This window comes from Entelurus aequoreus, linkage group LG17 (assembly GCF_033978785.1).
Source record: "Entelurus aequoreus isolate RoL-2023_Sb linkage group LG17, RoL_Eaeq_v1.1, whole genome shotgun sequence".
NCBI classification, from domain to species: Eukaryota; Metazoa; Chordata; class Actinopteri; order Syngnathiformes; family Syngnathidae; genus Entelurus; species Entelurus aequoreus.
In genome coordinates, this window is record NC_084747.1 from 5,948,770 (window position 1) to 6,010,522 (window position 61,753).

Below are 61,753 nucleotides of genomic sequence, written 5' to 3' on the forward strand. Positions count from 1 at the left end.
GAGTGCCATTTTACACTTAAGTCCTGAGAATTTGCGAAATTTAGTCCTACTCTCAAACTTAAGAATAAAAGCTTTTTATCAACGTTCTTAAGTCTAAGAATCACTCCTACTCTCCACGATATTTAAGAGACCTTCAGAGGTGTCTTAAGTGGTTAGGAGTTGCCAGCGGGGGATTGCACTGAGGCGAGAGAGACGTGCGCGAACGTTCAGGGAACGGAACAATGTTTTGTTTTTTTTGATGACGAGCAGCTGATCAAACGGTATCGTTTAGACAGAGCGGATATTATTTTTGTCACAGATTTAATACTTTTCGATTCCTTGTTGATTTCTGCATGTGTCTGCAGTGGGCTAGTATATATAGAGCCACCCACACCAGTTTCAAATTAGTTGCCTAATTAATGAATTGGAAAGAAAATGTTATGACAGTAGCGTATGTGTGTGGCCGTGAGGTGAGTGACGTCAGTGAGTGTGTGGGCGATAGAAGAGAGGGAGCGGTAGCGTGAGTGCCGGCGGGGACTAGTTTGTTTTGTATTATTTTGTAGTTTATTGTCAAAATATACACTCCCATTGTCCACTTAAATATTTCCAAGATATTTCTTTATTCTTAGACAACGGATTCCCTTCCGTGATTGGTCTTTTCTATGGACACAGAAATGACGTCACCTAAAATTCCGTTTACGGCACATAGTAATGTCGTAATTCAGCTCTGAGTGTGACACTTAAGATTCAGTCCTACACTTCGCTGAAAGTGTGAGTAAGACGCTTGATAACTAACTTTTAAGTGCAGCTTTCAGCGAAGAATTTATTTACTCTTAAGTCAACTCTTAGCAGACTTCTTAGGAGTAATTCTAAGAAGCTTGATAAGTACGGCCCCATGTCTGTATTATTTAAGCCGATAGTTGCCAGGAAGTCAGCCTGGCGACATTGTCATTATTCATGCCTGTTCGTAGTTTTCATGCTGATGTTAATTTCATGCTCCACTCATGCCACAGTAAGTGTTGTTTGTTTTGTGTTCATAGTTTTTGCCTTTGTGCTAATTTATTATTTTCATAGCCAACTTTGTACTTCCGCCTGGTGCGCGCTTTTTGTTCCTTTTTATAGTAATATTAAATCATGTCTTTACCTTCACGCCATGTCCACTCCAACTTTACTTGCATCTCGGGAAAACAAACATCCCATAGTCCTTGTCTTGACAATATTAAGTAAAACATGCTTGAAACTAGAATATCAAGTGTTGCACAGCTGTGTCATCAACACTCACAAGTATAAAACTACTTTTTTAATGTAATCATTTCTTATTTCAAGCATGAAAAAAAAAATCATGACTTTGACACAATTTTGTCTCATAATTAAAACAGATGACAGCCAAATTGACTTTGCTGTTTTATTTTCAATGAAACTGTCAGAGTTTGTTGGCGACGAACCCCAAGATGCAGAGATGATGGCAGGCATAGTGCGAGAAAACATGATTTAATTAAATACTTTGGCAAAAAATAAAAAAAAGGGAACAAACAAAAGGCGTGCACAAGGCGGAGAACAAACTAGGCTATGAACTAAAATAGCACAAAGGCTAACTATGGACAAGAAACAAAAACACTTACTGTGACACGAATAAACAAAACTCACGTGGCAAGAAACGAGCAGGATGAACTATGATAGGAACAGAGTGGACAGAAGTAGACAGAGCTACAACAACAAGTATAAATGACATTGACCAGTAGACACTACAATAATCCAGTAGTGACTGGAGGGCAGGACAGGTTTAAATAGGCAGCTGGCTGACTGGCACCAGGTGTGGCCACGTGCCAATCAGCCACAGCTGAGGGGACAAAACACTCAGGGAAATAATCAGGAAATGAAGACAAAATAAAAGCACTGACAGGAAACTAAGAACAGGAAACCAAGACAAACGCAGAGGAAAACTAAAACTTGTCCAAACTGTCAGGGACAACCCTGACAGAAACAATAGAAAATACGTACTCATAAAGTAGTACAGTTGGCACAGTACCGTAAACTGACAGTTAATATTTAAACATGTGACATTTCTAACAATTTTGAACAGAAATAGTTCATGCACATTCAGGGGAATTCTTCAAAATTGTATATATGCGCACTAATTGACTGAAAGAGCACGCACTTGGCGCGATGATGTCATGTTATCCATGGAAAAATGCATTTTTAGACCATATGATTTGCCTGAGCGGAAAGTACACCCCGAGAGTAACAAGCAGTTGCCTTGTTGCCTTTCCATTAAGAACAATAAACTAGTTTTTAGTATAAGTTTGCTGGTTTCAAAAAAATGTAATGCCGAGCGCATATCATTATGTCAAGATAATGGCACTAGCATTTACTTCATTTAAGAATATTTTTCAACATATTGAGCAAAAAGGTCTCTTTTTTTCTACCAAGAAAAGTGCACTTGTTATTAGTGAGAATATACTTATTTTAAGGTATATTTGGGTTCATTGAAGTTAGCTAATTTTACTTGTTTTGGAAAGTCTTGACAAGCCAAATTTTCTTGTTCTATTGGCAGATAATTTTGTTTAGTTCAAATAAAATACCCCTACTTTTTGTGGGGGTTTTTCTTGTTTTTGAACACTGACTTTTTGCAGTGTAAGGCGCTTTTTTTTCTCCATATATAAGGCGCACCGGATTATAGGGCGCAATAAAGGGATCATATATATATATTTTTTCTAAATGTAAAACACTTCCTTGTGGTCTACAACAGTGTTTTTCAACCACTGTGCCGCGGCACACTAGTGTGCCGTGAGACACAGTCTGGTGTGCCGTGGGAGATTATCTAGTTTCACCTATTTGGGTTAAAAATATTTTTTGCAAACCAGTAATTATAGTCTGCGATTGATGTGTTGTTGTTGTTGAGTTTCTGTACTGTCTGGAGATCGGCAGACTTACCACGTTATACTCTTCCATATCAGTAGGTGGCAGCGTGTCCTGGGCATGACGTTAATAATAATAATAATAATAATAGATGTTATTTGTAAAAAGCACTTTACATTGAGTAAACAACCTCAAAGTGCTACAGTGTATTAAAAATGAAAAATAATACAAAATAATACAAAATAAATAAAAATAAAAACTAGAACAGCCAAATAGCTAAAACTAGTATGCATACATCTAAAAAAAATGCATTTTTAAAAATAAGGGTTTTTAAGCCTTTTTTAAAAACATCCACAGTCTGTGGTGCCCTCAGGTGGTCAGGGAGAGCGTTCCACAGACTGGGAGCGGCGCAGCAGAAAGCCCAGTCCCCCATTGTTCGTAGCTTTGTCCTCTGAGGTTGGAGGAGGTAAGCCTGTCCGGAGCGGAGGTGTCGTGTGGAGGATTTGGGGGTGAGTAGTTCTTTGAGGTAGAGGGGGGCATTTCCATGGAGGCACTGGTGGGTTAGTAGGGAGACTTTGAATTCAACCCTGAGTGGAACAGGAAGCCAGTGAAGGGATTTGAGAGTTGGTGTGATATGATCATATTTTCGTTAACTTGCATCCGGCAGTGGAGGCTCCTCTATGGGGTCTTGGGGCACTAGGAGGTTTACCCCTTTACTACTGTTACCCCAGGTGGCCCTTGGCAAAGGCCTAGTACCTGACTCCCCCCTAGCCAGGGATACGGCGAAGACCTCAACGGCGGAGCAGGCGGAAGACGGTAGATTTAAGAACTACCACAACGGCTGCGATGGCGGAAGAAGGCTGCAGCAGAAAAGGGTCCCCAGTCGTCTTGGACTCCATGCCACTGGACCCTGACCCGATTCTGTCAAGGATCGTGTGGTGACTGTCTGTGCACCAGTCTCCCTACGTAAAACTAAGTCACGCACAGGCATCCTCCATAAAGGGATACACTCCTACCAGGAGGATCGTCATACTCGTTCGAGTGACCGCCAATGATGAGGTGGCAGCTGGTAGCTAATTGATAGGTAGATGTCGGAAACAGCGGGAGGCAGAGTGCAGGTAAAAAGGTGTCCAATGCTTAAACCAAAAACAAACAAAAGGTGAGTGCCCCTAAGAAAAGGCATTGAAGCTTAGGGAAGGCTATGCAGAACGAAACTAAAACTGAACTGGCTTACAAAGTAAACAAAAACCGAATGCTGGACGACAGCAAAGACTTACTGTGGAGCAAAGACAATGTGCATCCGAACATGACATGACAATCAACAATGTCCCCACAAAGAAGGATAAAAACAACTGAAATATTCTTCATTGCTGAAACAAAGTAGATGCGGGGAAATATCGCTCAAAGGAAGACATGAAACTGCTACAGGAAAATACCAAAAAAAAGAGAAAAAGTCACCAAAATAGGCACAAGACAAGAAGTAAAACTCTACACACAGGAGAACACCCAAAAACTCCAAATAAGTCAGGGCGTGATGTGACAGGTGGTGACAGTACACCTACTTTGAGACAAGAGCTATAGTGATGCATGCTTATGCTTTAAAGTCATACCCAACAATTACGACAACGACTTTCTAATGTCAACTGAGTTCCGTTTTTTAATTATTTCTGCTGGTGGTGTGCCTTTCGCATTTTTTCAACGCAAAAAATGTGCTTTGGCTCAAAAAAGGTTGAAAAACACTGGACTACATAACATGTAATGGTGGTTCTTTGGTCAAAATGTTGCATAGATGATGTTTTACAGATCATCTTCAAGTCGCTTTCTGACAGTCGCTTCAGGATGCCTCGTTTTGTGGGCGGTCTTATTTACGTGGCCTCACCTTCGGCAGCGTCTTCTCCCCGTCATCTTTGTTGTAGCGTGCAAGGACGGGCATGGAAGAAGTGTCAAAAGATGGAGCTAACTGTTTTAATGACATTCAGACTTTACTTCAATCAATAACGGAGCAGCATCTTCTCATCCGGAAACAACAAAAAAGCCAGAAATGTGTCCCGTGAAAAACCGTCCGACCGGAACTCTAATAACTAAAGTTCTAATAGGACTCTTTGGTTTATATCTATAAAAAAAAAGCCTAAAAATCTAGCATGCCAGCAAGTGACTAATAATATTTAGGAGCATTTTGACTTTGGTTTGAATTGGTGGAAAAATATGGATGTTTGAAAAATTGCTCATTCACTTTTGAATGGGAAAAAAATGTCCCGGAAAATGTGGAATTCCTCATGGAGATGTGGGAATGTTCGGAAATTTAAAAAAAAATTAATAAATAGTAGCACGCGTGTCATGAGTGAGTGAAATGGTTTGAATCAGTTGGAAATGTGGGATGGGGAGGTGGACGGAAAATAGGATGGAATAACATTTAGTACAGTGGTTCTTAACCTGGGTTCGATCGAACCCTAGGGGTTCGGTGAGTCTGGCTCAGGGGTTCATATTCACCATTAATTAGTTGCTTATTAACATGCAAATTAGTAACATATTGTCTCTTAAAGGCCTACTGAAATGATTTTTTTTTATTTAAACGGGGATAGCAGATCTATTCTATGTGTCATACTTGATCATTTCGCGATATTGCCATATTTTTGCTGAAAGGATTTAGTATAGAACAACGACGATAAAGATTGCAACTTTTGGTATCTGATAAAAAAAAAGGCTTGCCCCTACCGGAAGTAGCGTGACGTAGTCAGTTGAACATATACGCAAAGTTCCCTATTGTTTACAATGATGGCCGCATGAAGTGAGAGAGATTCGGACCGAGAAAGCGACAATTTCCCCATTAATTTGAGCGAGGATGAAAGATTTGTGGATGAGTAAAGTGCAAGTGAAGGACTAGTGGGGAGTTGAAGCTATTCAGATAGGGAAGATGCTGTGAGAGCCGGGGGTGACCTGATATTCAGCTGGGAATGACTACAACAGTAAATAAACACAAGACATATATTTACTCTATTAGCCACAACACAACCAGGCTTATATTTAATATGCCACAAATTAATCCTGCATAAAAACACCTGCGTGTTTGTTATGCTAGCTCCTAGCTCCTATGCTAGCTCCTAGCTCCATAGAACACGCCAATACAATTCAAACACCTGATCAACACACACAATCACTCAGCCCAAAAGACCGTTCACCTAACCCAAGGTTCATAAAGCTTATATATTTTAAAAAAGTTACGTACATACGCAAAAAAAAGTTGTGCACATACGGTCAAGCGATCAAATGTTTAGAAGCCAAAGCTGCATACTCACAGTAGCACGTCTGCGTCTTTGTCATCCAAATCAAAGTAATCCTGGTAAGAGTCTGTGTTGTCCCAGTTCTCTACAGGCGTCTGTGTATCGAAGTCAAAAGTCCTCCTGGTTAGAGTCTCTGTTATCCGAGTTCTTCCATCTTGACTGCATCTTTCGGGAATGTAAACAAAGAAGCGCCGGCTGTGTACTGTTGTTGCTGACTACGTTCGAAAAATACGTCCATTTCGCACCGACAACTTTCTTCTTTGCTTGCTCAGCTTCCTTCTCCATAATGCAATGAACATGATTGCAACAGATTCACGAACACAGATGTCCAGAATACTGTGGAATTATGAAATGAAAACAGAGCTTTTTCGTATTGGCTTCAATGTGGAAGGCATACCCGTGTTCGCCGGGCCACGTCACGCGCATACGTCATCCTCAGAGGCGTTTCGAACCGGAAGTTTAGCGGCAAATTTAAAATGTCACTTTATAAGTTAACCCGGCCGTATTGGCATGTGTTATAATGTTAAGATTTCATCATTGATATATAAACTATCAGACTGCGTGGTCGGTAGTAGTGGCTTTCAGTAGGCCTTTAACTAGTCATTATTAAGTACTTATTAATGCCTTATTCGGCATGGCCTTAATATAACCCTAACCCTCTAACCCTGGCCCTAACCCTCTAACCCTCTAACCCTAACCCTAACCAAATAACTCTAAATTAAGTCTTTGTTACTTAGAATATGTTCCCCATACTAAAGTGTTACCAAAAACATATAACTTTGTCTTGAATTTGAAAATAAAAACAACATTTTATTTTCCACTAAAGAAGGGTTCGGTGAATGCGCATATGAAACTGGTGGGGTTCGGTACCTCCAACAAGGTTAAGAACCACTGACTTAGAATAAATACTATGTGTAAATGCTTTCCAGCATTCCTGTCTATATTTTTCATCTTCTTCTCGTTGTCTTGGAGAAGCACGCGGAAAGAGTGATTCAAATTGCTGGGAGCCTTATTGATTTGGGGCGGCAATCCGGTCCAAGGCGGTCAAGTCAGAGGTCACAATGTAGGCGTACGTGATGGAGGTAGTCTTGAAATGTTTGTCTCCCCCTTGTGGAGGATCACTGTCAGCACACATTGCAAAAAAAAAAAACAGTGCAGCTCTCACATTTCAGCCTGCATTTTACTATATCTTGTCAGGAGACAATATAACACAAAGTCAACTGGGATGCACTTTAGAGTAGTCCGTGTACAGCTTGTATAGATTGATCATCCACAGCCATTATCGTCCAAACATCTGGCTACGCAAGTGAGTACACACCCCATGTCCACATGGTGTGGTGGTGTAAATGTCCATACTCATATATGAAATATATATAAATATGTAAGACATCTCGCACTCCTCCTTCCTTCCTTCTTCTTGACGATTTCCCCCAACAAGGAACTTGATCATGTTGGAGGGGTTTTGTGGGCTTCTTATCAGGTTGGAAATGAACCGCAGCTCCCTCAATGGCAGCAGCACTCGTGCACGCGACCACCACCGCTTAATTATCTTGCTGCTCGCTTGTGTTGCCAGATGTTTAGACAACAATGGCTGTGCGTTGACTCGTTTCCAGTAGATAGCGCCTGTATACTGCCGTACAAGCTGTACACTGACTACTCTCAAGTGTGCTTCCGATGGCAAGTTTTTCCACAGAGGGCCACACAGGAAAATCAAAGCATGCAGGGGCCATTTTTTTTGTACATTTGGGCTCCCCTCAAGTTAAATCCCAGGGACTTAGAAGAGTATACACTACCGTTCAAAAGTTTGGGGTCACATTGAAATTTCCTTATTTTTTAAGGAAAAGCACTTTAAACTAGTCTTAACTTTAAAGAAATACACTCTATACATTGCTAATGTGGTAAATGTTTGTTTAGTCTTTATTTGAAGGGACAATGTACAGAAACATTAAGCTCAAAGACAGATATGTTCTGTACCAGATTATAGCTAAATAGCTAATTTCCATCTGCAGTCCCTGGCTACCTAAATTAAATGGATACAAAAATCATGCAATAAAATTATGACAATAAAATCATACACAAGTATTAAGAAAAAAGTAATAAAATGCCCTTTCATGGACACATACTTAATATACAATACAACCACACCTCATTTACATCATCACACAAAGACAATACATGCTCTTGTTCACATCTGTCATCATTTGTAAAAACAACCATGATTTTAACACACACACCTCACAATTTACAACAAAAATGCCCTCATGAATAAATATAATACACATTAGGTTGATGTGTCAAACATAATGCCCATCTTAGTGACCGTGTGAGCAGCTTTGATTGCTCCAAAGCCACTTTTTAACTTAAATTGTGAATGAAGAGTCATCTGTTAGACTTTTCAAGTTTGTTGTGAGGTCGTTCCATTCCTTTATGGCTTTATATGAAAAGGCTGATTGTGCAAAAGAGGTTTTACATCTGGGTACGCTACACTGCCCCCTGGTGGAGGCTCGTGTGTTTCTAGTTGTCACAGCAGATGTAAACTGGACAAAGTGCTTAAGTGGCGCTGGTGCAGTGTTATTTAAGATTCGATGGGCCATTCGTATTGATGTTAATCTTTGAATGTTAGCTAAATTTAACAATCTATATTTTTGGAGAACTAAACAATGATGGTGGTGTTGTGGTTTTCGGTCAAGGATTTTGAGGGATTGTTCGTGCAAAGTTTCCAATGGCCTCAGTGTCTTTTTGCTTGCCTGCGACCAACATGTTATACAATAATAAAAACGAGACATAATCATTGCATTAAAATAAGTTTGAGCTGCCTCCAGTGTTAATGAATTCCTGATACATTTGAACGTTTTTATGTTGTATTTAAGACTCTGGCACATCTGTTTGATATGTTTTTTAAAGCCAAGTGTTGGCTCCAAAATGACACCCAGGTAACGATATTCACTAACATTTTGTATTATTTCCTTATTAATCGTTATATTTGGAAAGGATGACATTTTATATTTGTTTACAAAATACATTGTTGCAGTTTTCTTAATGTTTAATGTAAGACAAGAGTCATGTAGCCATCTTGCCACCTTCTCCATGGCTGCTGTAAGTTTTCTGGCAACCGTTTCAGCGTCCTTTCCCCAAGTATAAATAACCGTGTCATCTGCATACATCTGGATATTTACATCCTCACATACAGATGGCAGGTCATTTATATACATGGAGAAAAGAAGAGGGCCGATATTAGAGCCTTGTGGCAGGCCAATATCAGTAGCAGTGAGACTGGATGTTGTGTTATCAATACGGACACATTGGGTCCGACCAGATAGATATGACATAATCCAGGCCAGAGTATCTGTCGACAGTTTAAAAGATGTTAATTTTGTAAGTAACGTGGGGTGACTGACTGTATCGAATGCCTTGCGGAGGTCTAAGAATATTGCTCCAACTACACAAATGATTATTCTAGCTGCAAATGTCTGGTTTTTGGTGCAATATCTACATAGGTGTATAGAGGCCCATTTCCAGCCACTATCACTCCAGTGTTCTAATGGTACAATGTGTTTGCTCATTGGCTCAGAAGGCTAATTGATGATTAGAAAACCCTTGTGCAATCATGTTCACACATCTGAAAACAGTTTAGCTTGTTACAGAAGCTACAAAACTGACCTTCCCTTGAGCAGATTGAGTTTCTGGAGCATCACATTTGTGGGGTCAATTAAACGCTCAAAATGTCCAGAAAAAGAGAACTTTCATCTGAAACTCGACAGTCTATTCTTGTTCTTAGATATGAAGGCTATTCCACTAAATTGTTTGGGTGACCCCAAACTTTTGAACGGTAGTGTATATCAGTCATTAAGAAAAAATGTTTTTAATTTTTCAACTTAAGGTTTTTTTAATTGTTCAACTTCAGGTTTATCTGTCGATATAAAGCAATTGTGTTTTTTATGTCTTATGCCCTTTTTTGTCAAATATAAGTTGGTATTATTTTATAACTTAACACAAATATGCGATATTTTGCACACAAAAAAATATTTCTATGGAATTTTGGATGTGAAGTAATTGTAGCATTTAATAGGGCCATAATTCATAACAAACTTTGAGTTTGAGCAATGAAAGTTTTAAAGAAAAAAACGGTCTGCATGCCAGCTTTGGGTTGTTAGAGTAAACATTGTAACTTTTTCTTGTTACGTTTCAACTTTATGCTCCTTTTTTTCCTCTTTTTATGTTTTTTTTTTTTTTTTTAATAGTGTTTATAGAATGTGTCACAGGCCATTAAAAATTTAGCTGTGGGCTGCAAATGACCTGCACTTTGCTCTCCCTTGTTCTATAGTATTGTCCCTTGACAAATTACACTGTAATAAAAATGCTTGAGCAGCTAAATGTATATATATATATATATATATATATATATATATATATATATATATATATATATATATATATATATATATATATATATATATATATATATATATATATATATATATATATATATATATATATATATATATATATATATATATATATATATATATATATATATATATATATATATATATATATATATATATATATATATATATATAGTGTATTGTGTACATGCATAGTGTGGAAAATGAAAAGCAAAGATGAAAAGGTAGACATCATGGTGTTGTCGCCTCCAGGGCCTTCACTCGCCTTCAAATCCAATTTCGCGCAAAGTCTAAAGCTTTATGGCCCGACGGAAGGTGTTCCTCCAGCGCGGCGAAGACAAGGAGACGGTGAAATGAAACATCATCACAAGGTTACCGGGCTGGTAGCCATTCATCTCCAAACCGCTGTGTAGTTTTTATGAACGGATGATTTGTGGCACAGGGTGCAGCCCGGGTGACCAAATATCTTGCAATTTTTTGGGGGGGCTTCTGCAGGAAAGACGAGAGGGAAGTTGTTCTTTCAAAGGGAGTTTGTTTTGAAGCAGCGTTTGAGCCACACAGAGAATTAAAAAAGGAAATATCACAAAACCAAAATGGCCAACGACAGCGCATTTTTTTAATTGAAGTAGTTGAGGAGACAATTTGTGATTGGTGATGTGATGATAACAAACATTTTCTTTACCGGGTAAAACACAACTTAAATACATGACAACTGACTTCATTTTTTCCATTTACACACACAATTTTACTAACTGTGTCTTTTTTTCAAAAGACATACACACTTTTCCAAACACCACATTCAATTTTCTTAATTCCTAGATTATTTGCAAAAATGACACACTTCAGTCCAAACATATGCCCATTCATCAAAATAAAGCAAGCGTTTTATTTTTAAAATGCAGTTTTATTGTCATCTCACTCACACAGACTTCAAATGATAAGACACTATTGGAGTGAGTTACCCAGAACAGTGATAAATACAAAACACATTTGTAAAAACCCCTATTTTCCTATAAGAAGTCACATGTTTGGGGCATTTTGCCTGACTTTTTTAGCATATGTGATGAATGATTACTGTAACTTGACAACAGGGCCGGCCCGTGGCATAGGCCGTATAGGCAAATGCTAAGGGCGCCGTCCATCAGGGGGCGCCACGCCAGTGCCGCAAATGTTGGAGGAAAAAACAAAACAAAAAAATATTATTTCTAAATACATAAAATAATCCCACGTTAATTAAAATGCAAAGTAAAGCCTATTTAATAGAAATATTTATTGTTACAACATTACGCCCCCCTCCCCCGGCACGATGCGCCCCCTCCCTTCCCGTATCATGACTCTTTTTGGACGTCACCACATAAAAAAATCAACACAAGATGTCAAAACGGCCAAAACTGTCAGGTGCCCAGGGAAGAAAAAAGAGAAAAGAAGAGGAGAAACGAGAAAAAGACAGAGGTAGCAGGTAGGTAACGTTAGCCTACATGAAATTATTTGTCTGTTACAGAATGTGATAGTAACCTGGCTTTTTAGCATTAAGCTAATGTTACATGATTCGGCAATTGCTAATCAATAAATAGCTAGTTCTGTTTTAACGTCGGGCTAATATTGTGGAGGGGGCTAAATTGTTATGGAAAATAATAATGTAACGTTAGGTAATTACAGTACTCCCTGGTGTACAGTAATTTGTAAGTCATTCTAGTTAATGCAATATTAAAAAGCACAAATAGAGAACTCTGTAGGATCCCCTTTTTTTGTAATATAGTTGTTAAAGTCATACTGGTTTGATATCTTGTTTTGTGCAGTGCCTTATTTATATTGTATTTTTAATTTATTTTATGCAACTTGTTGACACGTTTTATTTTGTGTTTATGTATGTAAAAAATATTGTATTTCATATATTCATTTTTTTTTTTGTATTCATTTATTTATCCATATTTTTTTTAATCTTGTTAACTATTCCGATTGTTAATTTGCTTTCTTTAAGTAAAAAAAAAAGGTCAAAGACAAAGCTATTCGGTTTCTTGTGAGTATATACACTTCACTGCCGATGTGGGGGGGCGCCACCTAAAATCTTGCCTAGGGCGCCAGATTGGTTAGTTGCCGGGCCTGCTTAACAAAATATATTGGCAAATCCATAGCAATCGTCATTGTTTACTTTGAAGTGGGCCTATATATGTAAGGACCTAAAGAGAAAGTAAAAATATCCTGTACTCTTTTCAAGAAGTGCTCAACAATGATGCTGCAAACTGCAAATATTTATTTTTACCACAGTCAGGTAAAGTAACTGTCAGGTTTAAACATTGACGACATCTATTAAACAAGACAAGAGGCAAAGAATTAAACAGAGACAGAATTCAATTTGGACTCATTTGAGGAGACACGCCTGGACACACTGCTGCATTCGGGTGGAAGGCGGGGTACACCCTGGACAAGTCGCCACCTCATCGCAGGGCCAACACAGATAGACAGACAACATTCACACTCACATTCACACACTAGGGACCAATTTAGTGTTGCCAATCAACCTATCCCCAGGTGCATGTCTTTGGAGGTGGGAGGGGCCTATCCCCAGGTGCATGTCTTTGGAGGTGGGAGGAAGCCGGAGTACCCGGAGGGAACCCACGCAGTCACGGGGAGAACATGCAAACTCCACACAGAAAGATCCCGAGCCGGGGATTGAACCCAGGACTACTCAGGACCTTCGTATTGTGAGGCACATGCACTAACCCCTGTACCACCGTGCTGCCCGGATTAGTAATAGCAATAGTTTCGTACATCTTCACCTTAAACCTTTTGCATATTTTGTCTTCTATCTAGCTTATCTTGTTTTCTTTTATTTTTATTTTATTTGTAATTTTATTTTTTAAATTTTATTTGTTTTTTTGTTTTTTTAATCATTTTTTTAAAAATACATAGTTTTATTTTGTATTTTATTTATTGGATTAGTAATAGCAAAAAATAAAATACAAAATAAAACTATAAAAAATTTAAATAAATTATTTAAAAAGAAAACAAGATAAGCTCGATAAAAGATGAAATATGCAAAAGGTTTAAGGTGAAGATGTACGAAACTACCTAAAATGTGAAGGACTGCATCACTCTATCAACGCTATTAAGCAAATAAATCAAACAAAGCACCATATATGATTCAGTTTAAGAGACTGTTCAAACTACAAGTGTTCACAAAGTGCACAGAACAATAATTATGATGTACATCTTGATCCTTTTTTTTTTTTTTTAGATAATGATTATTTATGTATTTAATATTTGTTTACTTACAATGTTATATTGTTTATTTATTCACTGTTCTGTTACTAACAAAGAACAAGGAAATGGGATAAAATAACTATGAAAAGGGGTAGGATTAAATAAGCTCTGCTTCTACCTACTCCTTTTCGGACATGCTGTAATGAAACAACTGGAAATGTGTGATGCATTACATTGTATCGTATGCATGTTCCAAATAAACTGAACTAAATTGTAAATGGGCCACAGAAAATAAGAAACGAATACAATGGGATTTGATAGAGTTGCAATATGTAAAATGGACAGAGGGGGCAGCAAAACGCCACAATCGACTCAACCTAACCTGGAAGCACAACCACAACAAGCCGAAGAAGAACAAAAAAAAGGGGGCAACCGAGTCGCTTCCGCAAAAGGGCAGGCGGCAAAATGCAGGATAATAGCGGAAGGACCAAATCATGTAAATATTTTGTTCAAAGTGCTCCTGAGGGAACAAATGGCAGCAGCCGCGGACACGTTTGACGGGAAAATGGCCTCGTACGACGAACAACTTTGTCGAGCAGGAGAAGAGAACGCCATACGACGTCGACGACTGGAAGCCGACAATAAGCGACGAGGTATATTTTCATATTTACAAGGCAATTATAGTTAAGTTATTTTTACATATATTACATAAACACGTAAATTATACCTGTATACATAAGTAATAAATAATTCACTAACATTCGTGCGGAAAGGAAGCGAAGAGGAGCGCGTTGCATCATGGGAGAATAGCAGGTCGACTATAAACATCAACAATGTTACATAGTGTAGACTCAATAATACTTATAGCAATCATTGTGTTTAAGTTACTTGTTTACATTTGCCACCAGGCCAGTGTTGGGAAAAGTACTTTTAAAAAGTGAATTAGAGTTATTAGTTATTTCCCTAAAAGTTAATTGAATTAGAATAGAATAGAAAGTACTTTATTGATCCCTGGGGTAAATTCAGAATTACGAACAAATGTAATTATTTACAATGCTGTAAATGCATATATATATATATATATATATATATATATATATATATATATATATATATATATATATATATATATATATATATATATATATATATACCTCATTTCAGGAACCAATTAGACGCGATAAACAAGGGACCACTGTATTTTAATTAACAAAGAGAATGCCTGAAATGAGGGATATATATATATATATATATATATATATATATATATATATATATATATATATATATATATATATATATATATATATATATATATATATATATATATATATATATATATATATATATACACACAAAGACAAACATCAAGAATGTTACATAGTGTAGACTCAATAATACTTATAACAATCATTGTGTTTAAGTTAGTTGTTTATATTTGCCACCAGACCAGTGTTGGGAAAAGTACTTTTAAAAAGTGAATTGGAGTTGTTAGTTATTTCCCTAAAAGGTAATTGAATTAGAATAGAAAGTACTTTATTGATCCCTGGGGGAAATTCAGAATTACGAACAAATGTAATTATTTACAATTCTGTAAATGCATATATATATATATATATATATATATATATTTCAGGAACCAATTAGACGCTTGTTGTCCCTTGTTTATCGCGTCTAATTGGTTCCAGGCCTGACCGTGATTAACAAATGCTTGCAAAGTGGGATTATTATTAATAAATTGACTCTTTTTAGTTAGAGCATTAAAAAAAACTATTAATAACCTTCTAGGGTTGGAATTGGGAGTTAAATCACCAAAATGATTCCTGAGCCCTCAAGTTAAATCCCATGGACTTGGAATGGTATCTTAAACATTTTTTTTTTCAACATCATTTTTTTTTTTATTGTTCAACTTCAGGTCTATCTGTCAATATAAAGTAATTGTGTTTTTTTTATGTTTTATGCCCTTTTTTTTGTCAAAAACTCTGTTGTTTGTTGGCGAAAACACAAAATATTATGCAATATTTTCACCAAAAAAAGATTTTCAAAGTGGAATATGTGATGTGAAGTAATTGGAGCCTTAGATAGGTCGATAATTAAACCTATTTGTATTTTTACCATTGTAATTGAAAAAGGTCAATAACTTTTAATCATCTCAGATAAGTAAACAAACAAAAAATAAATTGCACTTTAATAAATATTGAACATCTTGGAATGCAGTTTTTCCCTGCTTGGAGAAACTGGTTCAGATGTTGATGGGCCAACGTGCCAATTTTTTGCGTGGATTACCAATTTGCGTAATCACAACACGAGTTTGCCTGTTTAGCCAGAAAATTAATCAATAAATAAATGTATACATAATCCACCTTTGCTTTTGTTAATACAAATTCCACAATAATTCTGAGTGTGTCCTAGCAGACGTCCAGCAGCGGATTGGACGCCAAGGAAAATGTCCCTCTCAGCCGCAGGAGGATCCACAGCCACCCCACACTAAAGAGGAAGAGGGGGGACTTTGGCTCACTCAGGAGGGAAAGCATCTTCTTGGGCTGGATGAGGCCGATCTGACTATTGTGTCTGTGAAGAGCGAAGACGACAAAGACGAATCGCAAGCAGACCGCCTCTTCGCTCCGCAATCAGATAGTGGCAACACAACACCTGAGGATGAAGACAGGGGCGACGCCCAAGAACCGTTAGGCAGCGATACGGACCATGAAGGGGATATGAGGAGCGACGCCAACAACAAACTCTCCAAAAAGGAGACGGGTAAAGAAAGTTTTAGCTGCTCAGTTTGTGCTAAAGTCTTTTCTTACAATAGCGCTTTGACTCGACACATGAGAACACACACAGGGGAAAAACCCTTCAGTTGTTCAGTTTGCGGAGACAAATTCTCTCTAAAGGGCAATATGATCAAGCACAGGAGAACACACACTGAAGAAAAGCCTTTCAGTTGTTCGTTTTGCGGTAAAGGATTCTTCCACAAGGCCAACATGCTGTCACACACCAGAACGCACACAGGAGAAAAACCTTTCATCTGCTCGGTTTGCGGAGACACGTTTGCTCACAAGGCCTCTCTGACGGCGCACACCGTGACGCACACGGGGGAAAAGCCCTTCACGTGCTCCATCTGCGGCGAGAGCTTTTCCTACCTCAGCAACTTGAAGTCCCACATGCGGAAGCACACGGGGGAGCGACCCTACAGCTGCTCAGTTTGCGGCAAGCGGTTCTCGCACAAGGTGAACATGGTGTCGCACGTGAGGACGCACACCGGGGAACAGCCTTTCGCTTGCACGATTTGCGACGAGAGCTATTCTTACAAGCGCAGTCTGAATAATCACATGCGGACACACGCTGGAGGAAACCCTTTGGTTGCGCAATTTGTGCTACGTGTAAAGGATTAAATCCATATTAATGTTTCGCTCTTTTTCTGATGCTACCATAAAGATAAGTGTCCCACTTTTGACCGGAACTTTCCAAATACCACTGGATATAATTTTATGGATGTCCTCAAAATGTGAAAGACATGTAAAATGTCACGGCCAGGGAATGCGCCCTCATCCTTGCGCTCTGCTTGTCGCACCTCAGGACACGCCCACGGCCGCGCACATCCAGGGACGCGCCGGGCGCGTCTCCGCCCTGCAGCAGCCGCCAGCTGCAATCATTCAACGGCAATCAGCGCACGTGCCGGTGACGAGTGTGCTGCTTCATAAGCCCACACAACCTGCCATGCCGGGCCGGAATATACTGTTGTGGTTTGACTAACGGAGATGATGGCAACAGACACCAGGGAGCAGTATGTAGCTCTGAGATTTAGTATATATATATATATATATATATGTATATATATATATATATATACATATATATATATATATATATATATATATATATATATATATATATATATATATATATATATATATATATATATATAGACCATACTTGCCAACCTTGAGACCTCCAATATCGGGAGGTGGGGGGGGCGGGGGCGAGGTTGGGGGCGTGATTATTTACAGCTAGAATTCACCAACTTGAGTATTTCATATATATATATATATATATATATATATATATATATATATATATATATATATATATATATATATATATATATATATATATATATATATATATATATATATATATATATATATATGAAATACTTATATATATGTATATATATATATATATATATATATATATATATATATATATATATATATATATATGTATGAAATACTTGACTTTCAGTGAATAAATAATTTAATTTCAGTGTCCATTAGATGGCAGTATTGTCCTGTTTAACTTCTCCGTTCATGATGAGTATATCATTTCGGCCACCGTGTTCAATGGAGAAGTCTGTTCTACATATTTACAGGCAACATACACCTTCCCCTTCGAACTGTCCTGGATGAACTGAAATTCTTGTTTCCATTCGTTTGAATTCGTTAGGCAAGCTGTTTATATTGTGGGAAAGCGGGCGTGAGAACAGGCTGTCCCCACTCAGTCTCAGGTCCGCATTGAGCTGGAGGGGGCGTGGCCTCCAGCTCCGGCTGAATACCGGGAGTTTGTCGGGAGAAAATCTCTGCCGGGATGTTGTCGGGAGAGGCGCTGAATACCGGGATTCTCCCGCTAAAAACGGGAGGGTTGGCAAGTATGATATAGACATATATATATATATATTTAATAATCGGACAAAACTAAATATAATAACTAAGGAAATGGAGTCTTACACCATACACACTCTTGGATTTTGTCACACTGCATTTCTTTAGTTATTATATTTAGTCTTGTTTGATTATTATTATATATATATATATATATATGTGTGTGTGTGTATATATATATATATGTGTCTATATACTGTATATATACAGTATATATTTTACAATCAAGTGAAACGCAACAAAAATGCAACAAACAGTGAAATATGAACGCGAAGGGTACAAAATAAACCCACCTACAATCTGATATATCTGATACATCACTAAGCTTTAGAACTTTGTTGTGAAAATCTTCCGTTTCTGTGGAAACGCTTCCCGCCCACACTGCTTAGTGCCTGGTCTGAGCTACTGTGACGTAGATGAACATAGTAACTAATTAGATGACCATAATAACTAATTAGATTACCATAGTAACTGGTATATCATCCATAAGCGCAGATTCCAACCACTGAAATATATATATAGTTCAAGACTTGCGGTCATTAGAAAACATGAGTGCACATCATAATGGCAGCTAGTTTCCAAACATCTAAAAAAATTATTTGGGAATGTCCGGCGGGCCAGATTGAAAAGCTTAACAGGCCGCATGTGGCCCCCGGTCTGGTTTAAAGGGTTCTTAAAACCAGGTCCAGTCCAGATTGTGTCCAAGGTGTTTGTGGGGTTCCATGGTGTAATGGTTAGCACTCTGGACTCTGAATCCAGCGATCCGAGTTCAAATCTCGGTGGGACCTGAGTTATTTTACCCTGAATTGATTTACGTGGACTCCGATTTAAACAAATTGAAAAACTTATTGGGGTGTTACCATTTAGTGTTGAATTGTACAGATTATGTACTGAACTGTGCAATCTACTAATAAAAGTTTTAATCAATCAATCAAAGTCGGGCTCAGCAACACACACCTTCATTTATGTACACTGAAAATTAGGGAACACAACAACAGAATGCATATAATCTATAAACAAAATTACATTTTCAAAATATTCATTTATGTACAGTCCAGATTATGTCCAGGTCGGTTGTTTGCGTCTTCAGTACCGCCCCAAGATGGCGTCAGTGTGACGTCGCTTGGTGCCGCAAACGAAACCTTCCGTCGTAGAAGAAGAAACGGGCGGAAGTTAGCAAGGGGACGTGGAGCAAAAAGCGCCTGTTTGACGGACGCAAAGATGTCTTTTCAAGAGTTTATAAAGGAGCGTTTGATGGTAGCCGCCAATGAAATATTCCACATGTTTGAAAGAACTATTGCGTCGTACCAGGAGGAACTTTCTCGAACGAGAGAGGAGAACGAGCGACAACGACGACAACTGGACGCTGTTATCAAGACTGAAAGTGAGCTACCCAGCAAATGTTATTTGACATGTTGTCTATCCAGTACGTTTATCACATTACTTGTATTATTAAGATCGGTCGAATCCAATCTCCCCCGGACGCTTGTCCACTTCCGATTTAATTATACTAACTTCTCCATAGAGATGAACAGGGGGGAACAAATAGTCTGTTCTAGGGTCAAATTCTTGCGATTCGTACATGCTTTATTATTTGGCAAAATGATCACAGGGACTCTTTAAAGTAGGGGTCTCAAACTCATTTTAGCTCAGGGGCCACATCTGTGCACACGCGGGCCAAACTATTAAAATCATGGCATTAAAACTAAAAAAATTAAGACAACTTCAGATGGTTTTCTTTGTCTTACTTTGGCCAAAAATAGAACGAACACATTCTGAAAATATTACAATAAAAATATGGGGAAAAAATACAGGCAGCGGTAAAGTTTAGATCAGGGGTCACCAACCTTTTTGAAACCAAGAGCTACTTCTTGGGTAGTGATTAATGCGAAGGGCTACCAGTTTGATACACACTTAAATAAATTGCCAGAAATAGCCAATTTGCTCAATTTACCTTTAACTCTATGTTATTATTAATAATTAATGATATTTACACTTAATTGAACGGTTTAAAAGAGGAGAAAACACGAAAAAAATGAAAATTAAATTTTGAAACATAGTTTATCTTCAATCTCGACTCTTTAAAATTCAACCGAAAAAAAGAAGAGAAAAACTAGCTAATTCGAATCTTTTGGAAAAAATTTAAAAAATAATTTATGGAACATTATTAGTCATTTTTCCTGATTAAGATTAATTTTAGAATTTTGATGACATGTTTTAAATAGGTTAAAATCCAATCTACACTTTGTTAGAATATATAACAAATTGGACCAAGCTATATTTCTAACAAAGACTAATCATTATTTCTTCTAGATTTTCCAGAACAAAAATTTTAAAAGAAATTCAAAAGACTTTGAAATAAGATTTAAATTTGATTCTACAGATTTTCTAGATTTGCCAGAATATTTTTTTGGAATTTTAATCATAATAAGTTTGAAGAAATATATCACAAATATTCTTCGTCGAAAAAACAGAAGCTAAAATGAAGAATTAAATTAAAATGTATTTATTATTCTTTACAATAAAAAAATTACCTGAACATTGATTTAAATTGTCAGGAAAGAAGAGGAAGGAATTTAAAAGGTAAAAAGGTATATGTGTTTAAAAATCCTAAAATCATTTTTAAGGTTGTATTTTTTCTCTAAAATTGTCTTTCTGAAAGTTATAAGAAGCAAAGTAAAAAAATTCATGAATTCATTTAAACAAGTGAAGACCAAGTCTTTAAATATTTTCTTGGATTTTCAAATTCTATTTGAGTTTTGTCTCTCTTAGAATCAAAAATGTCGAGCAAAGCGAGACCAGCTTGCTGGTAAATAAATAAAATTTAAAAAATAGAGGCAGCTCACTGGTAAGTGCTGCTATTTAAACTATTTTTAGAACAGGCCGGCGGGCTACTCATCTGGTCCTTACGGGCTACCTGGTGCCCGCGGGCACCGCGTTGGTGACCCCTGGTTTAGATCCATGAATGTGAATGAATTATAACTGAATACATGTACACAAAGTTAAAGTACGAATGATTGTCACACACACACACACACTAGGTGTGGTGAAATGTGTCCTCTGCATTTGACCCATCCGCTTGTTCACCCCCTGGGAGGTGAGGGGAGCAGTGGGCAGCAGTGGTGGCAGCGCCCGGGAATCTTTTTTGGTGATTTAACCCCCAATTCCAACCCTTGATGCTGAGTGCCAAGCAGGGAGGTAATGGCTCCCATTTTTATAGTCTTTGGTATGGTATGAACTCACAACCTCTATTGCAACTTTCTATGGCCCCATAGTTATTTTGCATTATCATTTAACTTTTTTTTTTAAACAGAGTCTAAGTACCCAATGCATACGATGGGGGGCTTCTGAGTTTAAGTGTGTTTGTGTTGCTTGTGTCCCGCAGACGTCCAGCAGCTGATTGGCCGTCAAGAAGAACGTCCCCCTCAGTCGCAGGGAAAGGGCTCCACTTTGAAACCGGTGGATCCACAACCCCCCCACCTCAAAGAGGAAGAGGAGGAACGCTGGATCACTCGGGATGAAGAGTGTCTGCGAGGTCCGGAGGACGCTGACCTGACAGTTGTCTCTGTGAAGACGGAAGATGATGAAGACAAACTACAAGCACACAACTTCTTAGCTCCACTATCAGATAGTGAGGCTGAAGATGGGGTTGGAGATGCTTTAAGCACCGATACAGACTGTGAAGGTGATGTGAGGACTCACACTGATAACAAACACCCTGAATGCTCTAATAAGGACACGGGTAAAAAACGTTTCGCCTGCTCAGTTTGCGGTGAAAGTTATTCGTATAAGTGCAATTTGACTCTACACCTGCGAACGCACACGGGAGAAAAACCTTTTCGCTGCTCGATTTGCGGTGAAGGATTCATCCAGAAGGTGGCTTTGATTGCGCACACGACGACGCACACAGGAGAAAAACCTTTCACTTGCTCAATTTGCGGTAAAAGCTTTTCCTATAAGAGTAACTTGAACGCGCACGCGCGGACACACAGTGAGAAACCATTCGGTTGTTCAGTTTGCGACAAAAGATTCGCTCAAAAAGTGAACATGGAATCACACATGAGAACGCACACAGGAGAAAAACCTTTTAGCTGCTCGGTTTGCGGTAGAAAGTTCTCTCACAAGGCAAATATGGTAACACACGTGCGGATACACACGGGTGAAAAACCTTTCACTTGTTCGGTGTGTGGGGAAGGTTTTGCTCAAAGGGTGGCTTTAGTAGCACACACAAACGCACACACGGGAGAAACGCCCTTTGCTTGCTCCGTTTGCGGTAAAACGTTCTTACAAAAGGCAAACATGGTATCCCACATGAAAACGCACACGGGCGAAAAACCTTTCACATGCTCGGTGTGCGGCGACAGCTTTGCGCAGAAGATCACTCTGATTGCGCACACCAGAACGCACACAGGTGAAAAACCTTTCAGTTGTTCCTTTTGCGCCAAGGAATTCTCTCAAAAGTCAAACATGGTGTCGCACATTCGAATACACACGGGGGAGAAACCTTTCACTTGCTCGGTCTGTGGCGACAGCTTCGCTCAGAAGGTGTCTTTGGTCGTACACGGACGAATCCATACGGGGGAAAAACCCTTCAGTTGTTCGGTTTGCGGGAAAAGATTTTTTCAGAAGGCAAATATGGCGACACACATGAGAACACACACAGGGGAAACCACTTTCAGTTGCTCGGTGTGTGGGAAAGGCTACTCTCACAAGTCCACGTTGATGGCGCACATGCAGACACACAGCGGGGAATAAAAACCTATTCCCAGCGCTTATTACTAACAGTATTCTCTCCAGTGTAATGATGAATGCACTGATTCATATATTGGGGAAACAAAACAACCACTAAGCCGACATATGGCACAGCATAGAAGGGCAAACTCTTCCGGCCAAGATTCAGCTGTCTACCTGCACCTCAGGGAGAAACGGCACTCTTTTGAGAACAAAAATGTACGGATTCTGAACAGGGAGGACGGCTGGTACAAAAGAGGAGTGAGGGAAGGTTGAAAACCCATCCCTGAACAAAGGAGGAGGTCTGCGACACCACCAGTCTCCCACATACAACACTGTGCTTTCAACCATTCTTAAAAGACTCCTAATTTAGCCTCTATCAAATAACAGGAGTTAGAAACATTGATTGACAGTGGGATGGCTCACTTGCATCAAAACAGTTGGTTTTTTTTTAACTACCAGGGGGCAAAACCATCCTTGCCCATGCAGGCACACCCTCCTGGTTTTTGGAGCACCGGCCGCAAGACCAGATCTGACCAATCTTAGTCTATGAGCATGAACTGTTGAAATCTACTTGGATGAGAGGCGAAACATTATTATTAGGGGTGTAACGGTACACAAAAATTTGGGTTCGGTACGTACACTACCGTTCAAAAGTTTGGGGTCACCCAAACAATTTTGTGGAGTAGCCTTCATTTCTAAGAACAAGAATAGACTGTCGAGTTTCAGATGAAAGTTCTCTTTTTCTGGCCATTTTGAGCGTTTAATTGACCCCACAAATGTGATGCTCCAGAAACTCAATCTGCTCAAAGGAAGGTCAGTTTTGTAGCTTCTGTAACGAGCTAAACTGTTTTCAGATGTGTGAACATGATTGCACAAGGGTTTTCTAATCATCAATTAGCCTTCTGAGCTAATGAGCAAACACATTGTACCATTAGAACACTGGAGTGATAGTTGCTGGAAATGGGCCTCTATACACCTATGTAGATATTGCACCAAAAACCAGACATTTGCAGCTAGAATAGTCATTTACCACATTAGCAATGTATAGAGTGTATTTCTTTCAAGTTAAGACTAGTTTAAAGTTATCTTCATTGAAAAGTACAGTGCTTTTCTCTCAAAAATAAGGACATTTCAATGTGACCCCAAACTTTTGAACGGTAGTGTACCTCGGTTTAGAGGTCACGGTTCGGTTCATTTTCGGTACAGTAAGAAAACAACAAAATGTAAATTTTTTGCTTATTTATTTACCAAATTTGCAAAATCTTCCACCAAAAATATTTTTCTTAGTGGAATATTTGATGTGAAGTAATGGGAACCTTGGATAGGTCAATAATTCATAATAACATTGATTTTGATTCAATATTATGTTTTGAGCAATGACAGTTTGAAAGAGGAAAAAAAACAGCTTTGTATTATTAGTCAACATTGCAACTTTTTCTAAATTACATTTAACCTTTAAGCTTTTTTATTTCACTTTTGTTATGTTTTTGTTTATTTTAATAGTATTTTTAGAATGTGCTGTGGGCCTTTAAAACATTAGCTGTGGGCCGCAAATGGCCTCCGGGGCACACTTTTGACACCCCTGCTATAGATAATAAAAAATTAAATGTGATAAATCTATGGATAAAAAGCAGAGCCTGGCGACACATGCGCGTTTATCATAACTCTCTCGCTCTCTCTCTCTCTGCCCCTCCCTCACCAATGCTGCTGGGCGCACAATTTGTTTTGTTTTTAACCCCTTCTTAACCCTGAACGTACATTAAAATACACGCAACCCTAACTCAAAATGCCGGACATTTTGAGGCATTTAAGAAACTCCGCCCTGACAGCTCCGCAAAAGAGGACATGTCCGGTGAAAAGAGGACGTATGGTTAGTCTATCGTAGCCCGTTAGCTGCTAGCATCCCGTGTGTTGTGCCTCGGTGTGCATTGTTTACACAACGTGCGTTACGCTACTTAATATGTCCGTGTGGAAACTCGTTCGGTACACCTCCGAACCGAACCGAAACCCCCGTACCGAAACGGTTCAATACAAATACATGTACCGTTACACCCCTAATTATTATTATTATTCTTTTTATTAAATTTTATTTCCTAAAATCTTGCACTCTTTCACACTTCTTGATTACCTCTCGAGGAACTCTGCGGAAAATTTTATTATTTTCGTGATTTGAACGGTTCCAACAGCTAAAAACAACGCAAGCGTAGGCCATTTTTCTTCGAAAAAGGCAAAGTGTCGCCCATAGTGCTATGACAACACACATACAGAATACAACCTATTGGACTTTTTTTGTGTATTTTTAAACAAATCAAATGCAATTTAAAGGGATCGACAGGTCGATTAAACAACAACATGGACAGTAAGAGAGTAAGAAAGAGGTAATAAAGCCAGGGAAAGAGTGGGAACCCAGAGTGTGTTGGCTTTGTTGTAGCCAGGTCTTACAGTGCAGCAATGTCTCCCTCTGCTGGCCATTGTGGAAACAGTCGCTTTGCTTCGAAAAATAATGACGCAGTCTTCATACAGATGCTCCTAGGAGTTAGCATGTAGTCCTAAATCTGTTTAGTATAGCCTGCTTTTTATAATAATATAAACACCACAGTATATGCTTTCATTTGTTGCCAGGAATATGAAAAAAAAAACTTGCAAAAGTCTATGATGAAAACTGACATAATCATGGTGTATTGTGATTGGTCCCTTTTAATGCATATTATAATGTCACTGTACTTATAACACAATAACTTTTTGATTATTGTCTTCTTTATCGTCTTTATTGTTGCTGTAAATACTCAAATTGTATGTTTGTGTTGCGAACATTTTTGCAATAAAAAAGTTGTAGACGTCTCTGAGTGTGGGAGGGTTCTCCTGGTGCCGACAGATCTTTCGTGAGCCCGGTAGTCTGGTGTAACAAGTCTTTTATTTTCATACAGCAGTATGGTCTACTTTTCCTTTTCTCGGTCTCATGCGTCTGCTCACCAGCAACTCCAACTCCAACAACGAGTCTCTGTCCGGCTGCTGCTAATAAAGGCAACAGGTGATTAGATAACAAGCCCAGCTGGGCAATCTGCTCACCTGCCGGTCCTTACACACCCCGCTCAACGGCAGGCCACGCCCCCCTCCACAAAATTATTTTTTCTTTCTTCCGCATTCTTTGATACTGCCCAAAATAGCCGCATTTCAGACTGGCAGGTCTGGAAACACTCTGTGGAAACGCTCCCCACTCACACTGCTTGGTGCCTCGTCTGAGCTGCTGTGACGTAGATTACCATAGTAACTAGTATATCATGCAAAAGCGCAGATTCCAACCATTGAAATACTTTGTATAGTTCAAGACTTATGGTGATTTGAAAACATCACTGCACATCATAATCCATCTTAAAGATCTAAAAAAAAATTGAAGCTGCAAGCAGCGATGGACGGGACTGACTTTGAGGGCTCATAAAATCCAAACCGGAGCAGTAATTAAAACTCTTTCATCAACTTTTAATCAGAAGGGTTCAATCTCTCTCCTGTGCTAATTTGAAGCCGACACGACAAACGCGCTCAGAGGAGATCATGTTTGAAAAAAGGTGACTGTTTTTACACAACTTTTGTTTTGAAGGGGGGATTGCAAACTTCCTGTTGATTTTTGCTGGGGGTTGTCAGTGTATGAAATATAGGTCTAAGTGAGACCTACATAGAGGTTTTTGTTTCATGTCTCTACGACATTCCTACTGGGAGTTACAGGCAGTTTTGTCTGTGTTTTCTTCCTAGGGGGCGCTAGAGCGCAATTTTGAGTTTTGGGGTTTGTTTTTTTGATTAGATCGAAATTTTCGCCAGTCCTGATGTGTGTGTCCAATTTGGTGAAACTCTCTGCTGCTGCAGCAACAGAGATACCAGTCTATAGGTCCTTAAATATATAGATATCTAATGTATTCATACATTGTTTATGTAGGACATACGCATGTATATATAACCTAAACATATTTTTTCTTGAATTTAAAAATAGCTGACCGTTTTCCCCCTTCTCTGGGATTATATTCCCAGTTTTGATCTCGGACGTCTGGTCACTTATATCATATAAGAATATTATATTACTGTTAAGCAAACTATGAATAATAAAACATGTGTCCTTTATCATAGCTACACGTATGACAAAAAAAACGCATGAAAATCAGTGGTATTCAGTCAGGTAAAATGAATTAAATGCGCTGACAGTTGATTGCTCCTGCCAAATAAATTGCACTGAGTGGAGCGGGTCACCACTCCAAGATGGCGGCCCCGCGTCTCGTCAGCGCCAGTAGGCAGTAGCGCTCGATGCTGCGTACCCTTATAACATGTCTATGGTCAATCCTGCCGCGCGATGGCAGCATTGTAACGTCATGGACGCTGCAGCCGCTGCCAAAGTTCCACCGAAGAAGAAAAGGCGGAAGTTAGCAAGAAGACCCGAGAGGACAAAGCGCCTGGTTGACGGAATTGAGTTTAACCGCCAAAAGACAGGCTTAAAATGTCGTTTTACAAAGAGTTTGTCAGGGAGCGGTTGATGCTGGCAGCTGATGAAATATTCCAAATGTTTGAAAGAACGATAGCGTCCTTCGAGGAGGAGCTTTCTCTCACAAAAGGGGAGAACGAGCGACAACGACAACAACTGGAAGGCTTTTGCAAGACTGAAATGACGTCACATGTCCAGGGTATGTATTCGTGTTTTCTATCATTTCACCTTTTAATGGAATTGATGTCTTGTTTAAAATACATGTTTAACTGTCAAAATGAATACCACGGTGTCAATTGCATGGATTCTACTGACGTCACGTCCGGCTCACGCCCCGCCCATTAAATATGCGTGGTGGTCAAGCTAGCACTGTTTTCAATGGCCTTTCTCGGAGATAAAATGCCCAATGCTTGTGTTTAGAGATGTCCGATAATATCGGACTGCCGATATTATCGGCCGATAAATACTTTAAAATGTAATATCGGAAATTATCGGTATCGGTTTCAAAAAGTAAAATATTTTACTTTTTCAAACGCCGCTGTGTACACGGACGTAGGGAGAAGTACAGATCGCCAATAAACCTTAAAGGCACTGTCTCTGCGTGCCCAGTCACATAATATCTACGACTTTTCACTCACACACAAGTGAATGCAAGGCATACTTGGTCAACAGCCATACAGGTCACACTGAGGGTAGCCGTATAAACAACTTTAACACTGTTACAAATATGCGCCACACTGTGAACCCACACCAAACTATAACAAACACATTTCGGGAAAACATCCACACCGTAACACAACATAAACACAACAGAGCAAATACCCAGAACCCCTTGCAGCACTAACTCTTCCGGGACACAACAATATACACCTCCCCCCGCTACCCCCTACCCCACCCCACCTCAACCTCCTCATGGAGAGCATGTCCCAAATTCCAAGCTGTGGTTTTAAGGCATTTTAAAAAAAATAATGCACTTTGTGACTTCAATAATAAATATGGCAGTGCCATGTTGGCATTTTTTTCCATAACTTGAGTTGATTTATTTTGGAAAACCTTGTTACGTTGTTTAATGCATCACAACAAAATTAGGCATAATAATGTGTTAATTCCACGACTGTATATATCGGTATCGGTTGGTATCGGTAATTAAGAGTTGGACAATATCAAAATATCGGCAAAAAAATCTCTACTTGTGTTGTTTTCGGCTGGACGAATCGTCCTAATCGCGAAAAGGATAAACATTTCTTCAGAGTTCCTCAAAAAGGGAGGAAGAGTGCAAGGTTTTACAAAACAACGGACGAGAAAAGCAGCTCCCACTCCAGGCCGAGGGAGCAGAGTCGAAGAATGCATGAGTTTGCAGTCATCACTTCGTTAAAAGTGTGTTTGATGTACATTTAACGTTTATTAGTTCCCATTTAAGTATTATCTTGACATTATTTGTATTTCTCAAACACATTTGCTATGAGTTTTTCGAAAATCACCAACCATGTGTTTTGATTGAGACTTTTATTAGTAGATTGCACAGTACAGTACATATTCCGTACAAATGACCACTAAATGGTAACACCCGAATACGTTTTTCAACGTGTTTAAGTCGGGGTCCACGTTAATCAACTCATCATAATACAGTCATCACACAAGTTAATCATCAGAGTATATACATTGAATTATTTACATTATTTACAATCCGGGGGGTGGGATGTGGATTGGTTAGGTTTGGTTGATATCGGCACTTCAGTCATCAATAAATGCATCATCAGAGAAATGGACATTGAAACAGTGTAGGTCTGACTTGGTAGGATATGTACAGCGAGTAGTGAACATAGTGAGATCAGAAAGCATAAGAACAAGTATATACATTTGATTATTTACATTTGGTTATTTACAATCCGGGGAGGTGGGATGTGGTGGGGGGAGGGTGTTAGTCTAGGGCAGGGGTCGGCAACCTTTACCACTCAAAGAGCCATTTTGGCAAGTTTCACAAATTAAAGAAAGTAATGGGAGCCACAAAAAAAAATGTAAAATGAAAAACACCGCATAAAAAGCTTAAATGCTTTGTGCTATGTTAACCAGGGGTCTCCGACACACGCACCGGCACGCACTTTAATGTGGAAATTTGATGTTAGTGCAGCCCGCGAGTTTTGAATGAATGGCGCTTGATAGCGTCATACTTGCCAACCCTCTCATTTTTCCCGGGAGACTCCCGAATATCAGAGCGTGATGACACTGCATTTGGCGCCCTCTACAGTCTGCCCTAAAAGTGTACCTGCTCGACCGCATGTAGAATGCAGTTTCAGCTTGCTCACGTAAGTGACAGCAAGGCGTACTAGCTCAGCAGCCACACATCTTACACTGACGGTACCAATACCCAGAATCCCATGCAGCCCTAACTCTTCCGCTCAACCAACGCACGGAGAGGGGGGGAGGTTGATGTGTGGGGGGATTTGGTGGTAGCGGGGGTGTATAATGTAGACCGGAAGAGTTAGGGCTGCATGGGATTCTGGGTAATGGTTGTGTTGTGTTTATGTTGTGTTACGGTGGGATGTTCTCCAGAAATGTGTTTTTCATTCTTTTTTGGTGTGGGTTCACAGCGTGGCGCATATTTGTAACGTAACAATGTTAAAGTTGTTTGATACGGCTACCGTCAGTGTAAGCTGTGTGGCTGATCAGTAAGTATGCTTTGCTGTCTCCTGTGTGTGCAAGTAATAACAACATGCAACATGTGGCTGGACTGGCACACTGTATGTAAATGCTATAGAGGACAATTACTGCAGTGCAATTAGGGCACGCCCTTTATTTAGTAATTAGAGTGTAAATAGGATTATTTTTTCCCTGGGAGTAATCTAGGAGAGACACTGAGATCCATAAACCTCCTGGGAAAATAGGGGGGGTCGGCATGTATGTAGCTGAGCCGCATCAGAGTGGTCAAGGAGCCGCATGCGGCTCCGGAGCCGCGGGTTGCCGACCCCTGGTCTAGGGTTGTAGTTGCCTGGAGGTGTTCTTTTAGTGCGGTTTTGAAGGAGGGTAGAGATGCTCTTTCTTTTACACCTGTTGGGAGTGCATTCCATATCGATGTGGCATAGAAGGAGAATGAGTCTATATCAGTGGTTCTTAACCTTGTTGGAGGTACCGAACCCCACCAGTTTCATATGCGCATTCACCGAACCCTTCTTTAGTGAAAAATAAAATGTGTTTTTTTTTCAAATTCAAGACAAAGTTATATGTTTTTGGTAACACTTTAGTATGGGGAACATATTCTAAATAACAAAGACTTAATTTAGAGTTATTTGGTTAGGGTTAGGGTCAGGGTTAGAGGGTTAGGGTTATAATAAGGCCATGGCATTAATAAGTACTTAATAATGACTAGTTAAGAGCCAATATGTGACCCGTGCTGGCAAAATGAGTCGGAATGCGCACAGGGTAATTTTGAGCTACAGGCAAATAAGTGAAAAAAATGTATCTTGGTTGAAATTGAGATTTTCACAAAAATTAGTCCTTAAAGCCACAATCTAGCGATCCCAATCATCGAAATAGCAAGAAAACATCTTAAATCACCTTTATTCGAAGGTTTTGTACGAGGTATGTCTTCAGAAATGAGTCCTTTGTGTTAAAATTCCTTGAGAAAATCAAGTGTTTTCAACGCTCACTCGCGGCAATAAGGGGGAATCCCCCTAGCCATATTTGCTATCATTGTGACGCCAAGTTGACCTACTTTCTAAAAATGAGCATGGAATTCCCGATGACGCCATTCTGAACCAATACAATTCGAGTTTTTAAACCTGTCCCGACGTAAACAAATCCGGCTTGTTGCTAACCGGTCGCTGTGAGGCGTACCCTCATTGGTTGAATCACCCCGCGCGGTGCATTGTGGTATCATGGCAGCGCCCTGATGAAAAACAACAGTAATTCGAGCGGAATATTTGGTGAAAAAAGGTGATTTTCGAACATTTAATTATTATTTTTGTGGATAAGTCAGACTGTTTTACATTCCGTAATGGATTTAGAAGGTGGAGAGGGTACACAGGCGGTTGCAAGTGCGCTAAATTCACTGCAGTCGGCGAATCTTCTTAGTGTCAGGAATATTACGGACAGCTGACCAGCTGACAAACTGACCAGTGAACAAAAAAACTGTGACATAACAGTGTTGACATTTTTCTACATAACCGTTTTCAATAGAGTTGAATATATATTTTTCCTTTAGACATTGGATTTGACTTTAATTGTACCAATTTCGGTGTTGCTACAAGGACTTTTAAGGTATGGTTGCTATGGAGTTTTGTTTTGGAACATTCTGTTCTGGAACAGTAAACTCTAAGCTGTTTTTTCTCAAAACGGACCCTCAAACTTGGTCGACTTCAATCGGATGTAACTCTGTCATTTTCTGTCCGATTCCAACAAACCATATATCATTTTGAAGGTCTTTAGATGGAGAATGTGTAAATAACAATAACTCAGTTTTTAAAATTTCCTCATTGTGACTCATTTTGCCAGCACAGGTCACATATGTTACTAATTTGCATGTTAACAAGGAACTAATTAATGGTGAATATGTTCCCCATACTAAAGTGTTACCATGTTTTATTACTGGTGCACAAAATGAAGCGTGCATGAACATCACCTTGTTCAAACAACAAAACCAACACAGTGCATAAACTCACAACAAATTACACACCTGCAAACCAGTCAGCTGTTGCCGTATCCGTAATACGCCGATAGGGGGAAGTTTGTATTTACACGACGAGTCGGGTGTGTCTTGACCTCCGCCGAACCCCTGAGGCCGACTCACCGAACCCCTAGGGTTCCATCGAACCCAGGTTAAGAACCACTGGTCTAAATAAAACAAAGCAAATGTGAGCAAAACCTGAAAGAGTTGAGCTTTTACCAAAGGCAACAATCATAAATGAAGCTTTCAGCACATACACAACGTTGACATCTATAGTTACATTTGGATAAAGACGAGGTTTGGGATCTGCATAAGTCCTGAAAATTTGCGCCCGTCCGCCTTTGTAGTCCGTGGCGACACCGTAGTGTCTCTATCTGCTTGTTATGTGACATTCATCCTCCACTGTTGCCATTTCTAATATAAAGTAGTGTAAAGTTCTTACTTATATCTGTCAGTACACTTGCCATGAAAGTGCTAAAACATACCGGTGTAGTGACTTTACATTATTCACCCAAGGAACGTTAGTTATTAGAGAGTTCAGTTTCCAGCGTTGTTATTGCACTAGTGAGCCACGGATGGGGTTGGAAGCCGGAGTACCCGGAGGGAACCCACGCAGTCACGGGGAGAACATGCTAACTCCACACAGAAAGATCCGAAGCCCGGGATTGAACTCAGGACTACTCAGGACCTTTCGTATTGTGAGGCACATGCACTAACCCCTGTTCCACCGTGCTGCCCCGAAAATCACCAACCATGTCTAAATAAAACAAAGCAAATGTGAGCAAAACCTGAAAGAGTTGAGCTTTCACCAAAGGCAACGATCATAAATGAAGCTTTCAGCACATACACAACGTTGACATCTATAGTTATATTTGGGTAAAGGCGAGGTTTGGGATCTGCATAAGTCCTGAAAATTTGCGCCCGTCCGCCTTTGTAGTCCGTGGCGACACCGTAGTCGATAAGCTTCTTCTTTGTCTCTATCTTCTTGTTATGGGACATTCATCCTCCACTGTTGCCATTTCTAATATAAAGTAGTGTAAAGTTCTTACTTATATCCGTCAGTCAACTCGCCATGAATGTTATGATCTGAGTCTGTTTACATTTTTCGAGTCACTTGTGTTCTCTGTTAGTTTTGGACTCCTTTAGTTCCTGTTTGTGCACCTCTGAGTTGGTTACCATAGCTACTTATTATTTTCACCTGCCTCTTGTGTTCGGTACGCGCACCTGTTTGTAATCAGAGACAGTATTTAAGCCGGTCAGTCGGTCTGGCGTCTTTGTTTGCTTCACGCTACTATTACGTAAGTTTTAATTGTCTTTAGTCTGTGCTAAGCAGTAGCCTTAGCTTCAAGTGCGATCGGCACCTTGTTCCGTCGGTTTGTTTTCTGTTTTGTACCTCGCTGAGTGTTTTTTTTTAAGATTAAATCGTGTTCCTACCTGCAAGTCCTGTCCGGAGTCGTCAGTTTGCATCCTGGGAGAACGAACCTCGCAACAACACGCGACCCCGCCGTAACAATGAAAGCGCTAAAACATACCGGTGTAGTGAGTTTACACTATTCACTAGAGATGTCCGATAATATCGGTCTGCCGATATTATCGGCCGATAAATGCGTTAAAATGTAATATCGTAAATTATCGGTATCGGTTTTTTTATTATCAGTATCAGGTTTTTTTTTTGTTTTTGGTTTTTTATTAAATCAACATAAAAAACACAAGATACACTTACAATTAGTGCACCAACCCAAAAAACCTCCCTCCCCCATTTACACTCATTCACACAAAAGGGTTGTTTCTTTCTGTTATTAATATTCTGGTTCCTACATTATATATCAATATATATCAATACAGTCTGCAAGGGATACAGTCCGTAAGCACACATGATTGTGCGTGCTTCTGGTCCACTAATAATACTAACCTTTAACAGTTAATTTTACTAATTTTCATTAATTACTAGTTTCTATGTAACTGTTTTTATATTGTTTTACTTTCTTTTTTATTCAAGAAAATGTTTTTAATTTATTTATTTTATTTTATTTTATTCATTTTTTTAAAAAGTACCTTATCTTCACCATACCTGGTTGTCCAAATTAGGCATAATAATGTGTTAATTCCACGACTGTATATATCGGTTGATATCGGTATCGGTTGATATCAGTATCTGTAATTAAAGAGTTGGACAATATCGGCATATCGGATATCGGCAAAAAGCCATTATCGGACATCCCTACTATTCACCCAAGGAACTGTAGTTATTAGAGAGTTCAGTTTCCAGCGTTGTTATTGCACTAGTGAGCCACGGATGGGGGAGTCCCCAGATCTGCGGTCCCCTCCAAGGTTTCTCATTGTCATCCCATTTTGTTGAGTTTTTTCTTGCCCTGATGTGGGATGTCGTTGTGGCTTGTGCAGCCCTTTGAGACACTGGTGATTTAGGGCTATATAAGTAAACATTGATTGATTGATGAGTAGATGCTGCCCGGTTATTGATTTAAGCAAAGTCTGATTGTCATTAAAACACTTAGCTCCATCTTTTGACACTTCTTCCACTCCCGTCCTTGCACGCTAGCAGGGGTGTATATTGTAGTGTCCCGGAAGAGTTAGTGCTGCAAGGGGTTCTGGGTGTTTGTTCTGTTGTGTTTATGTTGTGTTACGGCGCGGATGTTCTCCCGAAATGTGTTTGTCGTTCTTGTATGGTGTGGGTTCACAGTGTGGCGCATATTTGTAACAGTGTTAAAGTTGTTTATACGGCTACCTCCAGTGTGACCTGTATGGCTGTTGACCAAGTATGCAATGCATTCACTTGTGTGTGTGAAAAGCCGTAGATATTATGTGACTGGGTCGGCACGCAAGGGCTCTGTACTTCTCCCTACGTCCGTGTACACAGCGGCGTTTTAAAAAGTCATACATTTTACTTTTTGAAACCGATACCGATAATTTTGAAACCGATACCGATAATTTCCGATATTACATTTTAAAGCATTTATCGGACATCTCTAGTTTTGAGTTTGACAGACAGATTTCCAAACCAAGTGGAGATGCCATAACGGATGACAGATTCAATGTTTGCCTTATAAAAAAACAACATCCTGATATTGCTTACCCTGAGCCTCCTTAGAAAGTGCAGGCGCTGGTTTAATACGGGAGCAAACAGAGTCAACTTGGTTGGCCCAAGTTAACACTCTCTCATCGTGGATAATGATCGGGCTGTGACCCCCCACAGATTTGGGATCAAAAACCATCTCCTTCGTTTTTTTTACATTTAAAATCAAATTTTTTTCCTCACACCACCTCACAGCCCCTTCTATCTCTTGTTTGTATGAGTCGGTGTTGGAGGATAGTATAGGCCAGGGGTCACCAACGCGGTGCCCGCGGGCACCAGGTAGCCCGTAAGGACCAGGTGAGTAGCCCGCTGGCCTGTTCTAAAAATAGCTCAAATAGCAGCACTTACCAGTGAGCTGCCTCTATTTTTTAAATTGTATTTATTTACTAGCAAGCTGGTCTCGCTTTGCTCGACATTTTTAATTCTAAGAGAGACAAAACTCAAATAGAATTTGAAAATATTTTAAAGACTTGGTCTTCTTTTGTTTAAATAAATTCATTAATTTTTTTACTTTGCTTCTTATAACTTTCAGAAAGACAATTTTAGAGAAAAAATACAACCTTAAAAATGATTTTAGGATTTTTAAACACAAATACCTTTTTACCTGTTATATTCCTTCCTCTTCTTTCCTGACAATTTAAATCAATGTTCAAGTAAAAAAAAAATTTATTGTAAAGAATAATAAATACATTTTGATTTAATTTTTCATTTTAGCTTCTGTTTTTTCGACAAAGAATATTTGTGAAATATTTCTTCAAACTTATTATGATTAAAATTCAAAAAAATTATTCTGGCAAATCCAGAAAATCTGTAGAATCAAATTTAAATCTTATTTCAAAGTGTTTTGAATTTCTTTTAAAATTTTTGTTCTGGAAAATCTAGAAGAAATAATGATTTGTCTTTGTTAGAAATATAGCTTGGTCCAATTTGTTATATATTCTAACAAAGTGTAGATTGGATTTTAACCAATTTAAAACATGTCATTAAAATTCTAAAATTAATCCTAATCAGGAAAAATTACTAATGATGTTCCATAAATTATTTTTTTTATTTTTTCACAAAGATTCGAATTAGCTACTTTTTCTCTTCTTTTTTTCGGTTGAATTTTGAATTTTAAAGAGTCGAAATTGAAGATAAACTATGTTTCAAAATTTAATTGTCATTTTTATTCGTGTTTTCTCCTCTTTTAAACCATTCAATTAAGTGTAAATATCATTAATTATTAATAATAACATAGAGTTAAAGGTAAATTGAGCAAATTGGCTATTTCTGGCAATTTATTGAAGTGTGTATCAAACTGGTAGCCCTTCGCATTAATCACTACCCAAGAAGTAGCTCTTGGTTTCAAAAAGGTTGGTGACCCCTGGTATAGGCTTTGCCAATAGTTTGGGCTTTGTTTGGGGGCATATACTCGCCGAATTTGACCTACTCCACTCGCATATTGTCCAAAAAAAAGAAGTTACTTACAGTATGTACGGTGATTGGAGGAGAAGAAGGGAAATATTGGAATAATTATGTATATATTATCACACAACTTTTATGCTTAAGGGCCGTTGCTATAATTATTGTCAATTGTGCGGAAGTGTTTTTTTTCTTTGTCTGTGCAAAGCTGGCAATCCAAAAGATTGCAAGCCAGTCTGGTATCAGTGTTTGTGTCCAGGAACGGCCTGCTGACTGCCAAAGCCGAACACCGCCGTGACGCAGACAGAGCAGAGACAAGGCGATATCACCAGCGTCAACACATTTGCATTTTTGTATAATCATATATTGTGTCTAACTGGATTGATTGATTGATTGATTGATTGATTGATTGATACTTTTATTAGTAGATTGCACAGTACAGTAGTTGTCGAGATTACCCCCTTCCCTCAGCGACAGCTTCAGTGATGTAAACAGGGACGTCCCAAATAAAAAGGGGGAGCAAGCGGGCTGGACTTTTAGAACGTAGTTTGGATCCGTAACTAGAATACAGCCCAAATAACGTCTCTCCTCAATTGAGCTATATATTGAAGTCTGTCTCTGCATGATTCCTTGCTTCTTGTCTGTTTAATAGATGTCATCAGTGTTTGAACCTGACAGAAACAATCCCCTTGGATGGATTGAGGGATCTTTTTCAGATTCACTTCTCTTTTTTTCCAGTTTCAACTCACCGCCACTGGTTATTGCATGTCACTGTATATCGAGTTGTTTGGACTACCTCATATGTTGGACATGTTTGAAATAAAGTGTTTGTCAGAATAATTGTATCCAAGTTATCACAAAACTTTGTGTTTCAATGAGTTCCCGGCGAGCAGACTAAAGCTGTCTTTGAGCCTACCAAACAAAAGGCTTGTAAAACTCCACTGTCTAGGATAGGGAGCAACATGAGGGTGTCGGTTTGTTTGATGTATTGTAATCCACAGGAAGATATTGTCTTGACCCGAGATATACAAAGCGGAGAGGAAGCAGGGCCTGACTCCCCTCCAGGCACCTTTTCTTTGAACTGTTTTACGACATTTTCTTTGAACTGTTTTGTAACCAAAGGCGATGGCTGTTTACGACCCCTCTCCCTTAGAAACAGCTGTTGCCATGTAATCAGGGAAAGTCCAAATAAAAGAGGAGGCGTACAATCTTTCGTCAGAGCGTGGGACGACACTGCACAAGGGCGCAGTGTCTGCGCGTTTCTCCTCAATTGAGCTAAATTGAATTCTGTCTCTGTTTAATTCCTTGCTTCTTGTCTTGTTTAATAGATGTCATCAGTGTTTGAACCTGACAGTGTTTGTGTCCTGCAGACGTCCAGCCACTGTTTGGTCGTCAAGAAGAACACCCCTGTCAGCCGAAGGAGGGGAGCTCTACTTTGGTGCAGGAGGAGCCGCGGCCCCCCCACGTTAAAGAGGAGTCGGCGGACGATGAAGTCTGGACCACTCAGGAGGGAGAGTGTCTTCTGGGACTGGAGGAGACGGACCTCGCCAAGTTGCCACTGACTGTTGTCTCTGTGAAGATGGAAGACGATGAAAAGAAACCACCGGCGGACAACCACTTAGCTCCGCTATCAGATAGTGACAACTCAACTGAGGATGGAGACAGGAACGACACTCAGGAACCTATGAGCCGCGGTACAGACTGTGAAGGTGATGTGAGCACTGACACTGACACCAAACACTCTGATAACAAGACCGGTAAAGGACGATTCACCTGCTCAGTTTGTGAGAAACGATTTTCGTACAATTGTGATTTTACCCGCCACATGCGGACGCACACTGGCGAGAAACCCTTTGTTTGCTCAGTTTGCGGTCACAAATTTTCTGAGAATTACATTTTGACCGAACACATGAGAACGCACACGGGAGAAAAACCTTTTAATTGTTCATTCTGCGACAAAACATTCTCTCAGAAGTCAAATATGGTATCGCACATGAGAACACACACGGGGGAAAAACCTTTTAGTTGCTTAATTTGTGGTAAACTGTTTTCTCAACGGTGCAATTTGAATTTACACATGCGAACGCACTCCACAGAAAAACCTTTCAGTTGCTCAGTTTGTGGTAAAAGATTCACCCACAAGGTAAATATGCTGTCACACATGAAAACACACACTGGCGAAAAACCCTTTAGTTGCTCAGTGTGTGATAAAAAATTCACTCATAAGGTAAATATGGTATCACACATGGGTACACACGCATCAGAAAAACCCTTTAGTTGTTCAATTTGTGATAAAAGATTCATTTACAAAGTAAGTATGGTGTCACACATGCGAATACACACAGGGGAAAAACCTTTTATCTGTGCAATTTGTGGCGAATGTTATTCTCATCAGTGGGATTTGACTCGACACATGCAGAGACACACCGGAGAAAAATCCTTCAGTTGCGTAGTCTGTGGTAAGAAGTTTGCTCGCAAAGACGTTTTGCTCAAACACAAACGTACACACACGGGAGAAAAACCCTTTGTGTGCTCCATTTGCAGCGAGAGCTTTTCCAACAAGAGCAATTTAGATGTTCACATGCGGACGCACACGGGTGAAAAACCCTATAGTTGCTCACTTTGCACCAAGACGTTCAATCAAAAGGCGCACATGTTGTCACACGCGAGAACACACACGGGAGAAAAACACTTTAATTGCTCGCTGTGCGCGGACAGCTTTTCGTGTAAGAGAAATTTCACTCGACACATGCGAGGACACACAGGAGAAAATCTCAGTTGCTCCGTCTGTGGTAAAAACTATTCTTATGAGAAAAGTCTGGCGGCACACATGCTGACACACGACAAAGAGTAATTGTTTTCCTTTCCACTTTGTTCGTAAAGAGGGTGAAATGTGTACGAAGTCATCTAGAAAGTGATGACCTGCTGTGTGTGAGTTCCAAGTTAAGAACAGCAACATTAAATGCTCTTAATTTCAGTTAGAATGTTATTTGATCCAAGTCCCACATAATAATAAGTGTATTTAAATTAAATTGTCCATAAATGTGAAGGTTGTAATTGTATACAGGGCAGCTTCCTCACATTTCTTTCTTTTGGACTACAAAAGTGTGCATGAGTGATCATGAAAATGATTGGTTGGTAGATTATTTCCATGATATAACAGTGACTCTAAGAAATAAATAGCATATTGTTAAATAGGCTGGTCATTATACTTTTAAAAGGTTAATGGAATGAGCATCCCAATGTGACTAATTGGGCTGTAGGTGAAATTTGGTGGAAATGGTGTGTCCAATGTGAATATCATTTAATTGTATGTTCGTGCTGTGCACATTCTGCGTAATAAATGCAGTCTTGATGCCAAACTCTTTGCAGTGATGTCCTTCTTTTCTCTCATCTTGAGCGGTCTTCAATAATGTGTAAATGGTCTGCATATGTATAGTGCCTTACTATTCCTGGCATGATTCCCAAAGTGCTTTATACACTATACAGCCAAAAGTATTTGGCCACCCATCCAGATGGTGGCGGATGCAGTGGTGTAAAGCACGTCACCACTGGACTGCGGAGCTGTGGAGATGCCTTCTCTGGAGTGATCAATCCAGCTTTTCCATCTGGCAATCTGATGGACGAGTCTGGGTTTGGAGGTTGCCAGGAGAACGCTACATTTCGGACTGCATTGTGCCGAGTGGGAAATTTGGTGGAGGAGGAATTATGATATGGTGTTGTCCACATTTCAAATTGTTTTTGGAAACTGTGGACCAAAGAGGAAAAGAACCATCCGGATTGTTATAGGCGCAAAGTGTAAAAGGCAGCATGTGTGATGGTATGGGGGTGTATTAGTGCCCAAGACATGGGTAACTTACACATCTGTGAAGGCGCCATTAATGCTGAAAGGTACATACAGGTTTTGGAGCAACATATGTTGCCATCCAAGCGACGTTATCATGGACGCCCCTGCTTATTTCAGTAAGACTATGCCAAGCCACGTGTTACATCAACGTGGCTTCATAGTAAAAGAGTGCGGGTACTAGACTGGCCTGCCTGTAGTCCAGACCTGTCTCCCATTGAAAATGTGTGGTGCAATATGAAGCCTAAAATAGCACAAGGGAGACCCCCGGACTGTTGAACAACTTAAGCTGTACATCAAGCAAGAATGGGAAATAATTCCACCTGAGAAGCTTCAAAAATGTGTCTCCTCAGTTCCCAAACGTTTACTGAGTGTTGTTAAAAGGAAAGGCCATGTAACACAGTGGTGAACATGCCCTTTCCCAACTACTTTGGCACGTGTTGCAGCCATGAAATTCTAAGTTAATTATTATTTGCAAAAAAAAAAATTAAGTTCATGAGTTTGAACATCAAATATGTTGTCTTTGTAGTGCATTCAACTGAATATGGGTTGAAAAGGATTTGCAAATCATTGTATTCCGTTTATATTTACATCTAACACAATTTCCCAACTCATATGGAAACGGGGTTTGTATATTTTTACATTTTACGATACATTCTTATTTTGCCGTGTCAAAGAGCAATATATAGCATGTAGTAAAAGTGTAATGTAACATATTAGAAGTCACCTAGCAAGCGATGATCTGCTAAGATTCCCTCATTATTACCAAATAGTGTGCCAGTAAATATCTGTGTTGTATCAAAATATTTACTGTAAAATGACTTATTTTTAGGGATGTCCGATATTGGCTTTTTGCCGATATCCGATATTCCGATATTGTCCAAATCTTAATTACAGATACCGACATCAACCGATACCGATATATACAGTCATGGAATTAACACATTATTATGCCTAATTTGGACAACCAGGTATGGTGAAGATAAGGTCCTTTAAAAAAATAACAATAATAAGATAAGTAAATTAAAAACATTTTCTTGAATAAAAAAAGAAAGTAAAACAATATAAAAACAGTTACATAGAAACTAGTAATTAATGAAAATTAGTCAAATTAACGGTTAAAGGATCTAGAGCTGCAACTAACGATTAATTTGATAATCGATTAATCTGTTCATTATTACTTCGATTAATCGATTAATAATCGGATAAAATAGACAAACTACATTTCTATCCTATCCAGTATTTTATTGAGAAAAAAAACAGCATACTGGCACCATGCTTATTTTGATTATTGTTTCTCAGCTGTTTGTAAATGTTGCAGTTTATAAATAAAGGTTTAGTAAAAAAAAAAAAAAAAAACTGCGCATGTGCATAGCATAGATCCAACGAATCGATGACTAAATTAATCGGCAACTATTTTAATAATCGATTAGTTGTTGCAGCCCTAAGTACTACTATTAGTGGACCAGCAGCACGCACAATCATGTGTGCTTACGGACTGTATCCCTTGCAGACTGTTTCGATATATATTGATATATAATGTAGGAAGCAGAATATTAATAACAGAAAGAAAAACCCCTTTTGTGTGAATGAAATAGGTTTTTTGGGTTGGTGCACTAATTTAAGTGTATCTTGTCTTTTTTATGTTGATTTAATGAAAAAATAAAAATAAAAAACGATACTGATAATAACAAAACCGATACCGATCATTTACGATATTACATTTTAAAACATTTATCTCTACTTATTTTATTGTATGTGTTGCTTCTAATGTAAATATAAACCACATCTTACTCTCGTCGTGTTGCTGACATTCTTTGAAATAAATAGACTTTAAGTTTGTGGCTCTTCTTTCTGTGTCAGTGTTCGATACCGCCGCAAGGTGGCAGCGGTGTGACTTGATGGCTGCTCGAGCTGCCGTAAAACCAGCGAAGAAGAAAAAGGCAGAAGTTGTTAGCCAACTAGAAAAAGGAGGATAATCAACGCTCTTGGTGTTTCAAGGACGTTAAAAAAAACATTTAAAAAAATGTTGAAAGAGTTTATAAAGGAGCGACTAATGGCGGCAGCTGATGAAATATTTTCGCTCTTTGAACAAACCATTGCGTCTTACGAGGAGGAACTTTCTCGAACGAGAGCGGAGAAGGAGCGACATCAAACTGTGCGACATATTGAAGGTTTGTTGACGTCTTCTCTAGCTTTCTGTTTGATTGTTCAACACATTTGCTGGACTAAACGAGGGTTGCTTTTCATTTTCTTTTCTTTTTTTTAGCAAAAATCGATCAAGACTAACTGGCTCAGTTGGTTGGTTGATACGGCACATTTTGCTGTTGATCCGATACCAAGTACAAACCCCAAAAGCAGTGAAGTTGGCACGTTGAGTAAATGGTCAATAAAAACAGAATACAATGATTTGCAAATCCTTTTCAACTTATATTCAATTGAATAGACCGCAAATACAAAATCCTTAACGTTCAAACTGGTAAACGTTATTTTTTGCAAATATTAGCTCATTTGGAATTTCATGCCTGCAACATGTTTTTAAAAAAAAGCTGGCACAAATGGCAAAAAAGACTGAGAAAGTTGAGAAATGCTCATCAAACACTTATTTGGAAAATCCCACAGGTGAACAGGCTAATTGGGAACCGGTGGGTGCCATGATTGAAATCACTGCACGTAAAATGTTGATTGCCCGTGACCTCAGGCGGTACTGCAGCAAAAATCGACATCACTGGGTAAAGGATATCACCACATGGGCTCAGGAACACTTCATAAAACCACTGTCAGTAACTACAGTTCATCGCTACATCTTTAAGTGCAATTTAAAACTCTAGTATGCAAAGCGAAAGTCATTTGTCATTTTGTCAACAGCACCCAGAAACGCAGCCGGCTTTGCTGGGCCCCGAGCTCATCTAAGATGGACTGATGCAAAGTGTAATAGTGTTCTGTGGTCTGACAAGTCCACGTTTTTCAAATTGTTTTTGGAAACTGTGGACGTCGTGTCCTCCGGACCAAAGAGGACAAGAACCATCCGGATTGTTATAGGGGCAAAGTTGAAAAGCCAGCATGTGTGATGGTATGGGGGTGTATTAGTGCCCAAGACATGGGTAACTTACACATCTGTGAAGGCACCATTAATGCTGAAAGGTACATACAGGTTTTGGAGCAACATATGTTGCCATCCAAGCAACGTTACCATGGACGCCCCTGCTTATTTCAGCAAGACAATGCCAAGCCATGTGTTACAACAGCGTGGCTTCACATTAAAAGAGTGCAGGTACTAGACTGGCCTGTCTGTAGTCCAGACCTGTCTCCCATTGAAAATGTGTGGCGCATTATGAAGCCTAAAATAGCACAAGGGAGACCCCCGGACTGTTGAACAACTTAAGCTGTACATCAAGCAAGAATGGGAAAGAATTCCACCTGAGAAGCCTCAAAAATGTGTCTCCTCAGTTCCCAAACGTTTACTGAGTGTTGTTAAAAGGAAAGGCCATGTAACACAGTGGTAAAAATGCCCCTGTGCCAACTTTTTTGCAACGTGTTGCTGCCATTAAATTCTAAGTTAATGATTATTTGCACAAAAAAAAACATTTTCTTTCTTTCTTGTCTTATGTTATCTTATTCAATTGTATATAAGTTGAAAAGGATTTGCAAATCATTGTATTCAGTTTTTATTTACCATTTACACAACGTGACAACTTCACTGGTTTTGAGTTTTGTAAATACTGCAGAGGTTATTAGAATAAAAAAGTAAATATAAAAATATTACTTTTTTTTGAAATATATGAGTGTTAAATGATTTTTGTTTTTCTTTACATTTATTAATCAGAGTAAAACACAATGCAAAAATATTAGGCAAAAAACAACACCTATTCTTATAAATATTTATTTATGAACAAGTGACCAGACACTTAAAAACATGAACACAAAGCACACTTCATAATAAATAGTTATGGTTTCACATGCAGAAGACTCGAAATGAGCGAGGATGTGCAAACCACTTGGCCGCCAACTTTGCGCCATACTGCGAGTCCTTTTTTTTTTATTTCAATCGTTTCTCGCCTTTTTTCATTAAGTACTGATAACGTTTTTTTTGCAGTCTGCCTCAAAACCGATTTTGTGGAATGATACGGAGAAAACGGTCGAGTTTGTTGAGCGCAATGTTTGGCCGTACGATAACCGAGACAGCGTACAAAAAAAAAACGAAATACCGGATATGTCAACACGTGGACCTTGGGGTTTGTTTTCCCGGAATGCAAAGGAAAGTTGGCGCGGGCAAGACGTGAATGTAAGTACATATTTTTATTTTAACACTAACAGACTACAAAAAGGAAGCAAACAAAAGGCACGGAGAACAAACTTGACTAATGAAACAAAACTTGCACAAAGGCAGAAACTATGAACAATAAACAAAAACTTACTTGGCATGGAACTATGGTAGCATGAAGACAAAACGAGGTAGCAGGGGTGTCAGAAGAAGCATGGTATGAAAGGATAACGTCACCGGGACGAACAACAGAAACAGACCGGCTTAAATAGCAGTGACATGATCAGTGAAAACAGGTGCGTGACTCAAAACGTGAAACAGGTGCGTGACATGACAGGTGAAAACTAATGGGTTGCTATGGTGACAAAACAAACAAAAGTGCACAAAGAGTCCAAAAACAAAACCGAACATGACTAAAACAAAACATGATCACACAGACAGGACAGGATCATACCAAAAGAAGGTGTACAAAAACCAAGGTGCGACTGTATATGAGTTAGGGGTGTGAAGATCGGATATCGATATTGATATCAGCAATGGATTTTATATAAGCTTGCATCTAAAATCTCTGATACAGGCACCCCGATACAAGCAATCCTGCATGGACAGACAGTTAACATCTAAATGTCCTGCCATGATTAGCTTTTGTAAATAACTTGACTAAAATACAACAAAAGACCAACAGCTACACAACAGCTAAGCACACAGTAGCACACAAGCTAGACATACATAATAAATGTCCTTAGTTAAACAATATTGTAGTCTAAAACACAATGTTTGCAAAATAAACAAGTATCAAAGGCAGAAGCCTATTAAAAAGTACTCGGTAACAAACGTGTCCGCGTCATTCAACTTACCGTGTCGTGTTCTTGACTTCATTGGCTATTGCGTCCAAAAGGGGTCGCCCAAAGAAAATAATTACCACTCCACTTCAACATAAAAACCACACAAGTCCATTCCAGATGGTTAATAATAAATACTGTAGGTTAGTGTTTTTCATACCTTCTCTGACTCATTCCACTTGATCAATGTGTTTTGAACGTTCCACACCACAAAACAATTCAAGTATGTACGATTCGTGCTGCTTTCGTATCGGATCAACGGCGGCATGGGGCAATACTTAAAGGGAAACTTCGGTTTTTTTCAACCTGGGCCCTGTTTTCATAATTTTTTCTGTATATGTGAGTGCTGGATAAAACATTTTTTGAGGTCGCGCCAGTATTAAGCAGGGCAGGCAGCCTCCAGCCCAGCTAACGCTCGTACACAGGGCAACTGGCTCTCGTCAAAATTCGGCCTATAAACATGCATTTTTTTCACACTGACAGGCTCAGATAGTTACAATGAGTGTCCGACAACATACTAGAAAGGAGAAATTAACGTATGTCTCTACCTTTAGCTGGAGATCGCTGTTTGTTGTGAGCTGTGTCCAAATCTCACCACGCTACAAATCTCGTTCCGAAATCTCGCGATAACTCGCGACAAAACACCGGTGGAAAAACAGTTACCTGACTGAGGTGAAGAGAGATGACTGAAGTGATTTTCTGTTGGAATACAGCGTAATCCAACAGAAAATCACTTCAGTCATCTCTCTTCACCTCAGTCAGGTAACTGTTTTTCCACCGGTGTTTTGTCGCGAGTTATCGCGAGATTTCGGAACGAGATTTGTAGCGTGGTGAGATTTGGACACAGCTCACAACAAACAGCGATCTCCAGCTAAAGGTAGAGACATACGTTAATTTCTCCTTTCTAGTATGTTGTCGGACACTCATTGTAACTATCTGAGCCTGTCAGTGTGAAAAAAATGCATGTTTATAGGCCGAATTTTGACGAGAGCCAGTTGCCCTGTGTACGAGCGTTAGCTGGGCTGGAGGCTGCCTGCCCTGCTCAATACTGGCGCGACCTCAAAAAATGTTTTATCCAGCACTCACATATACAGAAAAAATTATGAAAACAGGGCCCAGGTTGAAAAAAACCGAAGTTTCCCTTTAAGGCTCCAATATCGGTATCATATCAATAGTGATAGAGTTGTATCGAGACACATTTTTTACTTGAAATGTTTTTAAATGTGTTTTTTTTTGTCTAAATTTTGTTGGTCATGACTATTATTTCTCTCTCTTAGGGACAACCTATATTAATGAACCTGTATGTATGTATGTATGTACATTGGACACCTTCTCATGCAGTACGTTTTTCTTTATATTCATGACTATTTACATTGTAGATTGTCACTGAAGGCATCAAAACTATGACACCTGTAAAATGGAAACCCTTTCAGGTGACTACCTCTTGAAGCTCATGGAGAGAATGCCAAGAGTGTGCAAAACAGTAATCAGGGCAAAGGGTGGCTATTTTGAAGAAACTAGAATACAAAACATGTTTTCAGTTATTACTGTTATGATCCGCAGTTCATAGTCTGTTTAAGTTTTTCGAGTCACTTGTCTTTTCTGTTAGTTTTGGACTCCTTTAGTTCCTGTTTATGCACCTCTGAGTTTGTTACCATGTTTTTCTACCCCCCTCCTGACCTCCCTCCACCCACCCCTTTATAGTTTCCTCAATGTTTGCGTCACGCTACTGTTACGTACGTTTTGCTTGTCTCCTAGCCCCTGCTAGTGATCTCTAGTCTGTGCTAAGTAGTAGCCTTAGCTTCAGGTGCGATCGGCACCTTGTTCCGTCGGTTTGTTTTCTGTTTTGTACCTCTTTGAGTGTCAATTTACGATGAAATCATGTTCCTACCTGCAAGTCCTGTCCGGAGTCGTCCGTTTGCATCCTGGGAGAACAAACCTCGCAGTAAGCTGCAACCCCATCGTAACAATTTCACATTTTTTTGTTAAGTACATAACTCCACATGTGTTCATTCATAGTTTTGATGCCTTCAGTGACAATCTACGATGTAAATAGTCATGAAAATAAAGAAAATGCATTGAATGAGAAGGTGTGTCCAAACTTTTGGCCTGTACTGTATATAAGTATGTATGCCAGATTTTACCCCCAGGCTGATTTCCGTGTGGTGTCCCCAGGCAGGTTGGTGTACACCTACATTGAAATAACAATGACATTTACAATAAACTGTAGAAAAATGTGTACACGCATACAACACAAGTTATAGTTCGGAACATCACATGATAATTCAACATATCCCAAACGGATGAGGAAGAAGCATAACTGATTTGATCACGGCCCTATTTAATATCGATTTTTGAATATTCATTCACACTGCGTGGTTAAAAAACGTTAAAAAAAAGGAATACAAATAAGATCGAAATTGAATGAAAGTAATATGATGTTCAGTAAATGGAAAATGAACAAAGTTAGAACCGTATCTGTGATACTGGTACCGATATTTTTGACATTGCTTTGTTAATTGTGATTATGACATGTCTGTGTTGTTTGTGTGCCGCAGACGCCCAGCAGGTGATTGGCCATCAAAAGGAATGTCCCCTTCAAACGCAGGGGGACCCACAGTCCCCCCACATTAAGTACGAAGAGGAAGCAATCTCGACCACTCAGGAGGTAGAGTGTCTTCTCGGACTGGAGGAAGCTGATATCACTCAGTTGCCATTGACTGGTGTCTCCGTGAAGGCAGAAGACCATAAGGAAAAACCACAAGCGGACAACCTCTTAGCTCCGCTATCAGACAGTGAGGCAATGTCTCCTGGAGATGAAGACAGGGACGACACCCAAGAACCTGCGAGCGGTGATACAGACTGTGAAGGTGATATGAGGATTCGCATTGACAACAAACACTCTGATTGCTCTAAAAAGAAGGCAGTTAAGAAATGTTTGACCTGCTCAATTTGTGCTAAAAGATTTTCTTATGAGAGTAATTTGAATGCGCACATGCAGTCACATAATGCAAAACCCTTTAGTTGTTCAGTTTGTGATGAAAGGTTCACTCAAAAGGTAAACATGCGGTCGCACATGAGAACGCACACGGGAGAAAAACCTTTTATTTGTTCAGTCTGCGGCGAAAGCTTTTCTTCTAGGAGCAATATGAAGCGACACGTGCGGACACACACTGGAGAAAAACCCTTTATGTGTTCAGTTTGTCACATAAGAGTCTCTCGGAAAACAAGCATGGTGTTACACTTGAGAACGCACACTGGTGAAAAACCTTTTAGCTGTTCAGCTTGCGGCGAAAGCTTTTCCACTAAGGGCAATTTAAATACACACAAGCGGACTCACACTGGAGAAAAACCTTTTAGCTGTCCGGTTTGCGGCAAGCGATTTTCCCAAAAGGTAAATATGGGTGTACACATGAGAATACACACGGGAGAAAAACCTTTCCCTTGCTCAATATGCGGCATACCCTATTCTTATAAACGCAGTTTGCATTCACATATGCGGGGACACATTTAAGAATAGTGTTCGGGGGCTCAATTGGGGTAGAAGTGTGCCTCCAAAGTCCCCCAACAGTACACACTCAGGGCAAAAATATCTTAGTCGCTCTGTTTGTTTTAAATGGCACGGAACCCAGTGATGTTTTGATTCAAAATCAGCAGTAATAAAGCTATAAAGGCAAACACCTAAAAATGGTTGTCGTTGTTTATATACTACGGGACATATGCACTCAAAATGTAAGTCATTTGTAAAGGATGAAAAAGTAAAAATACAAATATTTTATTTATCTCTGATTTTGGGTTGACCTATTTCACATGTCAACATGTTTTTTAGTTCTTGTACTCCACACGTACTCTCACACGTCACTTTGTTTCGCATCCGTTCCTTTTTAATAAAGAAGTTTTTGATCGTGACCACTTTGCAGCTCTTCCACTTCCAAGGACATGCACCTGGGGATAGGCTGATTGGCAACACTAAAAATTGGCCCTAGGCAGCAGCCTAAGCAGAGAAGCCCGGACTTCCCTCTCCCCAGCCACTTCGTCCAGCTCCTCCCGCAGGATCCCGAGGCGTTCCCAGGCCAGCCAGGAGACATAGTCTTCCCAACGTGTCCTGGGTCTTCCCCGTGGCCTCCTGCCGGTCGGACGTGCCCCAAACACCTCCCTAGGGAGGCGTTCGGGTGGCATCCTGACCAGATGCCCGAACCACCTCATCTGGCTCCTCTCCATGTGGAGGAGCAGCGGCTTTACGTTGAGCTCCTCCCGGATGTCAGAGCTTCTCACCCTATCTCTAAGGGAGAGACCCGCCACCCGGCGGAGGAAACTCATTTGGGCCGCTTGTACCCGTGATCTTGTCCTTTCGGTCATAACCCAAAGGTCATGACCATAGGTGAGGATGGGAACGTAGATCGACCGGTAAATTGAGAGCTTTGCCTTCCGGCTCAGCTCCTTCTTCACCACAACGAATCGATACAGCGTCCGCATTACTGAAGACGCCGCACCGATCCGCCTGTCAATCTCACCATCCACTCTTCCCCCACTCGTGAGCAAGACTCCTAAGTACTTGAACTCCTCCACTTGGGGCAACATCTCCTCCCCAACCTGGAGATGGCACTCCACCCTTTCCCGGGCGAGAACCATGGACTCGGACTTGGAGGTGCTGATTCTGATCCCAGTCGCTTCACACTCGGCTGCGAACCGATCCAGTGAGAGCTGAAGATCCTGGCCAGATGAAGCCATCAGGACCACATCATCTGCAAAAAGCAGAGACCTAATCCTGCAGCCACCAAACCGGATCCCCTCAACGCCCTGACTGCGCCTAGAAATTCTGTCCATAAAAGTTATGAACAGAATGGGTGACAAAGGGCAGCCTTGGCGGAGTCCAACCCTCACTGGAAACGTGTCCGACTTACTGCCGGCAATGCGGACCAAGCTCTGACACTGATCATACGGGGAGCGGACTACCACAATCACGCAATTTATTTCTGAGTGCACATGCTCCTTTACCTTAAACGGTGGATGGTTACCTGAAAGGTGGCACAGGTTGTTGTACAGTCAGTGATCAGGTCAGTGCAACGTGAGGAGACTTTGACTGGTGTACTCACTGACAAAATTCCCCCCAAAATACACCCGACTGGTTTTTTTTAGCAAATAAATAAGTAAAACTAGAGATGTCCGATAATATCGGGCTGCCGATATTATCGGCCGATAAATGCTTTAAAATGAAATATCGGAAATGATCGATATCGGTTTCAAAAAGTAAAATGTATGACTTTTTAAAACGCCGCTGTGTACACGGACGTAGGGAGAAGTACAGGGCGCCAATAAACCTTAAAGGCACTGCCTTTGCGTGCCAGCCCAGTCACATAATATCTACGCTTTTCACACACACACAAGTGAATGCAAGGCATACTTGGTCAACAGCCATACAGGTCACACTGAGGTTAGCCGTATAAACAACTTTAACACTGTTACAAATATGCGCCACACTGTGAACCCACACCAAACAAGAATGGCAAACACATATCGGGAGAACATCCGCACCGTAACACAACATAAACACAACAGAACCAATACCCAGAACCCCTTGCAGCACTACAATATACACGCTACAATATACACACACACCCTACCCCCTACCACCCACCTCAACCCCGCCCACCTCAACCTGTTCTCTCAGGGAGAGCATGTCCCAAATTCCAAGCTGCTGTTTTGAGGCATGTTAAAAAAAAATAATGCACTTTGTGACTTCAATAATAAATATGGCAGTGCCATGTTGGCATTTTTTTTCCATAACTTGAGTTGATTTATTTTGGAAAACCTTGTTACATTGTTTAATGCATCCAGCGGGGCATCACAACAAAATTAGGCATAATAATGAGTTAATTCCACGACTGTATATATCGGTATCGGTTGATATCGGAATCGGTAATTAAGAGTTGGACAATATCGGATATTGGCAAAAAAGCCATTATCGGACATCTCTAAGTAAAACATTTAAAATGGTTAATTTATGACATTCTGACATTTAAATTGCATTTGTGGGGGGTTGACTTAGATTATGCGAGCAATAATCGTCAAACGTGTGATTAATTTAATTAAAAATGTAATCATTTGAAAGCCCTAATGTTGTTGTATTTTGTGTATTTTACTCTGATATTAGTTATCTTGTATATCAAATCAACTTTATTTATAAAGCACATTTAAAATCCACCACAGGGGGAGCCAAAGTGCTGTACAATAGGCAGGCCAAAAGACAACAAGAGAACAGATCAAACACAACACAACACAAAACGAGCACGATAAAAAAATAAATTAATAAAATAAAATAAATAAAACATAATATATAAACGTTTTATTTTTACTCTTTGTACTCCAGGCGTGCCGTCATACGTCATTTAGTTAAATCATTGTTATCATGACCTTTTGGCAGCTTCCTTTTGTCTTCCTCGCCTCTCATCTTAAGCAGTCTTCAACACCGCCACAAGATGGCAGCAGCGTGACTAGATGGTTTGAAAGCGGGTGTTAAAAAAAAAAAAACTCCATCGAAGAAGAAAAGAGAGGAAGTTTGCATCGCTGGCGTAAACAGCTATTCTAAAACATTTTAAAAATGTTGAGAAAGTTAGTAAATGAGCGACTAATGGCGGCAGCCGATGAAATATTCGCGCTGTTTGAAAGAACGATAGCGTCGTACGAGGAGGAACTTTCTCGAACAAGAGAGAAGGAGCGACATCGACAACAACTGGAAGCTAGCAAGACAGAAACTGTGCTCCACATCGATGGTACGTAAACATATACGCTGACATACATATTATAAATCTTTATTTCTGTATCTCTAAAACATGGATGTTCTGGCCTAAGCGCCGGGTTAGAGAGGAATAGCATAACAAAAACAGCACTGTTGAGAAACAGTATGAAGGACCGCTAATTCAATCATCGATGCTCCGATAAAGTTCCAGAATCATCTGTATTCTCTTGTTTGATTGTATTTTGTAGTTTTGTAACGTACACAATAACATTGAAAACGTATCAGCTTTGTGATTCCAAAACAATGACGTCATGTGCAATGTCTGTTAGCGTTTCCAAACATACATGTCATTTACGCAGAAAGACGTACTGCACAGTAGGGGGAGTCATTATTTGATCACCCACTGACAAAGAAATAAACTATGATTTTAATGCCAGGTTTATTTGACCAGTGAGAGACAGAATATGAAAATAAAAATCCACTAATTTAATTTTGTAATCCATCGAATTAGATAAGTATTTGATCCCCCATTAAAAAATAATGTATTCAGTTCTTCTGAGATTTTGCAGGCTTTGTTGTGGTTGTAGTGTCCTAAAATGCCTGAATCCGAGGCAGGTTTTTTTTTTAGAAAGTTGCGATGTTTTGGGGCTTTATTTTTTCAATAACATTGAATCAACTTGTGATTTTATGAATTTGTTATCAGTCTTTTAGGTGGTCATTGTAAAAAAAAATTAAAAAATTAAAAAAAAGCACCACATTGCAACAAAAATGGAAAACAAATACTGTAGTGATGTTTTACTCGTTTTATACCACACAGACAGTAAAAAACAGCACTGTAGAAGTCGTGTACTCGCGGTCCCACTGATACATACGCCGGATACGCCAGGTGTGCAGAGTTGACAAAGGTTTAATGGTTGTTTCCACAAGCTCATCAGACAAAACACTCTTTCTGGACTTTTCAGTCTCTGCAATACTCCTCCTCCTCCTGCACTCGGCCGCTCACTGTTAAAGACAACAGATGATTAGATTAACACGTACCACCTGTGAAATCTAATCACCTGCCAGCTGTGTCTCGCCATCAGCACATCATCAGCTATTTTTAAATTGAAGAAACAATATGATTAGGTTATATATACATGCGTATATCCTGCATAAACAATATATGAATACATTAAATATCTATATATCTTATAGACTGTATCTCTGTTGCTGCAGCAGCAGATAGTTTATTCTGTCTTGACACTTTGTATTGATATTTTGTATTACATTCTCCCCTTAAATGATCATGTTTACAGTGATTGTTTTATATGTATGACTAAATTTTGACTTGTATAATACTGTATAGCTACTGTCCATCTAGTTAGCTAACATATATTACCCTCCCCCCTACACAATCTGGACTGTGGTCCTAACTTTTACCCCTGTTGGCTTTTACAATCTTTATCTTCATCATTTATTTCAACTTTGTTATTCAAGTATGACATTTTTAAATTGTATTAATTTCATTGACAAGCAATTATATTATGGTCATTCTCTTGTTTGCTAGCGGCTACGATTTCAGTACTATTGAAGATCTTTGCTCCTTCTCAACTCTGTGGTAATATTCTTTTTCACAGAATACAACGTTAATATACTTATGTTAAAGTTAAATCTTACTTGTGAAAAGTAATCCCCCGATTCCTATTTTCAACAGTCTGCTCATTTGAGCAGGAAAACGCTGAACACCGTTTTTGTTTTCTACCTGTCAACTGTCAGTTTAGGCTGCTCGCCGGCTCCTCATCACCACTTCAAGATGGCGGCCCAATTTCTCGCGTCACAGCAGCCAATGGCGGAATACATATTTGGCAGCCATGTTGGGTCATCAAAACCTCAACTTAAATAGCGTACACATTATGAGGATCGTTTTTTTTTTTTTTAAATATCACTTCGAACATGTTGAATAGAGAAACTTGAAATTGTGATGTATCATTTTGTAAGCTTGCATGTTCGAAATCAACTCAAACTGAAACTGGTCAAATGAACAACTGCTTCCGGTGTAATGTTCGCAAATGAATGTGCATTGAAGCATCGCGAGACTTGGTGACTGCGCTTGTGAACCAAGATGGATGACTAAAACAGCAGTGCTAAGCGGAAGTCCGTCTACATCTTTGTTAGTTTAACATACCCCACATACAACTCCCACCTTGTAAACGAGTTCTATAAAATTTAAACACAATTTACTGACAGACTTATATTTTCTGAGGCGTGTAAAACGAAAACAACATTATGTCTGCTCCCCTCTCGCCCTGTGTGACTTCACAACATAGTAACGGTAAAGTGCAGTAACGTCACAGCGCCACTAGATGTCAGTATACTCATTTACATCAAACGGGCAGCATACAGTAAAAAAGGAACACTAACAAAAAAAAACCTGAAAACTACCTTAACACTATATAATGTGAAATGAATAAAACGTTTATGAAGCTTAAACGAACGAGCAAAACCACACATAACTGCTTGATGACAAAACACTAAGCATGTGTTACAACATAAACATATTTTTCAGCATTTTCTTACACAACGTATCATAATCAATGCCTAAAAAAGGAGATGTATAATCCAATTTGAGGAGCAGAAGAGACATAAGTCAAGACTATCAGATAACAATGAATAAACAATAACTAATTGAGAAAGGTCATAAATATACAATAATTCTTGAACATTGAGACATGACAGCGAATAAAATATAGGAAACTATCACAGTTTATGTCTACTTGTAAAATATTCATACAGTGTTTGGTGAACTTTATAATAGTTGACATATTGCTGCTAGGATCCTGATGAGAGTGCGGAAATATGACCAATTCTCAAATCCCTTCACTGGCTTCCTGTTCCACTCAGGATTGAATACAAAGTCTCCCTACCAACCCACCAGTGCCCTCTAACTCAAAGAACTACTCACCCCCAAATCCTCCACACGACACCCCCGGTCCGGACAGGCTAACCTCCTCCAACCTCCGTTGGACAAAGCTCCCAGTCTGTGGAATGCTCTCCCTGACCACATGAGGGCACCACAGACTGTGGATGCTTTTAAAAAAGGCTTAAAAACCCTTCTTTTAAAAAAAAAAAAAAATTTTAAAAGCCTTTTTTTAGATATATGCATACTAGTTCTAGCTATAAGCCTGTTCTAGTTTTTATTTATTTGTATTATCTTTTTATTTGTATCTTTATTTTTTTAATGCACTGTAGCACTTTGAGGTTGTTTACTCAATGTAAAGTGCTTTTTACAAATACAATCTATTATTATTATTATTATTATATTTGAGCTAAAGTATTTTGTGTCCTGCAGACATCCAGCAGCTGATTGGTCATCAAGAAGGACTTCCTCCTCAGTCGCAGGGGGAAATCTTCACCTTGGGACAGGAGGATCCGCAGCCAACCCACTTTAAAGAGGAAGAGGAGGAACCTTGGATCACCCAGGAGAGAGAGTGTCTTCCAGGGCAGGAGCAGGCGGATCTCACCAAGTTCCCGCTGACTGGTGTCCCTGTGAAGACCGAAGACCATGAAGACGGACTAGAAGCAGAGAAACTCTTAGCTCCACTATCAGAGAGTGACGACACAATGTCACGCTATCCTGAGGAGGAAGACAGGAACGAAAGCCAAGAAGAACCTCTAAGCAGCGATACATACTATGAAGGAGATGTGAGGACTCACAGCAACAAACACTCTCAAAAGAAGCCACCTCGAAACAACAAAAAATGTGTGCAAACATGCAAAAAACCTTACGTTTGCCCAATTTGTGGTAAAGGACTTTCTTATAAACGCAATATGGAAGTACACATGCGGACTCACAATGCAGAAAAACCCTTCAGGTGCTCAGTTTGCGGTAAAAGATTCTCTCAAAAGGTGCATTTGATTTCACATATGACAACACACACAGGAGAAAAACCCTTTGGTTGTTCATTTTGCGGTAAAGGCTTTACTCAAAAAACACACATGGTGTTACACATGAGAACGCACACTGGAGAAAAGCCATTTCGGTGCTTATACTGCGGCAAAAGATTTACTCAAACAACACACATGAAATCACACTTGAGAACGCACACGGGGGAAAAGCCTTTTAGCTGCTTGGTTTGTGGCTCTACTTTTTCTCAGATGGGTAATTTGAATAGACACATGAGGACACACACAAAGAATAAACATTATAGCTGCTCAATTTGTGGAGAAAAGTACACCTATAAGACCAGTTTGACGTCACACATGCGGACACACAATAGAGAGAAACGTTTTAATTGCTTAGTTTGTGAGAAAAGATTCTCTCAAGAATCAAAAATGATAGCACACATGACAATACACGGAGAAGAAAAATCTTCTTGTGGTTCAGTTAGTGATAAAAGAGTTTCCAGGGCGACATGTATACTATCAAAGGAAAGAACGCAATCTGGGGAAAAGCCTTATAATTGCTATATATGTGGCAAAAGTTATACAGTAAAGGCATCTTTGATTGTACACCAAAGAACTCACACAGAAGAAAAAGCCTTTAAACTGTAGAGATATCCTGATAAAAAAATTTTTAAAAAATTACACAGTACACATGTATGCAAACACACATGGGGTATAACGTGCTTGTCAGGTTCAAACACTGATGACATCTATTAAACAAGACAAGAGGCAAAGAATTAAACAGAGACAGAATTCAAATTGGACTCAATATTGAGGAGAGTCGTCTGTACACTGTACCCTTGAACAGTATCTCAGCACGCTCTGCCAAAAGATTGCACGCCTCCTTCTTTTATTTTGGACCCTCCCCGACCACATAGCCACCGCTGTTTCCAGAGGACAAAGGTCGCAAAAAGTTCACAGAAAAGTTCGTAAACAATTCAGTTCAAAAAGAGTTCGTAAAATAGTTCAAAAAAAGGTCCATAAAATAGTTCAAAAAGACGTTCGTAAAATACTTCAAAAAGAGGTCCATAAAATAGTTCAAAAAGAGTTCGTCTGGAAATTGGGCAGATCCTGCCACCTCTCCACTTTGAAGTCCTTGGGTTAGAACAATATATTTTTGTTGATTACCATACATGAGAGAAAACAGAAACACCTTCATCTTGCTTTCCCCCGACACAGTGGAGTTTTACGAGCCTTACTCTTGGTAGGTTCCAAAGACAGCTTTTGTCTTCTCACCAGACCCTCAATGTAACACAAAGTTTTTGTGATAATATAGAAACAATTATTTTTAACAGTGCTCCAGTTTGTGCTAAAAGATTGTCAAATCAGATCCGCTGTGTGTATTCGACATGAGATTCCCACGAGTTCCAAGTTACAAGGTGCCGTCATAGAATTGTTTGTTTGGATTGTGTTGTGCCGCCTGAAGCAAATAAAACTGTCCTCAGAACCTCTCAGAACTTCCCTAAGCCTTCAAGTCGGGGAAAGGGTCGTGACTGACCGAACAGCAGCTCCGAATACACAACCTTCTTGGGGTCCGTAAGAGGGGTGCTGGAGAGCCATGTAGTTTACATCTGGGATGCAAGATGGATAGACTATAATAGCAGAAATGTTACACAGAGAGGAGAATAGAAAATCCTCTTGATAAGCAGGACCGACTAAGCTTTTGGCGCCCTAAACAAGACTTTGAGGCCAATATGGTCTTTAATATTACTGAAGGGCCTCTACCCGTCACCAGCCCATATACACACTCACTATGTTTACATGCACTAAACAACTCATTACTGACTTATTTTGGTTAAAACTAGCTGTTTAAAACACATGTCAAAACCTTATATTCTTTTTTTCACTATTTAATCACGGGATTTACATATCTAGATGATGTATTTGTAAATCAGTTTTTTCTTGCATGTATACACTTCCATTGATCGATCATCAAATCAGGCGTTGCAACCGCACTCCCATGAGCAGAAATCCTGCAATATTTAAATGTTTAGATTATTTAAATACTATTGAACCTTCCTAGGTTATTTTGTGTTTTATAAAAATACATATTTTGCGGCCAGAATGAGAGTTTTAATAATCGTTATTTATGTGATCATAAACATGTCAAGTTTCCCTTTACTGCCAGTGTACTGCGTGAGATAGAAATAAGCTAAATCTTGTATGATTATATTCAGTGGCTAATGATAATTATTATATTATTACATTATTATTAGCAAGATGCGGCTAATGAGGGTCAAAACCATTTCATTTTTGAAATACCAATCTTGTTGATAATTTTGGGGCGAGCTTGGTCCGTTTTACATCATTTAAAAATCCCAAACCATATAGTCTATAATTAAAGTCTAACCAAGACCTTGTTGTGTCCGATAATTGACTAATGACACAATCATCTTGACTTTGAACACACTGCACACGAGCGAATGAAGGGCATACTTACTCGACAGCCATACATGTCTCACTAAGGGTGGCAGTACGAACAATGCCAACACTGTCATAAACATGTGCCATACAGTGAAACCACACTAAACAACAACGACAAACACGTTTTTGGAAGAATATTTGCTCCGCAACACAACATAAACACTACAGAACAAATTCCCAGAATTTCCTGCAGCACCAACTCTTCCGGGATGCTACACTATAAACAAACGCCATTGGTGGATCCACACCTAACATATTTTTTAACATCACAAAATCTTCTTTCATTTTTTTTAAATGTATATTATGTTTATAAACTCAGGAAATACGTCCCTGGACACCTGAGGGCTTTGAATATGACCAATGTATGATCCTGTAACTACTTGGTATCGGATTGATACCCAAATTTGTGGTATCATCCAAAGCTAATGTAAAGTATCAAACAACAGTGTCATGATCTGTGGTCCGGATCATGTTCTGTTAATTTTGGACTCCTTCAGTTCCTGTTTGTGCACCTCTTGTGTTTGTTTCCATGGTTACTTATTGTTTTCACCTGCCTCTGGTGTTCGGGACGCTCACCTGTCTCTAATCAGAGTCATTATTTAAGCCTGCCTTTGCCAGTCAGTCGGCTGGCGTCATTTGTTTGCCTCATGCCTGGACTACGTAAGTCTTGTTTATTTCATGCCACAGTTTCATAAGTCTCTATGTCCATAGTCAATGCTAAGTGTTAGCTTTTGGCTCCAAGGGCGATCAGCGCGTTGTGGCTTCGCCTTGTTTTCCTTTTTTTTTTTTGTACCCTTTGAGTTTTGAGAAATAAATATGTTCCTACCTGCACGCCTTGTCCGGAATCGTCCGTTTGCATCCTGGGAGAACAAACCTCGCAGTAAGCTGCGAAAACCAAGTCGTGACAAACAGTGATTATTTCATTTTAACAGAAGTGTAGATAGAACATGTTGAAACAGAAAATAAGCAGATATTAACAGTTAATGAGCAAGTAGATTGATAATTCATTTTCTACCACTTGTCCTTAATAATTTTGACAAAATAATAGAATGATAAATGACACAATATGTTACTGGGTATGTCAGCAGCTAAATTAGGAGCCTTTGTTTGTTTACTTACTGCTAAAAGACAAGTTGTCTTGTATGTTCACTATATTATTTAAGGACACACTTGCAATAAGAAACATATGTTTAATGTACCGTAAGATTGTTTTGTTAAAATAAAGCCAACAATGACATTTTTTGTGGTCCAACAGGTGTAAAAGAAAGGGCATCTCTATCCTCCTTCAAAACCGCACTAAAAGAACACCTCCAGTCAACTTCAACCCTTGACTAACACCCTCCCCCCTCCACATCCCACCTCCCCGGATTGTAAATAACCAAATGTAAATAATCAAATGTATATATTTGTTCTTATGCTTTCTTAACTCACTATGTTCTCTGCTCGCTGTACATATACCAAGTCAGACCTACACTGTTTCAATGTCCATTTGTCTGATGATGCAATTGTTGATGACTGAAGTGCTGATATCAACCAAACCCTCCTCATCCCACCCCCCGTATTGTAAATAATGTAAATAATTCAATGTATATACTCTGATGATTAACTTGTGTGATGACTGTATGATTGATTGATTGATTGATTGAGACTTTTATTAGTAGGTTGCACAGTGAAGTACATATTCCGTACAATTGACCACTAAATGGTAACACCCGAATAAGTTTTTCAACTTGTTTAAGTCGGGGTCCACTTAAATTGATTCATGATACAGATATATACTATCATATATACTATCATCATAATACAGTCATCACACAAGATAATCACATTGAATTATTTACATTATTTACAATCAGGAGTGTGGAGGGGGGGTGGGGTGGGGGGGTGGGGGGGGGTGGGGGGGGGGGATATGGACATCAAGTAGTGGACATAGAGAGAGAGAGAGAGAGAGAGATCAGAAGGCATAAGAAAAAGAATCTGCATTTGATTGTTTACATTTGATTATTAGCAATCCGGGGAGGGTGTTAGTTTAGGGTTGTAGCTGCCTGGAGGTGAACTTTTATAGCGGTTTTGAAGGAGGATAGAGATGCCCTTTCTTTTATACCTGTTGGGAGCGCATTCCACATTGATGTGGCATAGAAAGAGAATGAGTTAAGACCTTTGTTAGTTCGGAATCTGGGTTTAACGTGGTTAGTGGAGCACCCCCTGGTGTTGTGGTTATGGCGGTCACTTACGTTAAGGGAGTAGTTTGACATGTACTTCGGTATCAGGGAGGTGTAGCGGATTTTATAGACTAGGCTCAGTGCAAGTTGTTTAACTCTGTCCTCCACCTTGAGCCAGCCCACTTTAGAGAAGTGGGTAGGAGTGAGGTGGGATCTGGGGTGGAGGTCTAGAAGTAACCTGACTAGCTTGTTCTGAGATGTTTGGAGTTTAGATTTGAGGGTTTTGGAGGTGCTAGGGTACCAGGAGGTGCATGCGTAATCGAAAAAGGGTTGAACGAGAGTTCCCGCCAGAATCCTCAAGGTGCTTTTGTTGACCAGAGAGGAAATTCTGTAGAGAAATCTTGTTCGTTGGTTAACCTTTTTGATTACCTTGGTTGCCATTTTATCACAGGAAAGGGTAGCCTCTAGAATGGAACCTAGGTAGGTGACCTCATCTTTCCTGGTGATGACACTGTCACCTACTTTTATGGTGAAGTGATTGACTCTCTTAAGTTTGATGTGGGACCCAAACAGGATGGATTCTGTTTTACCCAAGTGGATTGATAGCTTGTTGTCAGCGAGCCAGGTGCAAGTTCTACAGAGCTCAGCACTGAGGATTTTCTCCACCTGTGACTTGTCCTTGCCGGATACCAGCAGGGCAGAGTCATCCGCAAACAAAAACAATTCACAGTCACATGCCGATGACATGTCGTTTATGTATATTAGGAACAGTAAAGGTCCCAATATACTGCCTTGGGGGACTCCACA

General features: G+C 39.5%; 4 protein-coding genes and 1 non-coding gene across 7 annotated transcripts; all 5 read left to right on the top strand.

Annotated features, from left to right (window-relative positions):
* Window positions 1-14,164: 14,164 nt before the first annotated feature.
* LOC133632205 (gastrula zinc finger protein XlCGF57.1-like) lies at window positions 14,165-25,965 on the top strand. Of its 3 annotated transcripts, XM_062024499.1 has the most exons (3): window positions 14,165-14,382; window positions 16,145-16,489; window positions 21,776-25,965. In XM_062024499.1, the coding sequence occupies exons 1-3, from the start codon at window positions 14,262-14,264 to the stop codon at window positions 23,143-23,145; spliced, it is 1,836 nt and encodes a 611-aa protein (XP_061880483.1). In that variant the 5' UTR covers window positions 14,165-14,261; the 3' UTR covers window positions 23,146-25,965. The 3 variants fall into 3 exon arrangements, with proteins under 3 accessions (XP_061880483.1, XP_061880485.1, XP_061880484.1); XM_062024501.1 differs by lacking the exon at window positions 16,145-16,489; XM_062024500.1 differs by lacking the exons at window positions 14,165-14,382; window positions 16,145-16,489 and adding an exon at window positions 19,343-19,774.
* On the top strand, window positions 19,107-19,178 carry trnaq-cug (transfer RNA glutamine (anticodon CUG)). Its single transcript has one exon. It is a non-coding gene; the product is annotated as a tRNA-Gln (tRNA).
* A 1,515-nt stretch (window positions 25,966-27,480) lies between the features above and the next one.
* Window positions 27,481-40,034, top strand: LOC133632206 (gastrula zinc finger protein XlCGF57.1-like). The gene is made up of 2 exons (XM_062024502.1): window positions 27,481-27,791; window positions 38,121-40,034. The coding sequence occupies exons 1-2, from the start codon at window positions 27,608-27,610 to the stop codon at window positions 39,602-39,604; spliced, it is 1,668 nt and encodes a 555-aa protein (XP_061880486.1). The 5' UTR covers window positions 27,481-27,607; the 3' UTR covers window positions 39,605-40,034.
* Window positions 40,035-42,536: 2,502 nt separating this feature from the next.
* LOC133631850 (gastrula zinc finger protein XlCGF8.2DB-like) lies at window positions 42,537-49,489 on the top strand. Its single transcript, XM_062024016.1, has 2 exons — window positions 42,537-42,768; window positions 48,259-49,489. Exons 1-2 carry the CDS (start codon window positions 42,621-42,623, stop codon window positions 49,212-49,214), a joined length of 1,104 nt encoding a protein of 367 aa, XP_061880000.1. The 5' UTR covers window positions 42,537-42,620; the 3' UTR covers window positions 49,215-49,489.
* A 2,717-nt stretch (window positions 49,490-52,206) lies between these two features.
* Window positions 52,207-59,615, top strand: LOC133631851 (zinc finger protein OZF-like). The gene is made up of 2 exons (XM_062024017.1): window positions 52,207-52,473; window positions 55,768-59,615. The coding sequence occupies exons 1-2, from the start codon at window positions 52,302-52,304 to the stop codon at window positions 56,967-56,969; spliced, it is 1,374 nt and encodes a 457-aa protein (XP_061880001.1). The 5' UTR covers window positions 52,207-52,301; the 3' UTR covers window positions 56,970-59,615.
* Window positions 59,616-61,753: the final 2,138 nt, after the last annotated feature.

What these genes read in the sequence shown, in the direction of transcription:
- LOC133631851 (XM_062024017.1), top strand. Translation starts at nt 52,302, where the DNA reads ATGTTGAGAAAGTTAGTAAATGAGCGACTAATGGCGGCAGCCGATGAA. An exon ending in AACTGTGCTCCACATCGATG is followed by an intron (nt 52,474 to 55,767) that starts GTACGTAAACAT and finishes TGTGTCCTGCAG; the next exon opens with ACATCCAGCAGCTGATTGGT.
- LOC133632206 (XM_062024502.1), top strand. Translation starts at nt 27,608, where the DNA reads ATGTCGTTTTACAAAGAGTTTGTCAGGGAGCGGTTGATGCTGGCAGCT. An exon ending in AATGACGTCACATGTCCAGG is followed by an intron (nt 27,792 to 38,120) that starts GTATGTATTCGT and finishes TGTGTCCTGCAG; the next exon opens with ACGTCCAGCCACTGTTTGGT.
- LOC133631850 (XM_062024016.1), top strand. Translation starts at nt 42,621, where the DNA reads ATGTTGAAAGAGTTTATAAAGGAGCGACTAATGGCGGCAGCTGATGAA. An exon ending in AACTGTGCGACATATTGAAG is followed by an intron (nt 42,769 to 48,258) that starts GTTTGTTGACGT and finishes TGTGTGCCGCAG; the next exon opens with ACGCCCAGCAGGTGATTGGC.
- LOC133632205 (XM_062024499.1), top strand. Translation starts at nt 14,262, where the DNA reads ATGGCAGCAGCCGCGGACACGTTTGACGGGAAAATGGCCTCGTACGAC. An exon ending in AGCCGACAATAAGCGACGAG is followed by an intron (nt 14,383 to 16,144) that starts GTATATTTTCAT and finishes GTGTCCTAGCAG; the next exon opens with ACGTCCAGCAGCGGATTGGA. An exon ending in ACTCTCCAAAAAGGAGACGG is followed by an intron (nt 16,490 to 21,775) that starts GTAAAGAAAGTT and finishes TGTGTCCCGCAG; the next exon opens with ACGTCCAGCAGCTGATTGGC.